Here is a 72,089-nt window from a genome sequence, read left to right on the forward strand (position 1 = left end):
TGACTCCTGAGGAACGAAAGAGACGCAGAGAACAGGGCCTCTGCATGTACTGCGGATCCTCTAAGCACCTACTTCGGAGTTGTCCCGAAGTTCCCCCGAGACGGTCGGGAAACGCGTCTCCCCGGTCTTAAGCAGGGAAAGGTACCGGGCGGAATCGATTGATCCCTGCAATTCCAGACAGCCGGATAAACCGAAGGAGGACCATAGACTCATGGTGTTTACTGTCCATCTAACATTCGGATCTCTTGCTTCATTAGAAACATTGGCTATGCTAGACTGCGGAGCTGCTGGAAATTTCATAGATATTCAGTGGGTTCAAGAACAAGCTATTCCCCTAATTCAGAAGGATTGTCCTTTACCGGTAGAGGGAGTTGACGGAGTTCCTCTCTCTTCAGGACCCATCGTTCAAGAGACTAGTCCAGCCACTATGTCTTTGTTCCAACACCAGGAACAAATTACCTTTGATGTTATCAGAGCTGCCCATGTTCCCGTCATCCTGGGCATACCCTGGTTGCGCAAGCATAATCCCAGGATAGACTGGGCTACTAATACCATAGGCTTTCAGTCTTCGTATTGTTCCACTTCGTGTCTTCCCCAGACATCTCATTTCAGGGGGAAGGGAGTTGCTATTCCAACGTCCTCGGCTGTGGTTCAAACAATCCCTCCTTATTATCAGCAGTATGCCGAGATTTTTGAGGACAAACTACCTCGTACTCTTCCTCCTCATCGAGCTGAGGATTGTGCCATCAATTTGAAACCCGAAGCATCTGTACCCTTTGGACGCATGTATCCGATGTCACTACCAGAAAGAAAGGCTTTGAAGGAGTATCTAGATGCAAATCTACAGAACGACCTGATCCAGGAATCTCACTCTCCCGCGGGGGCTTCAATGTTCTTCATCCCAAAGAAGGGTTCTACCGAGCTCAGGCCGTGCATAGACTACCGGGGATTGAACAGCTTGACTATTCGGGACAGGTACCCTATGCCTCTCATAAAGGAGGTACTCGAAGCTGTAGAAGGAGCCTCTATATTCACCAAATTAGATCTTCGGGGAGCCTACCATCTGCTGAGAATAAAGAAGGGGGATGAGTGGAAAACGGCCTTTCGAACACCTTTGGGACACTTTGAATATAGAGTCATGCCCTTTGGACTGGTGAACGCCCCGGCAGTCTTCCAGCGCTTCGTTGATAAGATTTTCTCTGACTTGCTGTATGCCTCAGTGGTAGTCTACTTAGACGATATTTTGGTCTTCTCCTCCTCTCTGTCAGAACACCGAAGACATGTCTCCCTAGTCCTCCAAAGATTAAGGGAGAATCAGCTTCTGGTCAAACCAGAAAAGTGTATTTTCGAGGTTACCTCAGTGTCATACTTAGGTTTTATCGTCTCCAAGGAAGGGGTTCAGATGGATCCTGAGAAGGTAAGGGCAGTCCTTAGGTGGTCTGTTCCGAAGAATCCTAAGGACATACAGAGATTTTTGGGTCTTTCCAACTTCTACAGAAGATTCATCCCGAACTTCTCTGACATAGTCTTACCCATCACTCGTCTTCTAAAGAAGGGCCAAAGGTTTGATTGGGATAAGGATGCCGACCAAGCCTTCCTGGTACTCAAGAAAGCCTTTACTACAGCCCCCATTCTGGTGCAACCTAACCAATCTCTCCCCTTTGTGGTTGAAACAGATGCCTCTGGAGGGGCTATCGGAGCCGCCCTTCTACAAGCCGGTAAAGAGGGAGTTGAACATCCGGTGGCATATTATTCTAGAACCCTTACACCTAGTGAAAGGAATTACTCGGTTTTGGAACGAGAGTTATTGGCTATCCGACAGGCTTGTATCGAATGGAGACATTTGCTACAGGGAGCTGCCCATCCCTTTTTGGTTCGTACTGACCACAGGAATCTGAAGATATTGCAGCAAATGGAGTGTCGCAATTCCAGACACGCTCGATGGGCCTATTTCTTTTCCCAATTTGACTTTGAAATCACATATCTTCCCGGAAAGGAGAACGCCTTAGCGGACGCTCTCTCTCGAAGCCTGGAGTACCAAGAAGAACAGAAACAGGGCCAGGAGGAGATACTTGCTGGCAAGAGAATCCTGGGAGTGGTCAGCTCGTTCCTACAAGAAGTAGAACTTGCCACTAACCTTATCGAGGTGTCTTCAGAGTATCAACCGCTTTTGGTGAGGAAGGGTGGATTGTACTTTCATCAAGGCGCTCTATTACTACCATCTAAGGAGTTCCAAACGCAAGCCCTATATTGGTGTCACGACCTGCCGTCTGCAGGTCACAAGGGACAGAGGGCAACCCTAGGCTTGGTTTCTAGATATTTCTGGTGGCCGACAATGGTAAAGGACACTAAGACATATGTGATGAGTTGTCCAGTATGTGCTGCCAACAAGAATACCACTCATAGTCCTTTGGGCCTGCTCCAACAAGAGCCTCTACCATCCCAGCCGTGGATACATGTATCTACCGATTTCATTGTGGATCTTCCCCCCTCGGGGAAATACACAGCTATTATGGTGACGATAGACTCCCTGAGCAAGATGGCACATTTCTCTCCCTTACATGGCTTGCCTTCTGCCCCGGTGACTGCCGAGGTGTTCCTGAGAGACGTTGTGAGACTACATGGCTTGCCTCGGACCATAGTGTCTGATAGGGGTACCCAATTTACTTCCCGTTTTTGGTCAGCTTTATGCAACTCTCTGGGGATTCAGAGGGCATTGTCGTCGGGTTACCACCCCCAGAGTAACGGCCAGACCGAACGCCTCAATGCCACCATTGAACAGTATCTACGCTGTTTCTGTAATCAGGAGCAGAATAAGTGGCAGTCCTATCTAGCACTGGCAGAGTTTACATATAATAACACCCAACATTCTGCTACAGGTATCAGTCCCTTCTTTTTCACCTACGGGTATCACCCGAGACATATACCTCTTTTCGAGAGTCCCTCTACTACTGTGCCCTCGGTGGATTGTCATCTTCATGATCTCCGTATCATCCAAAAGGAAGCGGTACAGAAGTTGGAGGCAAGCCGGATACGTTACAAGAAGTATGCGGATAAGAAGCGCTCCCCTAACCCTAACTGGGTCGTAGGAACCAAGGTTTGGTTATCTACCAAATTTCTCCCACGTTGGGTTCACCCAGGAAAATTCTCGGCCCGCTTCATAGGTCCATTCCCCATTTCATCCCGAGTAAATCCTGTGGCCTTTCGATTACAATTACCACCCAAGATGAAGAGGATTCATCCTGTATTCCATACGTCTCTCCTAAAGGCTTATGTCCCCGATCCTACGAGTCATCGTAAACCCTCCTCTTTAAGGATTGAAGACCCGGACCCTGACGAGTATGAGGTGGAGAGACTGGTGGATTCCCGTTACAGACATGGCACTGTACAATACCTGGTCCATTGGAAAGGATACTCCGCCGCAGAACGCTCTTGGGAGCCCAGACGTAACATCCATGCCCCACGCCTTCTCAGATTGTTCCATCGCCTTCACCCAGGGAAGCCTGGGGGAGAAGGGATAAGGAGAGGGCATACTGTCACACCGCTGAGACCGTGGAAGTTATGGGCAAGATGGAGGCGTTATTAGGTCCATCTGGTCTGTCGGTGAGCGGTCTAGTCTTTCTGGTTGCCGCTGCATTTAAGGAAGCCACGCCCCCCCTGCGAGTTGCGTTGCAACTCGCTATGCTACTTTCGGATTTGTGCCGACGAAAGCTTTGACCTCCCGAGCTCCTCTTTAGTTTACCTGGGTACTCTCACCGGCCCGCCGCCCTCTCGCCTGGCGACGGCCGTTCTCTCTTGCCTTCCCCCTTTTCTTTCGGTCTTTCCATCCTTCTCTTTCTCCCCTAGTTTTTTTTCTTTCGCGTACTCTCGCATTCATTCGACCGCGCATTCGCGCGCTCTCATAGACACTTGCTCTTTCATTCAGACTCTCTCGCATTCACTCTACCTCGCATTCGCGCACTCACATAGTCACTTACCCTTTCATTCTTTCTCTCTCGCATTCGCTTGCCTCGCATTCGCGCACTCACATAGTCACTTACCCTTTCATGCTTTCTCTCTCGCATTCGCTTGCCTCGCATTCGCGCACTCTCATAGTCACTTCTCTCTCATTCTTACTCTCTCGCATTCTCGCTCTCCCACGGACTCTGGGCCACTCTCACATTCTCTCCCTTCATCCCAACTTACCCTATCAGCAGTCTTCGGAGCCGCTGTTGGATACTTCGGAAGCCTGTTTAGTCTTCCTTCGTGGCTCTTCACTCCAGCGCCTCATCCAAGGCACCCTCGTTCCTGCCAAGGAATCAAAGTCCTGTTTCCGGTGATATTTGGAGTTATCAACTGGACATTATTCTCAAGACTTTTAGTACTTCTGGAAGTTACCCAATCCATCCCCGCCGGCAGCCTCACAGGGTTTTTTCTGCCTTACTGGCTTTTTCCCTGTAGTGAGAGGGGCGGACTCCCCAGGGTTCACCTGACGGTTTAGTCTAATAACGGTCAAGGTGGCCTCCGGAGGAGACCGTCCCTATCTCTTCGAACGCAAGAAGGGTAAAGGACTCCTTAAGAAGGACACGGAAGAGGAGAAGACCCAGAAAGAATGGAGGAGAAGACAGAAAGCCACCAGTCTTAGTGAAGATCAAGGTGAGGAGACTCCGGGTAAAGAAATATTGGGAAGTAGTTTTGACAGCATGTGAGGTACCGTTTTCATCGGGACACCTGTGGGAACGCGGGACGGTAGGCCATGTGTTGTTGGGGGCGTGTTTCGATGGGTGCGTCGAGCGAAATGTGCGGAAAAAGCGTTTTTTCCCCCCACATTTCGGACTTTGCAGGGGTGTCTGGGTAAAAAAACCTGGGGCGATGTGCGCAAATCACACCTCTGCAGATTCCCACGGGTGTCCTCTTTTCGGAAATGCATGGGGCTCCCTGTTTTCCTCGGTGGCTTGGACACCCGAGGCCCATATCTGTATGTTGTGCCGGTCGGCAGAATGGCTGAGATTCCCCTCTGCAAACAGACTGGGGGTTGCTTGCGTTTTCGGCTTGCCCCTTGCCGGCCAGGTAGGTGCACCCACGCATGTGAGGTACCGTTTTCATCGGGACACCTGTGGGAACGCGGGACGGTAGGCCATGTGTTGTTGGGGCGTGTTTCGATGGGTGCGTCGAGTGAAATGTGCGGAAAAAGCGTTTTTTCCCCCACATTTCGGACTTTGCAGGGGTGTCTGGGTAAAAAAACCTGGGGCGATGTGCGCAAATCACACCTCTGCGGATTCCCACGGGTGTCCTCTTTTCGGAAATGCATGGGGCTCCCATTTTTCCTCGGTGGCTTGGACACCCGAGGCCCATATCTGTATGTTGTGCCGGTCGGCAGAATGGCTGAGATTCCCCTCTGCAAACAGACTGGGGGTTGCTTGCGTTTTCGGCTTGCCCCTTGCCGGCCAGGTAGGTGCACCCACGCATGTGAGGTACCGTTTTCATCGGGACACCTGTGGGAACGCGGGACGGTAGGCCATGTGTTGTTGGGGGCGTGTTTCGATGGGTGCGTCGAGCGAAATGTGCGGAAAAAGCGTTTTTTCCCCCACATTTCGGACTTTGCAGGGGTGTCTGGGTAAAAAAACCTGGGGCGATGTGCGCAAATCACACCTCTGCGGATTCCCACGGGTGTCCTCTTTTCGGAAATGCATGGGGCTCCCTGTTTTCCTCGGTGGCTTGGACACCCGAGGCCCATATCTGTATGTTGTGCCGGTCGGCAGAATGGCTGAGATTCCCCTCTGCAAACAGACTGGGGGTTGCTTGCGTTTTCGGCTTGCCCCTTGCCGGCCAGGTAGGTGCACCCACGCATGTGAGGTACCGTTTTCATCGGGACACCTGTGGGAACGCGGGACGGTAGGCCATGTGTTGTTGGGGGCGTGTTTCGATGGGTGCGTCGAGCGAAATGTGCGGAAAAAGCGTTTTTTCCCCCACATTTCGGACTTTGCAGGGGTGTCTGGGTAAAAAAGCCTGGGGCGATGTGCGCAAATCACACCTCTGCGGATTCCCACGGGTGTCCTCTTTTCGGAAATGCATGGGGCTCCCTGTTTTCCTCGGTGGCTTGGACACCCGAGGCCCATATCTGTATGTTGTGCCGGTCGGCAGAATGGCTGAGATTCCCCTCTGCAAACAGACTGGGGGTTGCTTGCGTTTTCGGCTTGCCCCTTGCCGGCCAGGTAGGTGCACCCACGCATGTGAGGTACCGTTTTCATCGGGACACCTGTGGGAACGCGGGACGGTAGGCCATGTGTTGTTGGGGGCGTGTTTCGATGGGTGCGTCGAGCGAAATGTGCGGAAAAAGCGTTTTTTCCCCCACATTTCGGACTTTGCAGGGGTGTCTGGGTAAAAAAACCTGGGGCGATGTGCGCAAATCACACCTCTGCGGATTCCCACGGGTGTCCTCTTTTCGGAAATGCATGGGGCTCCCTGTTTTCCTCGGGGGCTTGGACACCCGAGGCCCATATCTGTATGTTGTGCCGGTCGGCAGAATGGCTGAGATTCCCCTCTGCAAACAGACTGGGGGTTGCTTGCGTTTTCGGCTTGCCCCTTGCCGGCCAGGTAGGTGCACCCACGCATGTGAGGTACCGTTTTCATCGGGACACCTGTGGGAACGCGGGACGGTAGGCCATGTGTTGTTGGGGGCGTGTTTCGATGGGTGCGTCGAGCGAAATGTGCGGAAAAAGCGTTTTTTCCCCCACATTTCGGACTTTGCAGGGGTGTCTGGGTAAAAAAACCTGGGGCGATGTGCGCAAATCACACCTCTGCGGATTCCCACGGGTGTCCTCTTTTCGGAAATGCATGGGGCTCCCTGTTTTCCTCGGTGGCTTGGACACCCGAGGCCCATATCTGTATGTTGTGCCGGTCGGCAGAATGGCTGAGATTCCCCTCTGCAAACAGACTGGGGGTTGCTTGCGTTTTCGGCTTGCCCCTTGCCGGCCAGGTAGGTGCACCCACGCATGTGAGGTACCGTTTTCATCGGGACACCTGTGGGAACGCGGGACGGTAGGCCATGTGTTGTTGGGGGCGTGTTTCGATGGGTGCGTCGAGCGAAATGTGCGGAAAAAGCGTTTTTTCCCCCACATTTCGGACTTTGCAGGGGTGTCTGGGTAAAAAAACCTGGGGCGATGTGCGCTAATCACACCTCTGCGGATTCCCACGGGTGTCCTCTTTTCGGAAATGCATGGGGCTCCCTGTTTTCCTCGGTGGCTTGGACACCCGAGGCCCATATCTGTATGTTGTGCCGGTCGGTAGAATGGCTGAGATTCCCCTCTGCAAACAGACTGGGGGTTGCTTGCGTTTTCGGCTTGCCCCTTGCCGGCCAGGTAGGTGCACCCACGCATGTGAGGTACCGTTTTCATCGGGACACCTGTGGGAACGCGGGACGGTAGGCCATGTGTTGTTGGGGGCGTGTTTCGATGGGTGCGTCGAGCGAAATGTGCGGAAAAAGCGTTTTTTCCCCCACATTTCGGACTTTGCAGGGGTGTCTGGGTAAAAAAACCTGGGGCGATGTGCGCAAATCACACCTCTGCGGATTCCCACGGGTGTCCTCTTTTCGGAAATGCATGGGGCTCCCTGTTTTCCTCGGTGGCTTGGACACCCGAGGCCCATATCTGTATGTTGTGCCGGTCGGCAGAATGGCTGAGATTCCCCTCTGCAAACAGACTGGGGGTTGCTTGCGTTTTCGGCTTGCCCCTTGCCGGCCAGGTAGGTGCACCCACGCATGTGAGGTACCGTTTTCATCGGGACACCTGTGGGAACGCGGGACGGTAGGCCATGTGTTGTTGGGGGCGTGTTTCGATGGGTGCGTCGAGCGAAATGTGCGGAAAAAGCGTTTTTTCCCCCACATTTCGGACTTTGCAGGGGTGTCTGGGTAAAAAAACCTGGGGCGATGTGCGCAAATCACACCTCTGCGGATTCCCACGGGTGTCCTCTTTTCGGAAATGCATGGGGCTCCCTGTTTTCCTCGGTGGCTTGGACACCCGAGGCCCATATCTGTATGTTGTGCCGGTCGGCAGAATGGCTGAGATTCCCCTCTGCAAACAGACTGGGGGTTGCTTGCGTTTTCGGCTTGCCCCTTGCCGGCCAGGTAGGTGCACCCACGCATGTGAGGTACCGTTTTCATCGGGACACCTGTGGGAACGCGGGACGGTAGGCCATGTGTTGTTGGGGGCGTGTTTCGATGGGTGCGTCGAGCGAAATGTGCGGAAAAGGCGTTTTTTCCCCCACATTTCGGACTTTGCAGGGGTGTCTGGGTAAAAAAACCTGGGGCGATGTGCGCAAATCACACCTCTGCGGATTCCCACGGGTGTCCTCTTTTCGGAAATGCATGGGGCTCCCTGTTTTCCTCGGTGGCTTGGACACCCGAGGCCCATATCTGTATGTTGTGCCGGTCGGCAGAATGGCTGAGATTCCCCTCTGCAAACAGACTGGGGGTTGCTTGCGTTTTCGGCTTGCCCCTTGCCGGCCAGGTAGGTGCACCCACGCATGTGAGGTACCGTTTTCATCGGGACACCTGTGGGAACGCGGGACGGTAGGCCATGTGTTGTTGGGGGCGTGTTTCGATGGGTGCGTCGAGCGAAATGTGCGGAAAAAGCGTTTTTTCCCCCACATTTCGGACTTTGCAGGGGTGTCTGGGTAAAAAAACCTGGGGCGATGTGCGCAAATCACACCTCTGCGGATTCCCACGGGTGTCCTCTTTTCGGAAATGCATGGGGCTCCCTGTTTTCCTCGGTGGCTTGGACACCCGAGGCCCATATCTGTATGTTGTGCCGGTCGGCAGAATGGCTGAGATTCCCCACTGCAAACAGACTGGGGGTTGCTTGCGTTTTCGGCTTGCCCCTTGCCGGCCAGGTAGGTGCACCCACGCATGTGAGGTACCGTTTTCATCGGGACACCTGTGGGAACGCGGGACGGTAGGCCATGTGTTGTTGGGGGCGTGTTTCGATGGGTGCGTCGAGCGAAATGTGCGGAAAAAGCGTTTTTTCCCCCACATTTCGGACTTTGCAGGGGTGTCTGGGTAAAAAAACCTGGGCCGATGTCAGGACGAGGTGGGGGGGTCTGTACTTCCGCTCTCTATATGGCAGAGGAAAGGCACAGAGGACCCCAGCCGAGATTCTCTGATATGGTAACGCTGGTCGAGCAATCAAGGCCTAGCTTCTCAGGAGGTGATGCGGGCTGGTTCTTAAGTACAGTGTATCCCCAAGCCCCCACAAAGGAATGTCCACACACTGTATTACTGAAAACACAGTCTTTATATAATTAATATTCAAAGGTTATGTACACTTATCACAATAACGCACTTTGTGCTCCGGAAAATCAACAATGGTAAATATCTACAATTCTACAGTGGTACCACTAATATTCGATTAGAGTGCATTCAACAAGGCTGTGAAAATGCCACACGGATCAATAGCAATGAAACCAGCAATAGAGAGAAGAGAGAAAGCAGACGGATGAAACAATAGGCAGACGACTGGTCCTTGCTACTGGACACAGCTCTGAGTGGAGATCCCCCCACCTGGGCAACCTGTAAAATAACGATATATAAAACAAGCCCAGTCCATATATTGTTCAAGAGTCTCGTTCTCTCCCACAATGTCTTACCCCCCCAATGTACCTGGTGGAGTAGAGTTCGTCGGCGAGGCGTCGACCGATCCTTCTGGAGTGACTCCCTTTAAGGCAGGAGCCACGGATCGTCGAGAGGCGTCGCGGACTCGGGGTTCGGTGTCGGGGAATCGGCGGCCCTTCTTGAATGTCGCCCCTTTTAAGCGGGAGACACGGGGCGCCGAACGTCCGACCGTGAACCGGGTAGAACGACGTCGATGAGGCAGCAGGCTTTGATCCGAGCGGTGCTCGTCGACGACAGAGCGTTGGCGTCCTGCAAGGAAGAGGCGTGCGGGGCACCTCGGTGACGATAGTTCTGGACCGCAAAGAGATGAAGAAGAACTGTGGCCCAGCAAGGGCGTCGAGTCGTCGGCGTCTCTGCGGTCGTTGGGTGGCGGGAAACCCACCGGTGGATACTCCTCGGCGCGTCGACGGTCAGGCCTTCTCCCACAGGAGACGGCACGGCGATGCAGACGAGAGCGTTCGTTGATCAAGCTAAAGTTCTTAGGCAAACGGGAGCACGGCGGCTCCGGTCGGCGACGGCGGTCGTCGACAGTGGCGGACAACAGTCCGGGTGCTTCGCTTTGGGATTCCTCAGCAGTCCCCGTATCGGGTCGGCAGCCTGTCGTAGGTCTGTCTACCAGGGAGCGTTGGCAAAGGTCAGCTGTGCACGATGGTCCCTCGTAGCTCGGGAAGAGGGCGCCTTACCAGGTCCTCTCTGGGTCAGTCCTTGGAGACACAGCAGCCTTTAGATCGTGAAGGAGAGCCACGGCAATCCTTCTCTTCCAGCAGGGCCTCAAGGTCAAGCGTCAGTTACTCCAGTTACTCGTCGTAGTGGACTTCAGCTTCTGAACAATTTCCAGTGGTGAGAGGTCCCCAGATATACTATTTGGTCTCTCATCCACACTGCTGGCACACACTCAGCAGCCAATCGTACAGAAGGGCATTCATGCAGTCGGTCAGCCAATCAGGCACGCAGGGCATTCAGGCCACTCTTCTCCCGCTCAGACACTCACAACAAGGAATGTGGATTGAGACAAGTACTCAGCCATTCAACTCTACATACTGCATTCAGTCCAGTTTCGGGCAGGGCTGTCTCAGTCTTTGTCTCTCATGGCAGAAACCAGACAGCCACAACACGGAGTGCATATTGGTCACACTCCCCATTCACCCAGGTCCCACCCACAGGCGGTACCCACAACATACAGTCAGCGGGAAGGCTCCAGTAAGTCTAGCTGGGCCTTCACAACAACACCATATACGGAACTTCCACCCAACAGCCAGTCAGGGGGAAGGGACAGAGTCAGGGCTTCCCAGGACTTTGGGAAAACAAGGTATCAGGCGATAGAAAGCAAGAGGCCACCGGGGCCATCTTGTTTCCCATCAGGAATCAACTGATTCCAATGGCAGGGCCGGGGTACCCCAAAATGGCGGATACCCAGCGCACCTGTCACATTCAGCATGTAGCTGCCACCAGCCCATACCCAGCTCTGTGGGCCACCCACGGGTGCCCAAAAACATACACTAGGGGCACAGGGTTGCACCCCTACCCATGGGTGCCATAAGGGTATCCCATGGGTCTGTTCACCAAACCAAAAGAGAGAGCTGCACCGCCAGGAGTCCCGCATGGACTTCTGCGCGGAAAACACGACAGAACACACGATAAGCACAGAAAAAGGACAAGGATACGGAGGCCCTGTCCCTCCGATGCATTTCCAGCATCACAGTCGCCCCCCCCAGACTGAGGTTAGGGTGCCTGATCTCCCACGGGATAGACACCCTCATCCAGACGGTCAACATACCTTCTGGGAAGGCCATCTGCATTATCGTGACTCTTCCCTGGTCTGTGCTCTATGGTGAAGTCTAGCCCTTGCAGGCTAATGGACCACCTGAGCAGTTTCGGATTTTCACCCTTCATCTGCATAAGCCATTTCAGGGGCTTATGATCTGTTTGGACCTTGAAGGTGGACCCCGTAAGGTAGGGCCTAAAACGCCTAAGGCTCCAAACTATACTAAAGCATTCCTTTTCAACAGTAGCCCACCTAAGTTCTCTACCCTTGAGTTGTCTACTGATGAATATGATAGGATGTTCTCTCCCTTTGTCATCTAACTGGGACAAGACAGCTCCAATTCCGGTGTCGCAGGCATCCGTCTGGACGATAAAGGGTCGGCTGTAGTCAGGTGCACACAACACGGGTGCCCTGCACAGACTTTCTTTCAAGCCATCAAAGGCCCTCTGACAGTCTTCAGTCCAATTAACCTTCCTAGGCTGTTTGGGTGAAGTCAGAGCTGTCAGTGGTGCGGCTATGGTCCCATAGTCCGCCATGAAATTGCGATAATACCCAGTGAGGCCCAAAAAGGCTCTCACCTGGGTTTGAGTAGTGGGAGTCTCCCAGTTCTGTACGTCCTGTACCTTACTGAAAAGAGGCTGGATTTGACCCCCTCCTACCTCATGACCAAGATAGGTAACTTTCCCCTGAGCTATCTGGCACTTGGTAGCCTTGATAGTGAGGTTAGCCCTTTTCAAGGCCTGCAACACTTTATCCAGGTGTGTCAAATGCGCTTCCCAGGTGGAACTGTAGACGGCAATGTCGTCTAGATAGGCCACACAAAAGGCCTCCAGCCCACTGAGCGCATGATTGACCAACCTCTGGAAAGTGGCAGGGGCATTCTTCAACCCAAAAGGCATGACCCTAAACTGGTAGAGTCCCTCTGGTGTGGAGAATGCCGTCTTTTCCTTGGCATGGTCCGTCAGAGCTATTTGCCAATAGCCTGAGGTGAGGTCAAAGGTGCTCACAAACTTGGCAGCACCTATGGTGTCCACGAGCTCATCAGCCCTGGGTAATGGGTGCGCGTCAGTTTTGGTGACGGCATTGACTCCTCGGTAGTCCACACAGAACCTCCAATCTTTGGTACCCGCCTGGGAACTTGCCTTGGGGACAAGGACCACTGGACTGGACCAGGGACTGGTTGAGGGTTCAATTACACCCAGATCCAACATCTTGGCGACCTCAGCCTGGATGTGGTTCTTAACGGTATCTGACATACGGTAGCACCGGCTCTTGACAGGTACACTGTCACCAGTGTCAATTTCGTGCTTACACCACGGTGTAAGGCCCGGTGTCAGTGAAAACAGAGAGGCATACTGCTGGAGCAAAGCCCTGCAGGCCCTCTGCTGCTCTGTTGTCAAATTGGGAGAGAGCTGTACTCCCTCCACTGAGCCGTCCTGAGGGTTGCTATGCAGCAAATCGGGAAGGGGCTCACTCTCATCCTCTTCTTGCCCTGAAGCTAGCAAGAGACATGAGACCTCTGCTCGCCTGTGGAAAGGCTTGAGCCTGTTGACATGGAATACCTGGGGGGCTACCCCAGAGGCTCCCATGTCAACCAGATAATTGACTTCGCCCATCTTGGAGATGATCCTGAAGGGTCCAGTCCACTTGTCTGCCAAAGCTCTAGGCTTGGTAGGCTCCATCACAAGGATTTCCTGTCCCGGAGTCCAATCCACTTGCGACGCTTTAAGGTCATGCCAATACTTATTCAATTCCTGGCTGGCCTTGAGATTTGCTGTTGCCTGACCCATCATCTGTGTCATCCTCCATCTGAGGCCTAACACATAGTCCCCCACTTGCTTGGCGGGACCTGGAGGTGTGGCTTCCAAGCCTTCTCGGATCAAGGCGAGGGGCCCCCTCACGGGATGTCCAAAGAGTAACTCAAAGGGGCTGAAACCAACACCCTCTTGAGGTACCTCTCTGTAAGCAAACAGCAGGCATGGCAGGAGGAGATCCCATTTCCTCCGTAGGGGCTCTTCCAAAGCACCTAGCATGCCCTTGAGAGTTTTGTTAAACCTCTCAACCAGACCATTGGTCTGGGGGTGGTAAGAGGTGGAGAACTTGTAGGTTACCCCGCACTCTTTCCACATGGTTTTCATGTAACTCGACATGAAGTTGGATCCTCGGTCAGAGACAACCTCCTTGGGGAATCCAACACGGGTGAAAATGCCCAGGAGAGCCCGGGCCACCACCTTGGCAGTAATAGTCCGAAGGGGTATAGCCTCAGGGTACCTGGTGGCATGATCAACCAAGACCAGGATGAACCGATGTCCACCTGAAGTGGGAGGGTCAAGGGGACCGACGATGTCGATGCCCACCCTCTCAAATGGTGTGCCAACCACTGGCAATGGCTGCAGTGGGGCAATGACCCTGCCTCCAGTCTTGCCAGACAACTGACAAGTGGGGCAGGTCCTGCAGTGGGACTCCACCTCTACTCCCATCCGTGGCCAGTAGAAATGGGCAGAGAGCCTCTGCTTAGTCTTCTTGGTCCCAAGATGACCAGCCAAGGGCACCTCATGCGCCAACTGCAGAAGGAAGGGCCTGTAAACCTGGGGTACCACCAACCTCTTGCGGGCACCAGGTTCAGGCTTAGTGGGCTCGCTAACAAGGAGCTCACCCTCCCAATAAATCTTGAAGGTCCTAGGCACTTCACCTTGTGCCTGGGACAGGGCCTGTTTCCTCAGACCCTCGAGAGAGTGGCACTCTCTCTGTCCCTTACAGAAGTCTGCCCGGGAGGGTCCCCCTTCAGCTAACAAGCATTGAAGGTCGGGATGATCCTCCGGGTTGAGAACCTCTCCCACAGGAGAGTCTTCTGCCTCTTCTCCCAAAGGAGTTGAGTTTGGGTTTTCCACTGGACCCAGCCCGTCCGGAGCATGGATCCCAATGGGTGCAGCAGGAAGAGAAGGTGCTCCCTCCACAGAGGTGGCCTTCTTGGTCTTCCGCCTTCTTGCCTTAGGCCTCGCCTTTGGCTCGGGTACCTGACTCACAGCCAGACCCGGTGTCACCTGTGACCTAGTGACCGCAGCAGCAGTCATGAGAAGACCATCCGAGATCAACCCCAACTCTACTAGATCATTATCTAACAGAATGTTAGCAGGGACATTGTCCTGAACCAGGACAGGAAGCTTTGCTGTCTTGTCTCCAATCATGAGTGTGACTAAGGCTACAGGCGATAATTTGGGAGGCCCACCAGCTAACCTGGTGGTTCTCAGAGGAGCACTTACATAGTCCTCTGGCTTGAGCAGGGTCCTGTCCACCACTGTCATGCTTGCCCCAGTGTCTCTCAAACCAGTAGAAGGCTGGCCATTCAAGAGGACACTTCTCAAAAACCTACGGGTGTTCTGCGGGATAGTCGCCAGTACTTCTGCGTACTGGTCCCAGGCCCCAAGGGACACTAAGGAAATCTCTACTGGAGCACCAAATGTGATTCCGGTAGAGGAGGGGAGGACGGTGGCCTCCACCTCAGACACGGGGTAAGGGTAGGTCAGGCTGACAGCCTGTACTCCAAGTGCCTTACCTTTACACTTGGAGTCACCCCTTCGGTGATCCAGAGCCCCACAGTCCCAACAAGTGCTAGGAGTGCGAGGTACGGTACTGGAACCACTGGGAGCCTGCTTTGCAGCAGGTGGACCACTACTCTTATTCCCACCCACAGAGGACTTATCCCCACTAGATTTTTGGTTCTTAGGAGAGGAAGGTTTTGTTTTATTCGACTGTGACTGCTTGGGGGACTCCTCAGCTTTCTGAGAGGCCCCCTTCTCTTTATCCTTGTCCTTCCCACTGGAGTCCTTAGGGGACACCCGGTGGGAGACCCACTTGTCAGCCAACCTAGCCAGCTTAAAGGGATCCAAAATGTTCTGGTCAGCAACATACTGACGCAGCTCTGGCGAACAGGCTTCAGAAAAATGCTCAAAAAACAACAGGTGGGATAATTCAGCAAACGTTTTCACCTTGTACCCATCAATCCACCCCATCATGTTCATGTGCGCAGCACTCACCCAGTCAACCCAAGACACATTCTCTCGCTTCTTAAAATCCCTGAACCTTTTAAGATATTGGGTAGGTGTCTTGCCAAACTTGGCAATTAAAGCAGACTTCATACACTCATACTGACCCCTTTCTTCCACACTCAGCTTCAGAATACAGTCATATCCAGTTTGAGGTACTCTACTTAACAAACACTTAGCCCAATCTCTTTTATCAACATCATGAATCGCACAAGCCATTTCAAACGCTTCAATCCATTGGAGGATATCTGAACCCTCCAAAAACACACCAACCAAATCTTTCATAAACTTGGTGGCTGGGGACCTGCCACTCTCAATTGGTTTAGCTGAAGTCTCCACTCGAGCTTTCTCTAACTGGATTCTCTGACATTCAGTGTCCTTATCTTTGAGCGCAAGATCCCGATTCTTGAGTTCAAGATCTCTATTCTTGAGCTCCACTTGTTGTGCCAACTCCTCTTTCTTAAGTTCAGCATCGATTTCCAACTTGCGATATTCAAAGGCTAACTTCATCCTTAATAACTCAAGTTCCATGGAATTGCTGGGGTTCGGAACAGAGGCAGCAGGAATGGCGGCATTCCCAGAAACAGATTCAGCGACAACCCCAGGGGCAGAGTCCTCACTGGTTGCATCCCCCCCTTCATCAAGAGTTTCACCATCAGTCTGGTAGTCCACCAGGGCAGCTATCAGCTCAGCCCTAGACTTATCCACAAAGTCTAACTCCCTGGCTTCACAAGCACTCTGGAGAGCCTCTAAGCTCATCCGAGTCAATTTACCATTCGCAATGGTCTCCATTGCTTGTAATGCAGTTATTTGGAACACACCTAAACCTTAATTCAATAAAGTGCAGATATTTTGTAAGTGGCACGGTTATACACTGATTCTTAAAACCATAAGCATCCCACCGCTGCCACCAAGCTTGTCAGGACGAGGTGGGGGGGTCTGTACTTCCGCTCTCTATATGGCAGAGGAAAGGCACAGAGGACCCCAGCCGAGATTCTCTGATATGGTAACGCTGGTCGAGCAATCAAGGCCTAGCTTCTCAGGAGGTGATGCGGGCTGGTTCTTAAGTACAGTGTATCCCCAAGCCCCCACAAAGGAATGTCCACACACTGTATTACTGAAAACACAGTCTTTATATAATTAATATTCAAAGGTTATGTACACTTATCACAATAACGCACTTTGTGCTCCGGAAAATCAACAATGGTAAATATCTACAATTCTACAGTGGTACCACTAATATTCGATTAGAGTGCATTCAACAAGGCTGTGAAAATGCCACACGGATCAATAGCAATGAAACCAGCAATAGAGAGAAGAGAGAAAGCAGACGGATGAAACAATAGGCAGACGACTGGTCCTTGCTACTGGACACAGCTCTGAGTGGAGATCCCCCCACCTGGGCAACCTGTAAAATAACGATATATAAAACAAGCCCAGTCCATATATTGTTCAAGAGTCTCGTTCTCTCCCACAATGTCTTACCCCCCCAATGTACCTGGTGGAGTAGAGTTCGTCGGCGAGGCGTCGACCGATCCTTCTGGAGTGACTCCCTTTAAGGCAGGAGCCACGGATCGTCGAGAGGCGTCGCGGACTCGGGGTTCGGTGTCGGGGAATCGGCGGCCCTTCTTGAATGTCGCCCCTTTTAAGCGGGAGACACGGGGCGCCGAACGTCCGACCGTGAACCGGGTAGAACGACGTCGATGAGGCAGCAGGCTTTGATCCGAGCGGTGCTCGTCGACGACAGAGCGTTGGCGTCCTGCAAGGAAGAGGCGTGCGGGGCACCTCGGTGACGATAGTTCTGGACCGCAAAGAGATGAAGAAGAACTGTGGCCCAGCAAGGGCGTCGAGTCGTCGGCGTCTCTGCGGTCGTTGGGTGGCGGGAAACCCACCGGTGGATACTCCTCGGCGCGTCGACGGTCAGGCCTTCTCCCACAGGAGACGGCACGGCGATGCAGACGAGAGCGTCCGTTGATCAAGCTAAAGTTCTTAGGCAAACGGGAGCACGGCGGCTCCGGTCGGCGACGGCGGTCGTCGACAGTGGCGGACAACAGTCCGGGTGCTTCGCTTTGGGATTCCTCAGCAGTCCCCGTATCGGGTCGGCAGCCTGTCGTAGGTCTGTCTACCAGGGAGCGTTGGCAAAGGTCAGCTGTGCACGATGGTCCCTCGTAGCTCGGGAAGAGGGCGCCTTACCAGGTCCTCTCTGGGTCAGTCCTTGGAGACACAGCAGCCTTTAGATCGTGAAGGAGAGCCACAGCAATCCTTCTCTTCCAGCAGGGCCTCAAGGTCAAGCGTCAGTTACTCCAGTTACTCGTCGTAGTGGACTTCAGCTTCTGAACAATTTCCAGTGGTGAGAGGTCCCCAGATATACTATTTGGTCTCTCATCCACACTGCTGGCACACACTCAGCAGCCAATCGTACAGAAGGGCATTCATGCAGTCGGTCAGCCAATCAGGCACGCAGGGCATTCAGGCCACTCTTCTCCCGCTCAGACACTCACAACAAGGAATGTGGATTGAGACAAGTACTCAGCCATTCAACTCTACATACTGCATTCAGTCCAGTCTCGGGCAGGGCTGTCTCAGTCTTTGTCTCTCATGGCAGAAACCAGACAGCCACAACACGGAGTGCATATTGGTCACATTCACCCAGGTCCCACCCACAGGCGGTACCCACAACATACAGTCAGCGGGAAGGCTCCAGTAAGTCTAGCTGGGCCTTCACAACAACACCATATACGGAACTTCCACCCAACAGCCAGTCAGGGGGAAGGGACAGAGTCAGGGCTTCCCAGGACTTTGGGAAAACAAGGTATCAGGCGATAGAAAGCAAGAGGCCACCGGGGCCATCTTGTTTCCCATCAGGAATCAACTGATTCCAATGGCAGGGCCGGGGTACCCCAAAATGGCGGATACCCAGCGCACCTGTCACATTCAGCATGTAGCTGCCACCAGCCCATACCCAGCTCTGTGGGCCACCCACGGGTGCCCAAAAACATACACTAGGGGCACAGGGTTGCACCCCTACCCATGGGTGCCATAAGGGTATCCCATGGGTCTGTTCACCAAACCAAAAGAGAGAGCTGCACCGCCAGGAGTCCCGCATGGACTTCTGCGCGGAAAACACGACAGAACACACGATAAGCACAGAAAAAGGACAAGGATACGGAGGCCCTTTCCCTCCGATGCATTTCCAGCATCACAGGCGATGTGCGCAAATCACACCTCTGCGGATTCCCACGGGTGTCCTCTTTTCGGAAATGCATGGGGCTCCCTGTTTTCCTCGGTGGCTTGGACACCCGAGGCCCATATCTGTATGTTGTGCCGGTCGGCAGAATGGCTGAGATTCCCCTCTGCAAACAGACTGGGGGTTGCTTGCGTTTTCGGCTTGCCCCTTGCTGGCCAGGTAGGTGCACCCACGCATGTGAGGTACCGTTTTCATCGGGACACCTGTGGGAACGCGGGACGGTAGGCCATGTGTTGTTGGGGGCGTGTTTCGATGGGTGCGTCGAGCGAAATGTGCGGAAAAAGCGTTTTTTCCCCCACATTTCGGACTTTGCAGGGGTGTCTGGGTAAAAAAGCCTGGGGCGATGTGTGCAAATCACACCTCTGCGGATTCCCACAGGTGTCCACTTTTCGGAAATGCATGGGGCTCCCTGTTTTCCTCGGTGGCTTGGACACCCGAGGCCCATATCTGTATGTTGTGCCGGTCGGCAGAATGGCTGAGATTCCCCTCTGCAAACAGACTGGGGGTTGCTTGCGTTTTCGGCTTGCCCCTTGCCGGCCAGGTAGGTGCACCCACGCATGTGAGGTACCGTTTTCATCGGGACACCTGTGGGAACGCGGGACGGTAGGCCATGTGTTGTTGGGGGCGTGTTTCGATGGGTGCGTCGAGCGAAATGTGCGGAAAAAGCGTTTTTTCCCCCACATTTCGGACTTTGCAGGGGTGTCTGGGTAAAAAAACCTGGGGCGATGTGCGCAAATCACACCTCTGCGGATTCCCACGGGTGTCCTCTTTTCGGAAATGCATGGGGCTCCCTGTTTTCCTCGGTGGCTTGGACACCCGAGGCCCATATCTGTATGTTGTGCCGGTCGGCAGAATGGCTGAGATTCCCCTCTGCAAACAGACTGTGGGTTGCTTGCGTTTTCGGCTTGCCCCTTGCCGGCCAGGTAGGTGCACCCACGCATGTGAGGTACCGTTTTCATCGGGACACCTGTGGGAACGCGGGACGGTAGGCCATGTGTTGTTGGGGGCGTGTTTCGATGGGTGCGTCGAGCGAAATGTGCGGAAAAAGCGTTTTTTCCCCCACATTTCGGACTTTGCAGGGGTGTCTGGGTAAAAAAACCTGGGGCGATGTGCGCAAATCACACCTCTGCGGATTCCCACGGGTGTCCTCTTTTCGGAAATTCATGGGGCTCCCTGTTTTCCTCGGTGGCTTGGACACCCGAGGCCCATATCTGTATGTTGTGCCGGTCGGCAGAATGGCTGAGATTCCCCTCTGCAAACAGACTGGGGGTTGCTTGCGTTTTCGGCTTGCCCCTTGCCGGCCAGGTAGGTGCACCCACGCATGTGAGGTACCGTTTTCATCGGGACACCTGTGGGAACGCGGGACGGTAGGCCATGTGTTGTTGGGGGCGTGTTTCGATGGGTGCGTCGAGCGAAATGTGCGGAAAAAGCGTTTTTTCCCCCACATTTTGGACTTTGCAGGGGTGTCTGGGTAAAAAAACCTGGGGCGATGTGCGCAAATCACACCTCTGCGGATTCCCACGGGTGTCCTCTTTTCGGAAATGCATGGGGCTCCCTGTTTTCCTCGGTGGCTTGGACACCCGAGGCCCATATCTGTATGTTGTGCCGGTCGGCAGAATGGCTGAGATTCCCCTCTGCAAACAGACTGGGGGTTGCTTGCGTTTTCGGCTTGCCCCTTGCCGGCCAGGTAGGTGCACCCACGCATGTGAGGTACCGTTTACATCGGGACACCTGTGGGAACGCGGGACGGTAGGCCATGTGCTGCTGGGGGCGTGTTTCGATGGGTGCGTCGAGCGAAATGTGCGGAAAAAGCGTTTTTTCCCCCACATTTCGGACTTTGCAGGGGTGTCTGGGTAAAAAAACCTGGGGCGATGTGCGCAAATCACACCTCTGCGGATTCCCACGGGTGTCCTCTTTTCGGAAATGCATGGGGCTCCCTGTTTTCCTCGGTGGCTTGGACACCCGAGGCCCATATCTGTATGTTGTGCCGGTCGGCAGAATGGCTGAGATTCCCCTCTGCAAACAGACTGGGGGTTGCTTGCATTTTCGGCTTGCCCCTTGCCGGCCAGGTAGGTGCACCCACGCATGTGAGGTACCGTTTTCATCGGGACACCTGTGGGAACGCGGGACGGTAGGCCATGTGTTGTTGGGGGCGTGTTTCGATGGGTGCGTCGAGCGAAATGTGCGGAAAAAGCGTTTTTTCCCCCACATTTCGGACTTTGCAGGGGTGTCTGGGTAAAAAAACCTGGGGCGATGTGCGCAAATCACACCTCTGCGGATTCCCACGGGTGTCCTCTTTTCGGAAATGCATGGGGCTCCCTGTTTTCCTCGGTGGCTTGGACACCCGAGGCCCATATCTGTATGTTGTGCCGGTCGGCAGAATGGCTGAGATTCCCCTCTGCAAACAGACTGGGGGTTGCTTGCGTTTTCGGCTTGCCCCTTGCCGGCCAGGTAGGTGCACCCACGCATGTGAGGTACCGTTTACATCGGGACACCTGTGGGAACGCGGGACGGTAGGCCATGTGCTGTTGGGGGCGTGTTTCGATGGGTGCGTCGAGCGAAATGTGCGGAAAAAGCGTTTTTTCCCCCACATTTCGGACTTTGCAGGGGTGTCTGGGTAAAAAAACCTGGGGCGATGTGCGCAAATCACACCTCTGCGGATTCCCACGGGTGTCCTCTTTTCGGAAATGCATGGGGCTCCCTGTTTTCCTCGGTGGCTTGGACACCCGAGGCCCATATCTGTATGTTGTGCCGGTCGGCAGAATGGCTGAGATTCCCCACTGCAAACAGACTGGGGGTTGCTTGCGTTTTCGGCTTGCCCCTTGCCGGCCAGGTAGGTGCACCCACGCATGTGAGGTACCGTTTTCATCGGGACACCTGTGGGAACGCGGGACGGTAGGCCATGTGTTGTTGGGGGCGTGTTTCGATGGGTGCGTCGAGCGAAATGTGCGGAAAAAGCGTTTTTTCCCCCACATTTCGGACTTTGCAGGGGTGTCTGGGTAAAAAAACCTGGGGCGATGTGCGCAAATCACACCTCTGCGGATTCCCAAGGGTGTCCTCTTTTCGGAAATGCATGGGGCTCCCTGTTTTCCTTGGTGGCTTGGACACCCGAGGCCCATATCTGTATGTTGTGCCGGTCGGCAGAATGGCTGAGATTCCCCTCTGCAAACAGACTGGGGGTTGCTTGCGTTTTCGGCTTGCCCATTGCCGGCCAGGTAGGTGCACCCACGCATGTGAGGTACCGTTTTCATCGGGACACCTGTGGGAACGCGGGATGGTAGGCCATGTGTTGTTGGGGGCGTGTTTCGATGGGTGCGTCGAGCGAAATGTGCGGAAAAAGCGTTTTTTCCCCCACATTTCGGACTTTGCAGGGGTGTCTGGGTAAAAAAACCTGGGGCGATGTGCGCAAATCACACCTCTGCGGATTCCCACGGGTGTCCTCTTTTCGGAAATGCATGGGGCTCCCTGTTTTCCTCGGTGGCTTGGACACCCGAGGCCCATATCTGTATGTTGTGCCGGTCGGCAGAATGGCTGAGATTCCCCTCTGCAAACAGACTGGGGGTTGCTTGCGTTTTCGGCTTGCCCCTTGCCGGCCAGGTAGGTGCACCCACGCATGTGAGGTACCGTTTTCATCGGGACACCTGTGGGAATGCGGGACGGTAGGCCATGTGCTGTTGGGGGCGTGTTTCGATGGGTGCGTCGAGCGAAATGTGCGGAAAAAGCGTTTTTTCCCCCACATTTCGGACTTTGCAGGGGTGTCTGGGTAAAAAAACCTGGGGCGATGTGCGCAAATCACACCTCTGCGGATTCCCACGGGTGTCCTCTTTTCGGAAATGCATGGGGCTCCCTGTTTTCCTCGGTGGCTTGGACACCCGAGGCCCATATCTGTATGTTGTGCCGGTCAGCAGAATGGCTGAGATTCCCCTCTGCAAACAGACTGGGGGTTGCTTGCGTTTTCGGCTTCCCCCTTGCCGGCCAGGTAGGTGCACCCACGCATGTGAGGTACCGTTTTCATCGGGACACCTGTGGGAACGCGGGACGGTAGGCCATGTGTTGTTGGGGGCGTGTTTCGATGGGTGCGTCGAGCGAAATGTGCGGAAAAAGCGTTTTTTCCCCCACATTTCGGACTTTGCAGGGGTGTCTGGGTAAAAAAACCTGGGGCGATGTGCGCAAATCACACCTCTGCGGATTCCCACGGGTGTCCTCTTTTCGGAAATGCATGGGGCTCCCTGTTTTCCTCGGTGGCTTGGACACCCGAGGCCCATATCTGTATGTTGTGCCGGTCGGCAGAATGGCTGAGATTCCCCTCTGCAAACAGACTGGGGGTTGCTTGCGTTTTCGGCTTGCCCCTTGCCGGCCAGGTAGGTGCACCCACGCATGTGAGGTACCGTTTTCATCGGGACACCTGTGGGAACGCGGGACGGTAGGCCATGTGTTGTTGGGGGCGTGTTTCGATGGGTGCGTCGAGCGAAATGTGCGGAAAAAGCGTTTTTTCCCCCACATTTCGGACTTTGCAGGGGTGTCTGGGTAAAAAAACCTGGGGCGATGTGCGCAAATCACACCTCTGCGGATTCCCACGGGTGTCCTCTTTTCGGAAATGCATGGGGCTCCCTGTTTTCCTCGGTGGCTTGGACACCCGAGGCCCATATCTGTATGTTGTGCCGGTCGGCAGAATGGCTGAGATTCCCCTCTGCAAACAGACTGGGGGTTGCTTGCGTTTTCGGCTTGCCCCTTGCCGGCCAGGTAGGTGCACCCACGCATGTGAGGTACCGTTTTCATCGGGACACCTGTGGGAACGCGGGACGGTAGGCCATGTGTTGTTGGGGGCGTGTTTCGATGGGTGCGTCGAGCGAAATGTGCGGAAAAAGCGTTTTTTCCCCCACATTTCGGACTTTGCAGGGGTGTCTGGGTAAAAAAACCTGGGGCAATGTGCGCAAATCACACCTCTGCGGATTCCCACGGGTGTCCTCTTTTCGGAAATGCATGGGGCTCCCTGTTTTCCTCGGTGGCTTGGACACCCGAGGCCCATATCTGTATGTTGTGCCGGTCGGCAGAATGGCTGAGATTCCCCTCTGCAAACAGACTGTGGGTTGCTTGCGTTTTCGGCTTGCCCCTTGCCGGCCAGGTAGGTGCACCCACGCATGTGAGGTACCGTTTACATCGGGACACCTGTGGGAACGCGGGACGGTAGGCCATGTGCTGTTGGGGGCGTGTTTCGATGGGTGCGTCAAGCGAAATGTGCGGAAAAAGCGTTTTTTCCCCCACATTTCGGACTTTGCAGGGGTGTCTGGGTAAAAAAACCTGGGGCGATGTGCGCAAATCACACCTCTGCGGATTCCCACGGGTGTCCTCTTTTCGGAAATGCATGGGGCTCCCTGTTTTCCTCGGTGGCTTGGACACCCGAGGCCCATATCTGTATGTTGTGCCGGTCGGCAGAATGGCTGAGATTCCCCTCTGCAAACAGACTGGGGGTTGCTTGCGTTTTCGGCTTGCCCCTTGCCGGCCAGGTAGGTGCACCCACGCATGTGAGGTACCGTTTTCATCGGGACACCTGTGGGAACGCGGGACGGTAGGCCATGTGTTGTTGGGGGCGTGTTTCGATGGGTGCGTCGAGCGAAATGTGCGGAAAAAGCGTTTTTTCCCCCACATTTCGGACTTTGCAGGGGTGTCTGGGTAAAAAAACCTGGGGCGATGTGCGCAAATCACACCTCTGCGGATTCCCAAGGGTGTCCTCTTTTTGGAAATGCATGGGGCTCCCTGTTTTCCTCGGTGGCTTGGACACCCGAGGCCCATATCTGTATGTTGTGCCGGTCGGCAGAATGGCTGAGATTCCCCTCTGCAAACAGACTGGGGGTTGCTTGCGTTTTTGGCTTGCCCCTTGCCGGCCAGGTAGGTGCACCCACGCATGTGAGGTACCGTTTTCATCGGGACACCTGTGGGAACGCGGGACGGTAGGCCATGTGTTGTTGGGGGCGTGTTTCGATGGGTGCGTCGAGCGAAATGTGCGGAAAAAGCGTTTTTTCCCCCACATTTCGGACTTTGCAGGGGTGTCTGGGTAAAAAAACCTGGGGCGATGTGCGCAAATCACACCTCTGCGGATTCCCACGGGTGTCCTCTTTTCGGAAATGCATGGGGCTCCCTGTTTTCCTCGGTGGCTTGGACACCCGAGGCCCATATCTGTATGTTGTGCCGGTCGGCAGAATGGCTGAGATTCCCCTCTGCAAACAGACTGGGGGTTGCTTGCGTTTTCGGCTTGCCCCTTGCCGGCCAGGTAGGTGCACCCACGCATGTGAGGTACCGTTTTCATCGGGACACCTCTGGGAACGCGGGACGGTAGGCCATGTGCTGTTGGGGGCGTGTTTCGATGGGTGCGTCGAGCGAAATGTGCGGAAAAAGCGTTTTTTCCCCCACATTTCGGACTTTGCAGGGGTGTCTGGGTAAAAAAACCTGGGGCGATGTGCGCAAATCACACCTCTGCGGATTCCCACGGGTGTCCTCTTTTCGGAAATGCATGGGGCTCCCTGTTTTCCTCGGTGGCTTGGACACCCGAGGCCCATATCTGTATGTTGTGCCGGTCGGCAGAATGGCTGAGATTCCCCTCTGCAAACAGACTGGGGGTTGCTTGCGTTTTCGGCTTCCCCCTTGCCGGCCAGGTAGGTGCACCCACGCATGTGAGGTACCGTTTTCATCGGGACACCTGTGGGAACGCGGGACGGTAGGCCATGTGTTGTTGGGGGCGTGTTTCGATGGGTGCGTCGAGCGAAATGTGCGGAAAAAGCGTTTTTCCCCCCACATTTCGGACTTTGCAGGGGTGTCTCGGTAAAAAAACCTGGGGCGATGTGCGCAAATCACACCTCTGCGGATTCCCACGGGTGTCCTCTTTTCGGAAATGCATGGGGCTCCCTGTTTTCCTTGGTGGCTTGGACACCCGAGGCCCATATCTGTATGTTGTGCCGGTCGGCAGAATGGCTGAGATTCCCCTCTGCAAACAGACTGGGGGTTGCTTGCGTTTTCGGCTTGCCCCTTGCCGGCCAGGTAGGTGCACCCACGCATATGAGGTACCGTTTTCATCGGGACACCTGTGGGAACGCGGGACGGTAGGCCATGTGTTGTTGGGGGCGTGTTTCGATGGGTGCGTCGAGCGAAATGTGCGGAAAAAGCGTTTTTTCCCCCACATTTCGGACTTTGCAGGGGTGTCTGGGTAAAAAAACCTGGGGCGATGTGCGCAAATCACACCTCTGCGGATTCCCACGGGTGTCCTCTTTTCGGAAATGCATGGGGCTCCCTGTTTTCCTCGGTGGCTTGGACACCCGAGGCCCATATCTGTATGTTGTGCCGGTCGGCAGAATGGCTGAGATTCCCCTCTGCAAACAGACTGGGGGTTGCTTGCGTTTTCGGCTTGCCCCTTGCCGGCCAGGTAGGTGCACCCACGCATGTGAGGTACCGTTTTCATCGGGACACCTGTGGGAACGCGGGACGGTAGGCCATGTGTTGTTGGGGGCGTGTTTCGATGGGTGCGTCGAGCGAAATGTGCGGAAAAAGCGTTTTTTCCCCCACATTTCGGACTTTGCAGGGGTGTCTGGGTAAAAAAACCTGGGGCGATGTGCGCAAATCACACCTCTGCAGATTCCCACAGGTGTCCTCTTTTCGGAAATGCATGGGGCTCCCTGTTTTCCTCAGTGGCTTGGACACCCGAGGCCCATATCTGTATGTTGTGCCGGTCGGCAGAATGGCTGAGATTCCCCTCTGCAAACAGACTGGGGGTTGCTTGCGTTTTCGGCTTCCCCCTTGCCGGCCAGGTAGGTGCACCCACGCATGTGAGGTACCGTTTTCATCGGGACACCTGTGGGAACGCGGGACGGTAGGCCATGTGTTGTTGGGGGCGTGTTTCGATGGGTGCGTCGAGCGAAATGTGCGGAAAAAGCGTTTTTTCCCCCACATTTCGGACTTTGCAGGGGTGTCTCGTTAAAAAAACCTGGGGCGATGTGCGCAAATCACACCTCTGCGGATTCCCACGGGTGTCCTCTTTTCGGAAATGCATGGGGCTCCCTGTTTTCCTCGGTGGCTTGGACACCCGAGGCCCATATCTGTATGTTGTGCCGGTCGGCAGAATGGCTGAGATTCCCCTCTGCAAACAGACTGGGGGTTGCTTGCGTTTTCGGCTTGCCCCTTGCCGGCCAGGTAGGTGCACCCACGCATATGAGGTACCGTTTTCATCGGGACACCTGTGGGAACGCGGGACGGTAGGCCATGTGTTGTTGGGGGCGTGTTTCGATGGGTGCGTCGAGCGAAATGTGCGGAAAAAGCGTTTTTTCCCCCACATTTCGGACTTTGCAGGGGTGTCTGGGTAAAAAAACCTGGGGCGATGAGCGCAAATCACACCTCTGCGGATTCCCACGGGTGTCCTCTTTTCGGAAATGCATGGGGCTCCCTGTTTTCCTCGGTGGCTTGGACACCCGAGGCCCATATCTGTATGTTGTGCCGGTCGGCAGAATGGCTGAGATTCCCCTCTGCAAACAGACTGGGGGTTGCTTGCGTTTTCGGCTTGCCCCTTGCCGGCCAGGTAGGTGCACCCACGCATGTGAGGTACCGTTTTCATCGGGACACCTGTGGGAACGCGGGACGGTAGGCCATGTGCTGTTGGGGGCGTGTTTCGATGGGTGCGTCGAGCGAAATGTGCGGAAAAAGCGTTTTTTCCCCCACATTTCGGACTTTGCAGGGGTGTCTGGGTAAAAAAACCTGGGGCGATGTGCGCAAATCACACCTCTGCGGATTCCCACGGGTGTCCTCTTTTCGGAAATGCATGGGGCTCCCTGTTTTCCTCGGTGGCTTGGACACCCGAGGCCCATATCTGTATGTTGTGCCGGTCGGCAGAATGGCTGAGATTCCCCTCTGCAAACAGACTGGGGGTTGCTTGCGTTTTCGGCTTCCCCCTTGCCGGCCAGGTAGGTGCACCCACGCATGTGAGGTACCGTTTTCATCGGGACACCTGTGGGAACGCGGGACGGTAGGCCATGTGTTGTTGGGGGCGAGTTTCGATGGGTGCGTCGAGCGAAATGTGCGGAAAAAGCGTTTTTTCCCCCACATTTCGGACTTTGCAGGGGTGTCTGGGTAAAAAAACCTGGGGCGATGTGCGCAAATCACACCTCTGCGGATTCCCACGGGTGTCCTCTTTTCGGAAATGCATGGGGCTCCCTGTTTTCCTCGGTGGCTTGGACACCCGAGGCCCATATCTGTATGTTGTGCCGGTCGGCAGAATGGCTGAGATTCCCCTCTGCAAACAGACTGGGGGTTGCTTGCGTTTTCGGCTTGCCCCTTGCCGGCCAGGTAGGTGCACCCACGCATAAGAGGTACCGTTTACATCGGGACACCTGTGGGAACGCGGGACGGTAGGCCATGTGTTGTTGGGGGCGTGTTTCGATGGGTGCGTCGAGCGAAATGTGCGGAAAAAGCATTTTTTCCCCCACATTTCGGACTTTGCAGGGGTGTCTGGGTAAAAAAACCGGGGGCGATGTGCGCAAATCACACCTCTGCGGATTCCCACGGGTGTCCTCTTTTCGGAAATGCATGGGGCTCCCTGTTTTCCTCGGTGGCTTGGACACCCGAGGCCCATATCTGTATGTTGTGCCGGTCGGCAGAATGGCTGAGATTCCCCTCTGCAAACAGACTGGGGGTTGCTTGCGTTTTCGGCTTGCCCCTTGCCGGCCAGGTAGGTGCACCCACGCATGTGAGGTACCGTTTTCATCGGGACACCTGTGGGAACGCGGGACGGTAGGCCATGTGTTGTTGGGGGCGTGTTTCGATGGGTGCGTCGAGCGAAATGTGCGGAAAAAGCGTTTTTTCCCCCACATTTCGGACTTTGCAGGGGTGTCTGGGTAAAAAAACCTGGGGCGATGTGCGCAAATCACACCTCTGCAGATTCCCACAGGTGTCCTCTTTTCGGAAATGCATGGGGCTCCCTGTTTTCCTCGGTGGCTTGGACACCCGAGGCCCATATCTGTATGTTGTGCCGGTCGGCAGAATGGCTGAGATTCCCCTCTGCAAACAGACTGGGGGTTGCTTGCGTTTTCGGCTTGCCCCTTGCCGGCCAGGTAGGTGCACCCACGCATGTGAGGTACCGTTTTCATCGGGACACCTGTGGGAACGCGGGACGGTAGGCCATGTGTTGTTGGGGGCGTGTTTCGATGGGTGCGTCGAGCGAAATGTGCGGAAAAAGCGTTTTTTCCCCCACATTTCGGACTTTGCAGGGGTGTCTGGGTAAAAAAACCTGGGGCGATGTGCGCAAATCACACCTCTGCGGATTCCCACGGGTGTCCTCTTTTCGGAAATGCATGGGGCTCCCTGTTTTCCTCGGTGGCTTGGACACCCGAGGCCCATATCTGTATGTTGTGCCGGTCGGCAGAATGGCTGAGATTCCCCTCTGCAAACAGACTGGGGGTTGCTTGCGTTTTCGGCTTGCCCCTTGCCGGCCAGGTAGGTGCACCCACGCATGTGAGGTACCGTTTTCATCGGGACACCTGTGGGAACGCGGGACGGTAGGCCATGTGTTGTTGGGGGCGTGTTTCGATGGGTGCGTCGAGCGAAATGTGCGGAAAAAGCGTTTTTTCCCCCACATTTCGGACTTTGCAGGGGTGTCTGGGTAAAAAAACCTGGGGCGATGTGCGCAAATCACACCTCTGCGGATTCCCACGGGTGTCCTCTTTTCGGAAATGCATGGGGCTCCCTGTTTTCCTCGGTGGCTTGGACACCCGAGGCCCATATCTGTATGTTGTGCCGGTCGGCAGAATGGCTGAGATTCCCCTCTGCAAACAGACTGGGGGTTGCTTGCGTTTTCGGCTTGCCCCTTGCCGGCCAGGTAGGTGCACCCACGCATGTGAGGTACCGTTTTCATCGGGACACCTGTGGGAACGCGGGACGGTAGGCCATGTGTTGTTGGGGGCGTGTTTCGATGGGTGCGTCGAGCGAAATGTGCGGAAAATGCGTATTTTTTCCCACATTTCGGACTTTGCGGGGGTGTCTGGGTAATAAATTCTGGGGCGATTTGGGCATATCATACCTCTGCAGATTCCCACGGGTGTCCTCTTTTCGGAAATGCATGGGGTTCCCTGTTTTCCTTGGTGGCTTGGACACCCGAGGCCCATATCTGTATGATGTGAGAGTGTGACATTTCCGGTGTGAAAACAGACTTGGGGTTACTTGTGTTTTAGGCTTTCCCCTTGGCGGCCAGGTAGGTGCACCCACACATGTGAGGTACCGTTTTCATCGGGACACCTGTGGGAACGCGGGACGGTAGGCCATGTGTTGTTGGGGGCGTGTTTCGATGGGTGAGTCGAGCGAAATGTGAGGAAAATGCGTATTTTTTCCCACATTTCGGACTTTGCGGGGGTGTCTGGGTAATACATTCTGGGGCGATTTGGGCATATCATAACTCTGCGGATTCCCACGGGTGTCCTCTTTCCGGAAATGCATGGGGTTCCCTGTTTTCCTCGGTGGCTTGGACACCCGAGGCCCATATCTGTACATTGTGCCGGTCGGCAGAATGTCTGAGATTTCGCTCTGAAAACAGACTTGGGGTTACTTGTGTTTTAGGCTTTCCCCTTGGCGGCCAGGTAGGTGCACCCACACATGTGAGGTACCGTTTTCATCGGGACACCTGTGGGAACGCGGGACAGTAGGCCATGTGTTGTTGGGGGCGTGTTTCGATGGGTGAGTCGAGCGAAATGTGAGGAAAATGCGTATTTTTTCCCACATTTCGGACTTTGCGGGGGTGTCTGGGTAATAAATTCTGGGGCGATTTGGGCATATCATACCTCTGCGGATTCCCACGGGTGTCCTCTTTTCGGAAATGCATGGGGTTCCCTGTTTTCCTCGGTGGCTTGGACACCCGAGGCCCATATCTGTACATTGTGCCGGTCGGCAGAATGTCTGAGATTTCGCTCTGAAAACAGACTTGGGGTTACTTGTGTTTTAGGCTTTCCCCTTGGCGGCCAGGTAGGTGCACCCACACATGTGAGGTACCGTTTTCATCGGGACACCTGTGGGAACGCGTGACGGTAGGCCATGTGTTGTTGGGGGCGTGTTTCGATGGGTGCGTCGAGCGAAATGTGCGGAAAAAGCGTTTTTTTCCCCACATTTCGGACTTTGCAGGGGTGTCTGGGTAATAAATTCTGGGGCGATTTGGGCATATCATACCTCTGCGGATTCCCACGGGTGTCCTCTTTTCGGAAATGCATGGGGTTCCCTGTTTTCCTCGGTGGCTTGGACACCCGAGGCCCATATCTGTACATTGTGCCGGTCGGCAGAATGTCTGAGATTTCGCTCTGAAAACAGACTTGGGGTTACTTGTGTTTTAGGCTTTCCCCTTGGCGGCCAGGTAGGTGCACCCACACATGTGAGGTACCGTTTTCATCGGGACACCTGTGGGAACGTGGGACGGTAGGCCATGTGTTGTTGGGGGCGTGTTTCGATGGGTGAGTCGAGCAAAATGTGAGGAAAATGCGTATTTTTTCCCACATTTCGGACTTTGCGGGGGTGTCTGGGTAATAAATTCTGGGGCGATTTGGGCATATCATACCTCTGCGGATTCCCACGGGTGTCCTCTTTTCGGAAATGCATGGGGTTCCCTGTTTTCCTCGGTGGCTTGAACACCCGAGGCCCATATCTGTACATTGTGCCGGTCGGCAGAATGTCTGAGATTTCGCTCTGAAAACAGACTTGGGGTTACTTGTGTTTTAGGCTTTCCCCTTGGCGGCCAGGTAGGTGCACCCACACATGTGAGGTACCGTTTTCATCGGGACACCTGTGGGAACGCGGGACAGTAGGCCATGTGTTGTTGGGGGCGTGTTTCGATGGGTGAGTCGAGCGAAATGTGAGGAAAATGCGTATTTTTTCCCACATTTCGGACTTTGCAGGGGTGTCTGGGTAATAAATTCTGGGGCGATTTGGGCATATCATACCTCTGCGGATTCCCACGGGTGTCCTCTTTTTGGAAATGCATGGGGTTCCCTGTTTTCCTTGGTGGCTTGGACACCCGAGGCCCATATCTGTATGATGTGAGAGTGTGACATTTCCGGTGTGAAAACAGACTTGGGATTACTTGTGTTTTAGGCTTTCCCCTTGGCGGCCAGGTAGGTGCACCCACACATGTGAGGTACCGTTTTCATCGGGACACCTGTGGGAACGCGTGACGGTAGGCCATGTGTTGTTGGGGACGTGTTTCGATGGATGCGTCGAGCGAAATCTGCGGAAAAAGCGTTTTTTTCCCCACATTTCGGACTTTGCAGGGGTGTCTGGGTAATACATTCTGGGGCGATTTGGGCATATCATACCTCTGCGGATTCCCACGGGTGTCCTCTTTTCGGAAATGCATGGGGTTCCCTGTTTTCCTCGGTGGCTTGGACACCCGAGGCCCATATCTGTACATTGTGCCGGTCGGCAGAATGTCTGAGATTTCGCTCTGAAAACAGACTTGGGGTTACTTGTGTTTTAGGCTTTCCCCTTGGCGGCCAGGTAGGTGCACCCACACATGTGAGGTACCGTTTTCATCGGGACACCTGTGGGAATGCGGGACGGTAGGCCATGTGTTGTTGGGGGCGTGTTTCGATGGGTGAGTCGAGCAAAATGTGAGGAAAATGCGTATTTTTTCCCACATTTCGGACTTTGCGGGGGTGTCTGGGTAATAAATTCTGGGGCGATTTGGGCATATCATACCTCTGCGGATTCCCACGGGTGTCCCCTTTTCGGAAATGCATGGGTTTCCCTGTTTTCCTTGGTGGCTTGGACACCCGAGGCCCATATCTGTATGATGTGAGAGTGTGACATTTCCGGTGTGAAAACAGACTTGGGGTTACTTGTGTTTTAGGCTTTCCCCTTGGCGGCCAGGTAGGTGCACCCACACATGTGAGGTACCGTTTTCATCGGGACACCTGTGGGAATGCGTGACGGTAGGCCATGTGTTGTTGGGGGCGTGTTTCGATGGGTGCGTCGAGCAAAATGTGCGGAAAAAGCGTTTTTTTCCCCACATTTCGGACTTTGCAGGGGTGTCTGGGTAATAAATTCTGGGGCGATTTGGGCATATCATACCTCTGCGGATTCCCACGGGTGTCCTCTTTTGGGAAATGCATGGGGTTCCCTGTTTTCCTTGGTGGCTTGGACACCCGAGGCCCATATCTGTATGATGTGAGAGTGTGACATTTCCGGTGTGAAAACAGACTTGGGGTTACTTGTGTTTTAGGCTTTCCCCTTGGCGGCCAGGTAGGTGCACCCACACATGTGAGGTACCGTTTTCATCGGGACACCTGTGGGAACGCGTGACGGTAGGCCATGTGTTGTTGGGGGCGTGTTTTGATGGGTGCGTTGAGCGAAATGTGCGGAAAAAGCGTTTTTTTTCCCCATATTTCGGACTTTGCAGGGGTGTCTGGGTAATAAATTCTGGGGCGATTTGGGCATATCATACCTCTGCGGATTCCCACGGGTGTCCTCTTTTCGGAAATGCATGGGGTTCCCTGTTTTCCTCGGTGGCCTGGACACCCGAGGCCCATATCTGTACATTGTGCCGGTCGGCAGAATGTCTGAGATTTCGCTCTGAAAACAGACTTGGCGTTACTTGTGTTTTAGGCTTTCCCCTTGGCGGCCAGGTAGGTGCACCCACACATGTGAGGTACCGTTTTCATCGGGACACCTGTGGGAACGCGGGACGGTAGGTCATGTGTTGTTGGGGGCGTGTTTTGATGGGTGAGTCGAGCGAAATGTGAGGAAAATGCGTACTTTTTCCCACATTTCGGACTTTGCGGGGGTGTCTGGGTAATACATTCTGGGGCGATTTGGGCATATCATACCTCTGCGGATTCCCACGGGTGTCCTCTTTTCGGAAATGCATGGGGTTCCCTGTTTTCCTTGATGGCTTGGACACCCGAGGCCCATATCTGTACATTGTGCCGGTCGGCAGAATGTCTGAGATTTCCCTCTGAAAACAGACTTGGGGTTACTTGTGTTTTAGGCTTTCCCCTTGGCGGCCAGGTAGGTGCACCCACACATGTGAGGTACCGTTTTCATCGGGACACCTGTGGGAACGCGGGACAGTAGGCCATGTGTTGTTGGGGGCGTGTTTCGATGGGTGAGTCGAGCGAAATGTGAGGAAAATGCGTATTTTTTCCCACATTTCGGACTTTGCGGGGGTGTCTGGGTAATAAATTCTGGGGCGATTTGGGCATATCATACCTCTGCGGATTCCCACGGGTGTCCTCTTTTCGGAAATGCATGGGGTTCCCTGTTTTCCTTGGTGGCTTGGACACCCAAGGCCCATATCTGTATGATGTGAGAGTGTGACATTTCCGGTGTGAAAACAGACTTGGGGTTACTTGTGTTTTAGGCTTTCCCCTTGGCGGCCAGGTAGGTGCACCCACACATGTGAGGTACCGTTTTCATCGGGACACCTGTGGGAACGCGTGACGGTAGGCCATGTGTTGTTGGGGGCGTGTTTCGATGGGTGCGTCGAGCGAAATGTGCGGAAAAAGCGTTTTTTTCCCACATTTCGGACTTTGCAGGGGTGTCTGGGTAATAAATTCTGGGGCGATTTGGGCATATCATACCTCTGCGGATTCCCACGGGTGTCCTCTTTTCGGAAATGCATGGGGTTCCCTGTTTTCCTCGGTGGCTTGGACACCCGAGGCCCATATCTGTATGATGTGAGAGTGTGACATTTCCGGTGTGAAAACAGACTTGGGGTTACTTGTGTTTTACGCTTTCCCCTTGGCGGCCAGGTAGGTGCACCCACACATGTGAGGTACCGTTTTCATCGGGACACCTGTGGGAACGCGGGACGGTAGGCCATGTGTTGTTGGGGGCGTGTTTCGATGGGTGAGTCGAGCGAAATGTGAGGAAAATGCGTATTTTTTCCCATATTTCGGACTTTGCGGGGGTGTCTGGGTAATACATTCTGGGGCGATTTGGACATATCATACCTCTGCGGATTCCCACGTGTGTCCTCTTTTCGGAAATGCATGGGGCTCCCTGTTTTCCTCGGTGGCTTGGACACCCGAGGCCCATATCTGCATGATGTGAGAGTGTGACATTTCCGGTGTGAAAACAGACTTGGGGTTACTTGTGTTTTAGGCTTTCCCCTTGGCGGCCAGGTAGGTGCACCCACACATGTGAGGTACCGTTTTCATCGGGACACCTGTGGGAACGCGTGACGGTAGGCCATGTGTTGTTGGGGGCGTGTTTCGATGGGTGAGCCGAGCGAAATGTGTGGAAATTGCGTATTTTTTCCCACATTTCGGACTTTGCGGGCGTGTCTGGGTAATAAAATCTGGGGCAATTTGGTCATATCATACCTTTGCGGATTCCCACGGGTGTCCTCTTTTCGGAAATGCATGGGGTTCCCTGTTTTCCTCGGTGGCTTGGACACCCGAGGCCCATATCTGTATGATGTGAGAGTGTGACATTTCCGGTGTGAAAACAGACTTGGGGTTACTTGTGTTTTAGGCTTTCCCCTTGGCGGCCAGGTAGGTGCACCCACACATGTGAGGTACTGTTTTCATCGGGACACCTGTGGGAACGCGGGACGGTAGGCCATGTGTTGTGTTTGTGTGGTTTTTATAACGTTTTGACCCATTTGCTGGAGCCCTTTGTCTCACAACCCTTTCTTTTCCCAAATGTGACCTACATTTAGTCGCTGCTTTAGCCACCATACACTTTTGTAACCTGCACAAGTCACCTACCCTTGAAAAGGTCTGCCTGTGCTCTTTCAAAAAATGTATGGCTGCCGTTCCTCACCACATTGGTTTTCCCAATTTACACATGCTAAGTGCGTCTGGTCAGGCCGTGAGCGTAAAACTCCTGTGTACCATGGCTCAGTGTTTGGCTTGTGGTATTGCTTGTTTTGTACAAACACTACAAAAATGGTATGCTCTCCTAACTGCAAGAGTCGGGGGAATGTAGCGGAGCATTGCTTTTCTCAAAATTCATAGAAGCCATTGCCGTACCAAGCCAACCATGTCCAACACATACCTTTTTTTTCAGTCATTTTCCCGCTTTTCCCCCATTCGATGGCAGTTTCCCCTACCTAGTTGTTGCCTGACCTATACAAATCACCCCTTCCTAAACTTGGAATTTTGTCTACTTTACAGAAATATATGCCTTTCTGTCCTCCAATTTGGCTTTCCTGCCCTTTTCTCCCATTCCGTCCATGCATGTCCAATTGGCAAAAATGGCAAAAATCGCCTACCTCTCACAAAACGGTTGATATCCCCATCAAAAAAATGTTTTTCCATTTCCACTCAACCTGTTCCTGAAAGCCAACACATTGGGGAACTCAGCACAGCAAACCATTTGTTCCTAGCTCTTACAAGGAAAAAACCACAGGCTTCTTTGTACATCATTTTATTGGCATTTTTTGAAAAAACCCAAAATTTTCGCACATTTTCCTTATTTTCTCTCACCCCCCTACAGCAACCTGGGATTCCTGGGTGGCGTTACGACCGCCTATATGTGGGAAAAAAAGGAGCCAAATTTGGCTGAGATATCTCATGTAACGAAAAAGTTACAAGCCATTGAATGGCCACATACCAAAATCACCAAAAAAGGCTCTGGCACTGGGGAGAAATACCCATGGCACTTAAAGGGTTAAAGCGTGCAGCCAAAAATTAGATTAACAACTCTGTCCTTTTTATATTTTTCACCACTTTGAATAACAAGTTATGAGTCTCTGAAAATTGTTCATTGTTCATTCTTAACAGCAAATGGTCCGCCCCTTGTCTCTCCCTGGATCCAGGAGTAGCCCCCTCCTTTGGGGCATTCCTTCCAGGAGCAGTTTATGACCCTTTCACACATGTGTTTCCTAGGCTGGAGGATCTGCCATTGTTTTTTTTCCTGTTATAGACAAAAGTCTGATCAACTTAAAAAGGACCTACGGATTATTTTTAACAGAGGACAAGACATCGCCCCTTAAATAAAAAAACTATGTTTCCAAAAAGTCTTGACACCTCTTTTTGCTATCACCTATAAGGTCAAGGACCCCTATTTTAGGGACTAACCCACTGCAGGGACTGTCAGTACCGCGCAAACAGAGAGACACTCTAGAGCTACGTATGGAAAATACCACACTAAGAGTCAATTTTATACATTTAGACTCTCTAAAAGAATTTTTATGAATTTCTTTAAAAAAAGATATGCAAACAATTAATTTTATCATTATTAAACACATATTAGAAAAAGAATGAAAAACCTACATGTACACAAAACCTACTGTGTATTTAGAAAAATAAATAAACACCTCTATGAACTTTGCAATCACAAACATCAAATTAAATGTGTTGGAGCCCTCACCATAAAGCTGCAAAAAATAAATAACACAAATATGAATCCTACCAAAACATTCAATTTATGAAATCCCATAAAACAATGCCCATCAAAGGGATGACCATCTAAGAAATGACACATAACACTTCAAACTAGCACTTAGTCATGTTAAATCAGTACTTGTGTCTAGTGTACTCGATTTTAGTAGACTCAGTTGAAAATGTCTTGGCATCAAGTACAAAGTTATTAGTAATTAAATACTGCTGTCATAATACATATTACAGTGACAACAATCCCAACATGTTTCATTCCCATATGTTAATCACAAACATTCTGTACGGGAAATTCTTCTGGGGAATTTTACAGTGTGTCATAGAAATGAGCTTGGTAGATATCCGTCTTCCTCTGTATGTGTACTGCTGACAGTCCTCTATCGGGGCTGACCTGTCTGTTTCAACAGTGACCTAAGGAGATAGCACAACCCTTAATATGAGTTGAATTACATGAATGCTAATCTTGTAACTTCTAGTCAAAATAAATTCATAATCTTGACCAGGCTTACCGCATTTATTCGAGTAATACAGATAAAATGCGCCAAGTAGAATTCCTTATTATTAGGAACTGGTTCTATGGGAACAAGGAGAAAAAGCATCTGTTTAGCATACTAATGCTCAGTCAGAGATCATGATCAAATCAATGGTATTTAAGGGATTTTTTGCTACTGAAAAGAAATTTTTATACCTCCTCCAATGCTGCAATTTGAAAACTGCAGTTGAAACAAGAGTTTCCTTCTTGTATAACAGAGCATCACATTTCGTATAGTCATCACTTTAAAGATAATGTTGAAATTCACACTCGAAGTGGTCCACAAAGTTCTATAACTGGACCATCTAACGTCCTTACAAAAAATACAAGAGTGCTGTAACAGGCTGTATTAAATGTCTCGACTCAAACATGCTTCCATGTATTGCTTTAAAACTTTTAAAACTGTACCCCTTCATGTGCGACGCTACTTTTACCCTTCATCCAGGTACAACATATTACTCTTGGCTCATACCTGTGAAAAGTGCCCAAGGTTGCACTTCCTGGTGTAATCACGTTTCCAGAGTGTATGGGGGTTCTTCTCCACTTTCTTAGGATGGTACACAAACCGCGTATGCGAAAAGGACATACAGCTCTTTCTTACACTCGCATGATTCTAAAGAGACGGAATAACAATGATGTTTGTAACTTGTAGAGCACCACCTACTGGCTATATCAACTATTAGTTATTAGTGAATAACAATCGTACACATCCTAATACAACTCGCGCTCACCCTTGAAAATATCCACATACGGGCTAACCTTTACTCGCTCACCTTAGTTTTGTTTATATCACCATTCCGCACATCTTTGAACGTTCTGCCAATGCTTTTGTCCTCGCTGATGAAAGGATTAGTCCTACTTTTATCTTAATGACATCGACTGGACGTGATGGCTCTGTTTTACTACTCTTCCTGTTTGAACATTAGTATGTCGGAAACCTTTCCAAATGGTCTTCTAGTGTCAGCCATTTTTCTAATGCATACTCGTAATCCATGGCAATACCAGCCATGATTCTTAACTAATGGAATTAATGCTGCAGAGTTAGTTGCAATGGTGAGTCGTATACTTGCGCGCTCGTGCAATAGATAACATTGAAGGGAAGCCTTTTGTCTCATATGATACACTCGGACAACATATAATGCCATCCACGTTGCATAGTTAAAAGTTAATGTGCAAAAGTATATATAGCCTATTCTTTCTATAGTTAACATACTCTGCACTTTGTAATTGTTAGCCCAGTTGGAAAGTGTAACTAACAGGGGTCTACGTCTGAATTCTTGCAAGTGCATGATCTGTAACAAGTTGCCAATCACTATCCAGCCTTATTATATACAAAAAAAATAATAATAATAAGGTTGACTCTGTAACCACTGCTCCACCATTAATGTATAGGGTTGCCCTCTTGAAAACATATGCTTTTATGCATATAGACATCAACTACATCCTCTCAGGCTGATGACCAATCGATCATTTTGTTCAGACCTTTGTCGACGCTATTGCACAAATATATCAACCATTGTTCTTTGTGGTATTATTTGTTCTTGCTCAGGGAACCATCTCCTATCAGCGGTACTTGTGCCAGAACGGTCCATGTCAATGATTCTGGTGTATGTTCCATTGCCAAAAAGTGCCCAACCATAGGTGCTGTCAATGTTGAATTCCTTATGCAACTTTTATGTTCAGAAATTCTGTTTATAACCTTTCTCTCTGTTTTACCTATGTATAACTTCTGACATGGGCACCATACTGCATAAACCACCATTTTGGAGTTGCAGTTTGTGAACTGAAACTGTTTCCAAGGGTTTTGTAGACCCAGATCAACTTCTTTGGACCTCTTAGTGGAACTACAACATATGCATCTACCACATGGGGCATGTCCTATTGGTTTAGCTGCACCCCATGTCTCAGTTAAAGTCGGCTGTTCTTTCTTGATATATACATCATTCTTGGTGACAATATCTTTGATATTACCCCCTCTCTTGGCTGAGATATCTCATGTAACGAAAAAGTTACAAGCCATTGAATGGCCACATACCAAAATCACCAAAAAAGGCTCTGGCACTGGGGAGAAATACCCATGGCACTTAAAGGGTTAAAGCGTGCAGCCAAAAATTAGATTAACAACTCTGTCCTTTTTATATTTTTCACCACTTTGAATAACAAGTTATGAGTCTCTGAAAATTGTTCATTGTTCATTCTTAACAGCAAATGGTCCGCCCCTTGTCTCTCCCTGGATCCAGGAGTAGCCCCCTCCTTTGGGGCATTCCTTCCAGGAGCAGTTTATGACCCTTTCACACATGTGTTTCCTAGGCTGGAGGATCTGCCATTGTTTTTTTTCCTGTTATAGACAAAAGTCTGATCAACTTAAAAAGGACCTACGGATTATTTTTAACAGAGGACAAGACATCGCCCCTTAAATAAAAAAACTATGTTTCCAAAAAGTCTTGACACCTCTTTTTGCTATCACCTATAAGGTCAAGGACCCCTATTTTAGGGACTAACCCACTGCAGGGACTGTCAGTACCGCGCAAACAGAGAGACACTCTAGAGCTACGTATGGAAAATACCACACTAAGAGTCAATTTTATACATTTAGACTCTCTAAAAGAATTTTTATGAATTTCTTTAAAAAAAGATATGCAAACAATTAATTTTATCATTATTAAACACATATTAGAAAAAGAATGAAAAACCTACATGTACACAAAACCTACTGTGTATTTAGAAAAATAAATAAACACCTCTATGAACTTTGCAATCACAAACATCAAATTAAATGTGTTGGAGCCCTCACCATAAAGCTGCAAAAAATAAATAACACAAATATGAATCCTACCAAAACATTCAATTTATGAAATCCCATAAAACAATGCCCATCAAAGGGATGACCATCTAAGAAATGACACATAACACTTCAAACTAGCACTTAGTCATGTTAAATCAGTACTTGTGTCTAGTGTACTCGATTTTAGTAGACTCAGTTGAAAATGTCTTGGCATCAAGTACAAAGTTATTAGTAATTAAATACTGCTGTCATAATACATATTACAGTGACAACAATCCCAACATGTTTCATTCCCATATGTTAATCACAAACATTCTGTACGGGAAATTCTTCTGGGGAATTTTACAGTGTGTCATAGAAATGAGCTTGGTAGATATCCGTCTTCCTCTGTATGTGTACTGCTGACAGTCCTCTATCGGGGCTGACCTGTCTGTTTCAACAGTGACCTAAGGAGATAGCACAACCCTTAATATGAGTTGAATTACATGAATGCTAATCTTGTAACTTCTAGTCAAAATAAATTCATAATCTTGACCAGGCTTACCGCATTTATTCGAGTAATACAGATAAAATGCGCCAAGTAGAATTCCTTATTATTAGGAACTGGTTCTATGGGAACAAGGAGAAAAAGCATCTGTTTAGCATACTAATGCTCAGTCAGAGATCATGATCAAATCAATGGTATTTAAGGGATTTTTTGCTACTGAAAAGAAATTTTTATACCTCCTCCAATGCTGCAATTTGAAAACTGCAGTTGAAACAAGAGTTTCCTTCTTGTATAACAGAGCATCACATTTCGTATAGTCATCACTTTAAAGATAATGTTGAAATTCACACTCGAAGTGGTCCACAAAGTTCTATAACTGGACCATCTAACGTCCTTACAAAAAATACAAGAGTGCTGTAACAGGCTGTATTAAATGTCTCGACTCAAACATGCTTCCATGTATTGCTTTAAAACTTTTAAAACTGTACCCCTTCATGTGCGACGCTACTTTTACCCTTCATCCAGGTACAACATATTACTCTTGGCTCATACCTGTGAAAAGTGCCCAAGGTTGCACTTCCTGGTGTAATCACGTTTCCAGAGTGTATGGGGGTTCTTCTCCACTTTCTTAGGATGGTACACAAACCGCGTATGCGAAAAGGACATACAGCTCTTTCTTACACTCGCATGATTCTAAAGAGACGGAATAACAATGATGTTTGTAACTTGTAGAGCACCACCTACTGGCTATATCAACTATTAGTTATTAGTGAATAACAATCGTACACATCCTAATACAACTCGCGCTCACCCTTGAAAATATCCACATACGGGCTAACCTTTACTCGCTCACCTTAGTTTTGTTTATATCACCATTCCGCACATCTTTGAACGTTCTGCCAATGCTTTTGTCCTCGCTGATGAAAGGATTAGTCCTACTTTTATCTTAATGACATCGACTGGACGTGATGGCTCTGTTTTACTACTCTTCCTGTTTGAACATTAGTATGTCGGAAACCTTTCCAAATGGTCTTCTAGTGTCAGCCATTTTTCTAATGCATACTCGTAATCCATGGCAATACCAGCCATGATTCTTAACTAATGGAATTAATGCTGCAGAGTTAGTTGCAATGGTGAGTCGTATACTTGCGCGCTCGTGCAATAGATAACATTGAAGGGAAGCCTTTTGTCTCATATGATACACTCGGACAACATATAATGCCATCCACGTTGCATAGTTAAAAGTTAATGTGCAAAAGTATATATAGCCTATTCTTTCTATAGTTAACATACTCTGCACTTTGTAATTGTTAGCCCAGTTGGAAAGTGTAACTAACAGGGGTCTACGTCTGAATTCTTGCAAGTGCATGATCTGTAACAAGTTGCCAATCACTATCCAGCCTTATTATATACAAAAAAAATAATAATAATAAGGTTGACTCTGTAACCACTGCTCCACCATTAATGTATAGGGTTGCCCTCTTGAAAACATATGCTTTTATGCATATAGACATCAACTACATCCTCTCAGGCTGATGACCAATCGATCATTTTGTTCAGACCTTTGTCGACGCTATTGCACAAATATATCAACCATTGTTCTTTGTGGTATTATTTGTTCTTGCTCAGGGAACCATCTCCTATCAGCGGTACTTGTGCCAGAACGGTCCATGTCAATGATTCTGGTGTATGTTCCATTGCCAAAAAGTGCCCAACCATAGGTGCTGTCAATGTTGAATTCCTTATGCAACTTTTATGTTCAGAAATTCTGTTTATAACCTTTCTCTCTGTTTTACCTATGTATAACTTCTGACATGGGCACCATACTGCATAAACCACCATTTTGGAGTTGCAGTTTGTGAACTGAAACTGTTTCCAAGGGTTTTGTAGACCCAGATCAACTTCTTTGGACCTCTTAGTGGAACTACAACATATGCATCTACCACATGGGGCATGTCCTATTGGTTTAGCTGCACCCCATGTCTCAGTTAAAGTCGGCTGTTCTTTCTTGATATATACATCATTCTTGGTGACAATATCTTTGATATTACCCCCTCTCTTGGCTGAGATATCTCATGTAACGAAAAAGTTACAAGCCATTGAATGGCCACATACCAAAATCACCAAAAAAGGCTCTGGCACTGGGGAGAAATACCCATGGCACTTAAAGGGTTAAAGCGTGCAGCCAAAAATTAGATTAACAACTCTGTCCTTTTTATATTTTTCACCACTTTGAATAACAAGTTATGAGTCTCTGAAAATTGTTCATTGTTCATTCTTAACAGCAAATGGTCCGCCCCTTGTCTCTCCCTGGATCCAGGAGTAGCCCCCTCCTTTGGGGCATTCCTTCCAGGAGCAGTTTATGACCCTTTCACACATGTGTTTCCTAGGCTGGAGGATCTGCCATTGTTTTTTTTCCTGTTATAGACAAAAGTCTGATCAACTTAAAAAGGACCTACGGATTATTTTTAACAGAGGACAAGACATCGCCCCTTAAATAAAAAAACTATGTTTCCAAAAAGTCTTGACACCTCTTTTTGCTATCACCTATAAGGTCAAGGACCCCTATTTTAGGGACTAACCCACTGCAGGGACTGTCAGTACCGCGCAAACAGAGAGACACTCTAGAGCTACGTATGGAAAATACCACACTAAGAGTCAATTTTATACATTTAGACTCTCTAAAAGAATTTTTATGAATTTCTTTAAAAAAAGATATGCAAACAATTAATTTTATCATTATTAAACACATATTAGAAAAAGAATGAAAAACCTACATGTACACAAAACCTACTGTGTATTTAGAAAAATAAATAAACACCTCTATGAACTTTGCAATCACAAACATCAAATTAAATGTGTTGGAGCCCTCACCATAAAGCTGCAAAAAATAAATAACACAAATATGAATCCTACCAAAACATTCAATTTATGAAATCCCATAAAACAATGCCCATCAAAGGGATGACCATCTAAGAAATGACACATAACACTTCAAACTAGCACTTAGTCATGTTAAATCAGTACTTGTGTCTAGTGTACTCGATTTTAGTAGACTCAGTTGAAAATGTCTTGGCATCAAGTACAAAGTTATTAGTAATTAAATACTGCTGTCATAATACATATTACAGTGACAACAATCCCAACATGTTTCATTCCCATATGTTAATCACAAACATTCTGTACGGGAAATTCTTCTGGGGAATTTTACAGTGTGTCATAGAAATGAGCTTGGTAGATATCCGTCTTCCTCTGTATGTGTACTGCTGACAGTCCTCTATCGGGGCTGACCTGTCTGTTTCAACAGTGACCTAAGGAGATAGCACAACCCTTAATATGAGTTGAATTACATGAATGCTAATCTTGTAACTTCTAGTCAAAATAAATTCATAATCTTGACCAGGCTTACCGCATTTATTCGAGTAATACAGATAAAATGCGCCAAGTAGAATTCCTTATTATTAGGAACTGGTTCTATGGGAACAAGGAGAAAAAGCATCTGTTTAGCATACTAATGCTCAGTCAGAGATCATGATCAAATCAATGGTATTTAAGGGATTTTTTGCTACTGAAAAGAAATTTTTATACCTCCTCCAATGCTGCAATTTGAAAACTGCAGTTGAAACAAGAGTTTCCTTCTTGTATAACAGAGCATCACATTTCGTATAGTCATCACTTTAAAGATAATGTTGAAATTCACACTCGAAGTGGTCCACAAAGTTCTATAACTGGACCATCTAACGTCCTTACAAAAAATACAAGAGTGCTGTAACAGGCTGTATTAAATGTCTCGACTCAAACATGCTTCCATGTATTGCTTTAAAACTTTTAAAACTGTACCCCTTCATGTGCGACGCTACTTTTACCCTTCATCCAGGTACAACATATTACTCTTGGCTCATACCTGTGAAAAGTGCCCAAGGTTGCACTTCCTGGTGTAATCACGTTTCCAGAGTGTATGGGGGTTCTTCTCCACTTTCTTAGGATGGTACACAAACCGCGTATGCGAAAAGGACATACAGCTCTTTCTTACACTCGCATGATTCTAAAGAGACGGAATAACAATGATGTTTGTAACTTGTAGAGCACCACCTACTGGCTATATCAACTATTAGTTATTAGTGAATAACAATCGTACACATCCTAATACAACTCGCGCTCACCCTTGAAAATATCCACATACGGGCTAACCTTTACTCGCTCACCTTAGTTTTGTTTATATCAACATTCCGCACATCTTTGAACGTTCTGCCAATGCTTTTGTCCTCGCTGATGAAAGGATTAGTCCTACTTTTATCTTAATGACATCGACTGGACGTGATGGCTCTGTTTTACTACTCTTCCTGTTTGAACATTAGTATGTCGGAAACCTTTCCAAATGGTCTTCTAGTGTCAGCCATTTTTCTAATGCATACTCGTAATCCATGGCAATACCAGCCATGATTCTTAACTAATGGAATTAATGCTGCAGAGTTAGTTGCAATGGTGAGTCGTATACTTGCGTGCTCGTGCAATAGATAACATTGAAGGGAAGCCTTTTGTCTCATATGATACACTCGGACAACATATAATGCCATCCACGTTGCATAGTTAAAAGTTAATGTGCAAAAGTATATATAGCCTATTCTTTCTATAGTTAACATACTCTGCACTTTGTAATTGTTAGCCCAGTTGGAAAGTGTAACTAACAGGGGTCTACGTCTGAATTCTTGCAAGTGCATGATCTGTAACAAGTTGCCAATCACTATCCAGCCTTATTATATACAAAAAAAATAATAATAATAAGGTTGACTCTGTAACCACTGCTCCACCATTAATGTATAGGGTTGCCCTCTTGAAAACATATGCTTTTATGCATATAGACATCAACTACATCCTCTCAGGCTGATGACCAATCGATCATTTTGTTCAGACCTTTGTCGACGCTATTGCACAAATATATCAACCATTGTTCTTTGTGGTATTATTTGTTCTTGCTCAGGGAACCATCTCCTATCAGCGGTACTTGTGCCAGAACGGTCCATGTCAATGATTCTGGTGTATGTTCCATTGCCAAAAAGTGCCCAACCATAGGTGCTGTCAATGTTGAATTCCTTATGCAACTTTTATGTTCAGAAATTCTGTTTATAACCTTTCTCTCTGTTTTACCTATGTATAACTTCTGACATGGGCACCATACTGCATAAACCACCATTTTGGAGTTGCAGTTTGTGAACTGAAACTGTTTCCAAGGGTTTTGTAGACCCAGATCAACTTCTTTGGACCTCTTAGTGGAACTACAACATATGCATCTACCACATGGGGCATGTCCTATTGGTTTAGCTGCACCCCATGTCTCAGTTAAAGTCGGCTGTTCTTTCTTGATATATACATCATTCTTGGTGACAATATCTTTGATATTACCCCCTCTCTTGAAAGCACACAGTGGTCCATCCAAGGGACACTCGCCACCTTCTAGTATATGCCAGTTCCTCTTCACTATTGCATTTACTTTGTTAGATAGGGAGTTAAAAGTGCTAACAAACACCATCTTGTCATCTTTCTTCGGTTTGGATTTGTACTCTAACAGTGCTTCCCGATTATTATTACCTGCTCTCTTCTGGGCTTCTTTTATGGACAATTTAGGGTACTCTCTAGCAACCAATTTCTGAGCCAGTAACTGAGATTCTTCTTCAAAAGTACGTTTGTCAGAACTGTTACGCTTTAACCGGAGGAACTGGCCCACTGGGAGATTCTGCCTCGTATGTTTCGGATGGCAACTGCCAAACTGTAGTAACGAGTTCTATGGGTACTTTTATGATAGGGTCTAACTTTTAATACCTGTTCTACTGGCTCACTCCAAATGGTGATGTCTAGAAAATTGATCTCTATTGTACTTGACACTGCAGTAAATTTCAAATAAGGGTTCTGTGTATTGATTCAATCCACAAACACATTGAAACTCGTTACATCTCCATCCCATATTACTAGGATGTCATCGATGAAGTGTCTCAAAAGATGGAGTTTAGAGAAATATGGATTCGATTCCTTATAGATCACTCCAATTTCGAAAGGCTCAACATACAGGTTTGCTGCTGATGGGGCCACTGAGGACCCCATTGCTGTTCCATGAACCTGATGGAACAATTTGTTATTGAAGTTGAAATAGTTTTCTGTAAGTGCAAGTTCAGCGCACCACAAAATTTAACTATTGGGGGTAATTCCACTTGTTCTCTTTCTTAGCAGTACTTCTTCAATCACTGCAAGTGTCATGTCCTTTGGGATACATGTGTACAAAGACACAATGTCCAAACTCGCCAACAGTTGTTTCTTCTCATTAAATGGATAGCATTCGATCAAATTAATAACCTCAGTTGTATCCTGAAGATACGAGTACATTTCCAAAACAAAAGGCTTTAGAAAACGGTCAGCATATTTCGAGAGAGGTTCTAACACTGACCCTGTGCCCGAAACTATTGGGCATCCAGGTGGATTGGACAAGGATTTATGAATCTTTGGTAATATATACAAATTTGGAATGCTTGGTTTAGATGGTACTAAATACTCAAAAGTCTGGCCTAACCCACAATTATCATCTACCAGTGAGTTTCTGCTGAGAGTATGTCCCTCCCCTTGGGAGTAACCTGTTTTTCCACTCCTTGCAGCTCAGCCGGGCTAATTTATTCTTAATTTCTTAAACCCAGCAGAAACCAAACTTGTTGCATCAAACATAAATACATTACTTTCTTAGCTTTAAACCTGTGGGATCGAAAACACAATTGAGATCTGTATTCCTTTTAGCAATAATCCTTTTATGTTTGCTAATCCGGCTTTTTAGTTTAGATACTTTGAAGTTTCATCAGGAGTTCATCTGACAGCTGTCATTCACAGGTAGCCCAGTATACTGCACACAGGTTTTGACAGGAGCTGTCAGTTTACAGACAATCCAGTTTGTCTGAGGAAATGTTTTGCTCTTTACACTTTAGGACTTTGTATATTCGCCATGCTTCATTAGATTACGTGAATCTTAGTGCCAAGCAAGATTTTGAATGTTTAGAAGTGTTGTGTATAGGCATTTTGGAGTTTTTAGCAACAAAGCAAATGTCATTTATAGGCACCTTCTTAGCTTCGTCGGGTATTACATTCTGGCAATCTTTATTCTCTCTCATTTGTCGATATGGTTTTCCCAATGGGTACCTTACTGTCAAGGTTTTATTAGGTGTTGGTACTTAAACAGGTGCTGGTCTTCTGATAGGTACTGGACAGAGCCCAATTGCGGCTCTCTGCTTGTTTATTTGCTCATCATACGTCACATATGTCAGCGTGAACGTTCCTGGTACTTCAAAATGGGTGGTAGGAGTGCAAATCATGTTTGGTACCTCCTATACACAGGTGTAGAAAGCCTGTTGTGGTGGCGGAGAGAGTGGAGGTGCATGGTTTGTGGAAAAGGTGGTTGGTGATGAGATAGAGAGAGGACTGAGGAGAAATATTGAGAGGAAGTTGCGGTAGAACACTGAAAAAGTGTTTGGAAAGGATTTCCAGGAGGAGGTTGGTAGGAATGGTGAGGTCGGAAGTGGAGAACACACCAAAGAGGAGGATAAAAAGACATGTGAGGACAGAGGTGAATAAAGCATGAAAAATAAGGTTGGGAGTAGTTGCAAGGGAGGAAGCAGAGAAAAGATAGATCAGAGAGCTGGTTGGTTTAGGAAGAGGCTGGAAAACATCCTAAGGTGAGAGACATAGAGTAAATTAAGGAGGAGGTTGTGAGGCTCGCCAGAAGAGAGGTTGAAGGTGGTCTCAAGCATATACAGGAGGAGAGTGGTGAGAGGAGGAGAGAGGAAGAGTTGAAGAGGTCCCCTTAAGAAAGTCCCCTTACCAATAGTTAGAAAGGAGGATATGGAAAAGGCTTTGGGATACAGTGGCCAGACAAAGAGATAGGGTGGGTTGTGAACAAGATAAAGTTGAAAATATCAGGTTTCTAGTCCCTCCATTGAATTTCTGGGGTTTGGACAGCCCTTAACGAACCCCACATTCTTCTGCTTGAGAAGCTTAGTGTGGAAGTACCTATGTGACCAGTGATCCCTAGGAGGCCCTTTCTACTACATTGAGGAGGAGTAGCAGACAACCGAAGCCTATAAAATTAAGAGACAGGAAAGATATGTTGGGACTGTAATTGACCGACCTGATCACTTTCTCAGGGAATGAAGACCAGATTTAGATTTGATAAACTAAGAACTGGTGAAGGCAAGGAGAACATTGTCTGTATTCATTTATTTTGGCACTACTCTGTAAACATCCACAATAAAACCTGCTTTGTGGCATCTGATGTCAGAAATCAGATCAACTGGTTTGAGTTGGTTAGCAGTGTAGGTCTTCCAACTCTTCCAACTCCACAACTGAAGATTGTAAAGACGTCTGTGAAGGCCATGCCTCCTTTTCAGGCAACGGCAGAGGCTACAGGATTGAATATGTGTATCATAGACAGTGTTGAAATATCAGCGGGGGCTGGGCCTTATGACTTTAAGACCTTCCATTAACGTTATGTCCCAATCCAACATGAGGTCCTTAGTCAAGAAATCCTGATAAATAAACTTAGAGGCCTAAGTGTAAACGCATTCCATAGAGACAGGATAAAAAACACAAGCATTTCCCCTTTCAGGTCATGTACCCACTTCATTATACATGGATCCATTCTTTCACCACAGTGCTTCAATAGCTACATGACCCCTCTCATCAAACTTAACAAAATCTCTAGACTCAAATGCAACAGCTATGCAGATGAAAGCCATGTTATCATTAAACTGAACGACAACTCAACAGCAAATAAACCTGACCTTAGTATACATCTGCTACACGCAAATCTACAGTTGAATGGTTAAAACCCTGTTCAAGCTTAATTGATACAAAACTGATATAATGGCCTGTGGGAAGACAACAAACACTCACATATCATTCCCCTGGACTGAAGTTATCGGAACATGCCCATGACCAACATAAAATTTCAGAAACCTTGCCCAATCATACCCAAAGTAAAATCTACTCTGAGAAGTGGCACCTTCCAATTCCAAACTATCTATTTCACGTTGTCATATAGGATATTCCGGCAGAGAAACATGATGATCATTGCATTTGTACTCTCAAGGCCAGAGTACACCAATATCATCTACTTTGGCCGAATATTTACTAAACCGATTACAAAGATGACAAAATGCTGCAACCAGAGTCTGCCTGATACTCAAAAGATGCAAACACATGGCCCTATCCCTCATAATACTACACTGGCTCTTGGTCAAATGTAGGATACAATTAAAAACCCTATGCATCACCTATCACACCATACATGGCAAAGGCTCAGACTCTACCAAGAAAAAGGTCTTGCACTGCAAGTCAAGTGTTCTAAACGAGCAGCACAGCATTAGAAACAGTATCAAACTTCAAGAAACACTGCTGTGGCTCTCCCTTCAGGTTTCATGCTCTGGCTGGTCTGCATCTACAGAAAGACCACCCAGTCTTCTAGAAATTCTCCAAAACGTGTCTGTTCACAACGCTGCATTTGACACACTAGAACATCACACTTTAACTTAACTTTACTTTACTTTAAGCATTTATATAGTGCTGACCTTGGACCCATAAGCATTAGGGCACTGAAAAATGAGAAAAGCAATTTAGCAAGAGATATGGATAGGAGCTCAAGAAGGATAGACCGGGAAGGCAAATCATACAAACAACCATGTTTTCAACTTTCTCTTGAAAGGTTCTGAGTCTGAAATCTAAGATCAAGGGGAAGGTCATTCCAAGCTTAGGGTGCAGCAATGTGAAATGCTCCTTTTTCTGCCTTTCTAGTTCTGCATCTTAGGATTGTTAAGAGATTCTGATTGCAAGATCTGAGAGATCTGCTGTAAACGTTTTCTGCGATGAGATCCTGCCAGTATCTGGGCATAATGATATGTCTACAATTAAACCTGATCACTAGAAGGTGGTAACACACTCAAGCCTCAACCGGGAGCCAGTGCAATGCTCTTCTGGCGTCTGTGATGTGGTCTCAGCGGCAGAGCCCCATGAGCACCCTCACTGCACGGTTTTGAACGACTTGTAGTCTTTTTCCCTCTGCTTTGCTAAGGCCAGCTAAGAGGCTGCAGTAATAATCTATGTTCACAGCCACAATAGCTCTTGCTAGTGTCTCTGCATTGCCCTGTGTGATGAAGGGTTTGAGGTGAGCTAGGAGCTTAATATAGTAAAGACTGCGAAGAACAAGCTCCCTATGTGGGCATTCATAGTAAGCTGCTGGTAAAAATGACACCCAAAGTTTTAACTTTCTTTTGGGGGGTTATCTTGACCTCTCCCAGTTGAAAGCCATCATACGCAGACCCCAGCTTTGATAGCATAGGATGTGTACCAATAATCAACAGCTGTGTCTTTGCCCTATTGAGGGCTAAGTTGTTCCAAAGAATCCAGTTCTTCATGAGGGCATAGACTCTATTCAATTCTTGCTTGTCCCGGGCATGAGTACCAACCATGGGAACGACACACTGCGTATCGTCTGCATAGTTGGTAAACATGCTCCCCACCTGATCCAACAAGGCAAAGAGGGGGGGGGGGCATGCAGATAATATAGAGGCAACGTGAGATAGAGGCTCTCTGTTGGAACCCTATTCAACAGACACCGGGTAGGCCTCAGCCTCCTCAAAGAAAACTCTGCTTTCTCTATTCTTCAAGAAAGAGGCAATCCAGTTTACCACTGCTGGGGAGACATTAACCACCTCGTCTAACCAGACGACCAGTATTGAGTGGTCGAGCAGGTCGAAGGCGGCCGATAGGTCCAATAGCATCAACATGGATGAGAGAACTTTGTCCATCCAACCCAGGAGCCTGGACTTCAATTCCAATAGTGCAGTCTCCGTGCCATAACCCACTATGAATCTGGATTGCTGACAATTGAGGGTGGGAAATTATTCAGATGCTGAGCGATTTGCCCACACGCTACCTGGTCATGTATTTTCAATAAAAAAGGTGTATTAGTGATTGGTCTATAATTGAGTGGCACTTCCGTAGGTAGGCCAGGTTTTTTGAGAATGGGAAGATTGTTTTATATCTGCAGGCAAATGTCCTTGCATAAGCGAGGCATTCACAAACTTGCAGATGGCTGTGAGTAGGGAAGGGGATCAGGTAATCATGGCCAAGCAGGGTCCCCTTTGCATCTAGTGATTTTTAGTTGTTTCACTACATCTGATAGTTCGTTAATAGTGATGGGGAAGAAATTGAACTGTGGAATGGAGGAACATCTTTTATACGGCTCCATACTGAACTCACTGGAGTCTTTTGAAAAGTCGACTTTCCGACTCCATATGTCTGCTCTGATACCCTTCAATTTGTTAACCATGGCATCCTGGATATCTTGACACCAAGCCACATCCTTCACCCCTTTGCTAGCAACAGGGGAAGTTGTGGTTTCCTGTTCTTTAAGTATATTTAAAAAATCCTTGACCTCAGAGCATTCGAAATTCTGGAGTTTAGGGAGTTTTTCTTGGCATCTATGATTGCCTGTTTATAAACCTTGGCAGCACCTTTATAAGCTGTCCGTGCTCCTGGAGAGGGATTACTTTCCAATGGTAAAATAGTTTCAAAGTAGATGATTTGAATTTTTGCATTTCAAACGAGAACCATGGTGTATTTTTAGCCCCTGCCCTAACGTTTCTACATTTCCTAGGTGCTAAGGAATTGGTTATATTCTCCAAATTGGATAAGAGCATATTTGATATCCCTTCAGTTGAGTCCAGAGATGAAAAATTAATAGTGGGACTCAGCAAGTGTTCTATTCTTTCTCGCATGATCATCTTAGAATTTCTCCCAAATGCCCATTGCATTCCCCTACTCTTCAATTTCATGGGCAAGTCAGCCTGGACGGAAAAGTGTACGAAGGTGTGATATGACCAGCATGTCCTTTGTTATAACATTAATGGTAGGGATCGATTTGAGCATCAGTCCAAGATTGTGGGTTGTTGACAACATCACCTGCTCAAACCCTAGATTGGCCAGAACCATCTCAGGCTCGGTGGCCACCAGATCATATTTGTGTCCCAACCAGTAGTTAAGGTCGCCCAATACTAGAAAACTTAAATTCAGCTTGAGAACGGACATCAAATAATTAGACAATGCCAGAGTAGAATCTTCTGTGATGCAGGGAGGTTTATAGATAAGATGTAAGTTCAGTGTGGATTCCACATTGAGTCCAATTTTCATGTGTAACGACTCAATGCCATTCACAATGAACCCCCTTGTTTCCCAAATAGTTAGTGAGGATTTAAAAATCAACACACTTACCCCCTCTGCACTTCTCTCTATCCTGCCTTACCATGACATATCTTTCAGGGATAGCATGGTTGAGGGAAAGGACCAAAAACTCTGTGCTCCCAGGATTCAGTGATCGCACATACATCAATGTTCATCTCTTCTATGTAAGTGGCTACCTCTAAAGCATGTTTAACCAGCGATCTTGTATTGAGTAGTAAACAGGGTAGATTGTGTACTGGGGTGATTTAGTGACTACCTTTCAGTCGATCTTGTACTCCCCCCAATAGATTTTGCAAAGTGGGGCCTAACTGAGGTGCTAGATCCGGGCAAGCGATGGTAGAACCCACATTGCCCTGTGACCAGACCACCTAGAAGCATAGTATACCAACCTCACCCAACTCACTTATATCCCGCTTTACAATACACCATGTTCTGGACTATGGATCTGTAAGAGATAAATCTGCTGCACCGGGTCGGGCTCCGCTCATGTCCACTTCGCACCACAGTCTGAAAGGAAACCCCAGAGACCCAAGCCACTGAAGCAAGCAACAATTTATTATAAGATACTTGCAATACCAAACGAGCCTGATCATGAAATACCCTGGAGATCTCCCTGGCCCACCATACCCCTGCACACTCTACGAGACAGCGCCCTATTTGCCCCCTATTCCACTCCTCTCTATGATTGATCCATGGGACTTCCTGCCCCTAAACACTGCTCCATGAAGCGTCTATCTGACTAGGAAGCGCTGCAGTGCCTGGCCTCTCAGACCGTCAATCTCAAGACATGGACCTGCCCAGTTTAAGGGATTACCTGTTTGGGCCCCTTGGCAACATTAAAACTCACTCTTGAAACTCGGTGTGGAGATGGCCAGGCAACAGGATTGCACAATTGCGTGGAGTTGTCCATCTGCTCTCCCCACCTGACCCCACCCTCCCACTCCTACCTTCAAACTAAAAGGGGGAAGTATTCCTCCTGTATCTTATCTCTTAATAGAGGCCTCCAGCAGGTGAATCCATGAAATTGAGATGGTATGGCTCAATGGTGATGAGTAGGGGAACAACAAGAACAGGCTCTAGTTTGCTCAGGTGTGGCTTGGTGCCCAACAGATAACGCAATCCATTGGAGACTGGCATTGGCACCTCTCTCTCTGCCCTGTTTGTTGTTCTGTGCCCTACTGTTATAGATATCATGCACTCTCCAGTGAGAGCCAGATACTCCTTGCACTTAGAAGCATATGATCACCTTTTCCATGAATGCTGTTAAAGCAATTAATAAAAAAATATAGTGGCAACTCAGCTCAGCACGAAAAATTAAAGATACAGATATGAAGGTATATGCACTGGGGTCTGTATCTGTACCCATACATCCCCGCCCCTTTTTCTTCCTGCTCTTATCAAGACCTACCTTGTCTACTGCCTTAAACCCTTAAACCCAGCACTTGCCACTTGCTGACTGCACTACCACTGTTTGTTGCCTTTATTATGTATTTATTATTATTTATTTGTTTCTCCTTTGCTCCGCACTTTCCACATCTCCCCCCTTCCATGCACGTCCCCCCCCCCTCTTCCATGCACTTGCACGTTCTCAATGTCACTGGGCCTAGTAAGATTGTTGTTTTGTTCTCCCCTGTTCCCCTCCCTTGCCTTGTCTGAAATACTTGTGTACGAGTGCGATAGAAATTAAATATCAATTCAATTCAATACATTTCGCTGATTAAACTCTACAACTATCCTCTAGTGGAGCAATTACTTTCTATTAGATGATTTACATAAACACATTGGGCCTCATTACGAGGTATGCCGGTAGCCATGCCGCTATTTGCGGCATGGCTGCCGGCAAAACCGCATCCGTGTTCGTGTCCTCGGAATGAGGACTTACCGGACCATTCCGAGTTCGGATGGCCCGGTAATTCCTCACTCGAGGACACGGACACGGTTCATCCCCATTCCCATTTCAGCCCCCATAGGGCTGAATGGGAATGGGAGAGGGAGTAAACAACGGGCCATTACGAGATGGCCCGTTGTTTGCTCCCTCTTCCCCTCGCGGGACCCGGTATGCATGCCTGGTTTTCCCAGGCGTGCTTAACGTGTCCCGCGAGGGGACCTCGTAATGTGGCGGAACGGGTTGAACGGCGCCGCAGCCTTTTACGGCGCCGTTTAACCCGTTCCGCCAGGGTCGTAATGAGGCCCATTGAGTGGTGAATAATTCTTTAAAATACTTTTTGTGGAAAAATACAGTGTTACTTGTTGTTAATATTCTTGTTTTCTTCCATTTAAAAAGTTAAACAAATGTGCTCAAATGATCCATTAAGTGTCCGTCAAACATATATTGCAACCCACAATTCATACATTTTTATCAATTCGTCCTTTATAGTTTCTTGCTTAAAGCCCAACAGAATGCATGTTAGACCTGTATGGTAAACCGGTAGGTGAAATTGCATTGTCTCCCATGGGTACCTGCAATCATGTTAGCACAGGCCAGGCGGCAAAGCAAACTAGGCACCAGAGTGTTAGGCCAGAAATGCCAACTTGCAGGTTTAAAAAATGTCCATGAATAATAGGCATTTTTAAAGCATGCACCTCGAATGTGTTCACCTCTTTGTGATACAACCTGCAAGGAGTTATGGCAGTGGCGGCAGGCGAGAATGTAGCATTCTTCATGTTTGGACTGCAGAACCAAATTCCAAATTCCATTCCCCTGGTGTGTTATATACCCTTCCCCTCTTTCTAACTCTCCTCTGCTTAATCTGAAGGCACACAGAAAAAGCAAGAAGGTAGAGCAGTAAAAAGAAACAGAGAGTTATTTTCTTTATTGCCGATATATTGACTCCCTTTTAAATATTCTCTATAATTTGCTTTCAATCCCACCCATTGTGTGTGCCACTCAGTTTGAATCCTTGTCATTGGCATTGCAGCCAACAATCATACATTTGTGCCAATTGAACCTTAATAATATCTTCCCTAACACCCAGCAAAAGCCATTGCAGATTGCACAATCCCTATTATTTATTTATTTATTTATTTATTTATTTATTTATTTATTTATGTATTTGTAAAACGCACATACCCCAAAGGTGTCTAGGCACAGTTATTGAGAATACATTGAGGTTCCAGCAGGAACAGACATTGCAATACGGTTAGAAAACAGAGTGGATATCTACCATTTCAGTATGTGCAGTTACAGTTCCATCATAATTACATAGTAGAGTAACACGGAAATGCAAAGAAATTAAGAAAAGAGTAGGGAGACTTCCGCCCTCCGGGGAATGCCTACTCTCACCCATAGCAGTGTGAATAGGGAAGTAGACAACTCAAACCAATCAAGAAAGAAAAATAGGGTTAATGAATGAAACCCAATCTAAAAAAGTAAAATTACAATTAAAACTAAAATCATTTAAATGACAGTCCCAGCCGAGTAGCCTGTGTTATGGCTTGGAATTGGAAAATAAAGCCTGCGCACGCATAATTGAGTGCACTGGAATGAGATTCCCTTCATTCAGTGCCTCACTGTTGTGGCTTATCGTTCAGCCAGTGATTGGCGGAGGCCCGTCTTTCACGGCTCCCGCTAAACGCAGACCTGCCATCTGGTACTCATAATTTCTCTTCTTTTCCCTTTTGTGTGCTATATTCCTTTGTAATTAGAAAATAAATTACTTTTTTTATGAAGAAAGAAACATGTCTAGCATATTACTTACAGATGACAGCAGTTTGGACTGTAATTTAGATGGAAGCTAAAGCTGAGCAAACTTTAAGGAAGGAAGTTAAACATGCCTGTCACCTGCTTAGTTAAAAAAAAACGAATACATAAGTTGTATATTTGAAGAAATCAAGCCAAAGACTTATGTGAACTGAATAACCTCAGTCCTTTAAGATGAGAAGCAATTACCCTGTAGATGGATGGGGATGCAGATTGTATTCATACATCAATAATCAAAACAACTGAGTTAGTTGGTAAAAAGGATAACTGTTTTATTTGCAATTGTCTAAAACAGGGAGCATAACGAACATCAATGAATTCGTTCGATCCTCTTACTCAACGAGATTCATAAAAAACTGAGTTTATGTATCAAAAACTCATCATCATTGACATTGACCTGCGTCATTACCAACATCATCCTACGTGACAAACTATAAAACCCTAATAACTACTCTGATAGGCTCTTATTGAGCATCTAAATATATGATCTATACCAGTATGGAATGGTGAGTGAAAGTGATAGGTTTCTTAACATCAGGTGGGGCAACTAAGCCCTTTCCTTAAAATGGCCACTATGAACGTCACTAAATGCACAACGTCCCATTGGCTACACAAACTATATGACCCTTAATCACGCTGTCCCTTACAATTGGTTGGCACTCTAACCTTTGTCAGTACTTTTCCACTTACGTCTAGCAATACACAGATTGGGCTTCCAGGTGCTGGTGAGTTCCTCATAACCTCAGCTTCCCACCAATTAGCATATCAATCCATCATCACCTCAGTGGTCAGCGTAATCAATTAGGCTTTGAAGCTCGGCCTTGAGTCTGTTCTGTACTGTGCAGAATCAGGGGAGTGAAGGTACGCTCTGCCCTCATGCATAGGTGTGAGCATCTTGCTCCTCCAACTTCATCCTTCCACGTGACTGAAGACCATGATTTTGAGCCTTTACTGTCTTTAAATTACTATTTTATAATACACCTCTGACGTCTTCTTTGTTTCTTTGTGTCTTTGAACAGGAGTTTTTGTTCTTTCCCACGATTTGTATCCAATGCTAGTTAATTTCATCTGCATAAGACCGTGGCTTCTTAGCTTGGCTTCATGGCTCATCCATCCTCGTCATTTCGAGATTCACTTTTAATTCATGTGTGTTCTTACTGCGACACACTGAGAAGAGGCCTTTCTTTTTTAGTCAAATTCTGCTATAACACGTAGTGGAAACATCCATCCTTTACTCTTTATGCATATAGGTATATATTGGCGCATGCCGCAATCTATTCATTATAAAGCTAGCCTTAAGATTACTTTGTCTGCTTGCGTTTCCTTTGCATCTGTACATGTTTAAACTGACTTGATATCTTCATCCATTTTATGGCATAAGCTTCTACACCTTGATCCCAAAATGTCACTTATCTTTAATACTTTCTTGATGCCTTATAAAATATCTGCATTCTCTGGTCTCTGCATCGTTTCTACGCACATCAGCTAAGCTCTGCATGACTTCACCATTCATATTGACCATTCATTTGCTCTGCTTCTTCCGGGATTTCATTCAAACAGCAATCATATTTTCTTGTATGCATGTATGGTTTTCTCAATGGGAACCTAGCCTCCAGGATTCTCGTAGCTATCAGTATTTTCACTGGTAGACCACGATTTTCACATCCTGGCTCCCAACATATAGGCAATATGGGTGACGTAGTTGAGGTGGGGTTACTTGGCTCCTCCTCTACATATGTACTTGTAGGTGTTAAAGTGGAGGGGAGTATGACATACTGGGGAGCGTCAATGAGCAACTATAAGGGGCTAGTCAAAGAAGCAACTAACCAGCCACCACCATAAATTCCTCACTCTGCCTAAAAATGCAGACAAACTTGTAGCAAAAAATCTAGAATCTTAGGGCAAAATTGTTAAAATGTAACTAAAAAAAAATAGATGCACTTTTTTATTTATGTTTCTTTGAGAAATGCAGATCTCGCCTTGTTCACAAAGAAAAGTAAAATCACATGTCTGCCCTGTTTGAGGAATAGAACTGCAAGTGGGACAGAAGTGGTTCATATCACAACTATTCCACTTAAAACAAATGCATGATAGGGTGTTTTGCTTTATGTATCACTCTGCACCTTTTACAAATAGTTGCTGTGGAATGTTTGTTTCACTTGTGAGATCGGGATATACATTTAAATGTGCAGAAATGCCCACATGGCTGCACAGAAGCACAAAGGAGTGGGAAACGAGCTTCTGAGAGTATGCTTCTACAATGCACATTGGGTGGCCTTTGTACATTGAAGTGTGCATCTCATATTAGCTCCAAAACAAATGTTGAGACAAAGCCCATTAGTATCCATTGACGAGACAGCAACATTATTCTCCATACTGTATTTACTTTTCTTCTTCTGCCACTACACGTGACCTCATTTTCGTTTACTCACTTTTTTTTAACTAATCACATTTGGCTTGCTTCTGCCATGTACAACTCTATGAGGCTCATTACCAGGCTGCCGGTATCCGGGCAGTAATTCTGGGGGTATACCGCCAACACGTTCCTACTACTTTTGCTACTAAGGCTTTTGCTCGTCCACTGGCATTTTCCCACTTTGATTACAAGGCCTCACTCCTTGTAGGTCTTCACGCAAATAGTCTTTCCCTGTTCCGTTCCTTTTTAACCCTGTTATCCTTGTTTTGTGCCTGCTTCCTCCCATTTCCCTATTTCTAGCTCTCTTGCTGCTCTTTGTTGGCTCTCTTTCCTGGCTTGTCTTCCTTGTCGATATTTTTGCATTGTTTTTAAATTGGTTCAGCGCCTTGCACCTTTTTTATGTTCTCCTCATGTTTCAGTTCACTCTCCTATTGGCCACCTTGATCTACTCATTTCTTATTGGCTGTTATCCACCTCAGTCCAGTTTTGTTCAGATTTCCTTCTGGCCCCTAAACTCTGGAGTGCCTCTCCTCTTTCTTTACATTCTGGCCCGCTCTTGCGTCTTTCAACTTTTCTTTGGAATCTCATTTATAATCACTATGAAGAATGTAGTGTCATGATGTTTGATTTTTATTTCTAGTGTATTTGTTATTGACTGTTTGGAATTTATTTACAGCAGCTTTTTTAAATTCATGTTGGTTTGGGTACTCCACTTATTGTCCCTCCTAGCAAGCACAACAAACCCTTTAGGGCACCATTAGAGTAGGTTTTAGATGGGCTACATTATCCGACCATCAGTTGGTTGAGGATTTCCAAATGTACCCAAATGTGTCTTGTATTTGTGCCAACCCTGCACTGTTGATTGGTAGATGGCATCACCTGAAACACATCACCAACAAACGTAGAATTCATACTTTTCATCACAAAGTACAGCAAACCTTGCACCCATCTCCGGCCCTCTGTTCTCTCTTGAAACCCTTGTGTATAGGCGCGTTATAAATGCCATATCATATCATATCATGAACAGATCCAACCATGCACCAGCACCACATGAAAGCGTCCTTACCTTTAAACTCCACGCAACCCAATACATCCTTTACAAATATCCTTTTACTGGCTTGCCATCTGTCAGGGATTGTACATGCCCTTCAGCCACACAATCACAAACCCTCATCTGGGGAAGGTCCCCCAAATGTACGTCAGTGGTCATCCCCATTCGGACGCATCCGCCTCTTGTGGATAAAATATGCCACGTCTTTGGTCGCCAAATATCGTTTTTTTGGGGCGCTCCTGTAAGGTGGGATGCTCTGTCTAATGCCCTGCAAGCTCTCTCTTGTTCATTCAGCGGTGGCAGCAGGTTTCTCCACTGTATTCACTTATGGCAGTACGCTGAGGCGTTGCTAGGGGGAGGGGCTAAGGGGGCTATAGCCCCTGGTCTTTTGGTTGCAGCCCCGGATAGAATCTCAGGAGCTATAACCAAAAGGCTAGCTAGCCCCCAGTCCCGACAGTTCCAGCATTAGTGTAGCCCCGGGTCTTTTCCAGACCTAGAAACACCCCTGGCAGTACGATGGCTTGCAGGAAATGCTTGCCCAGTGCAGGAAGACATGCATACACTGCTCCATCCTATCCCTCATTATTATCCTCAGTTGTGCATTAGCGTCCCATGACTGATTATGTGTAGCAGATATCCCTCTGAAATACGTTGACCATGCAGCACATGCTTGCAGCCTTTAATGTCGCTCATAGCGCCGTGATACCTCTGTGTCCTGGGCGCGTATAACCAAATAAATAAATAAATAGATAAAATAAACAGGACGCTGTTGGCATACAAATCCCAGGGCATGTGCAGATACTAGTGCACAGCCCACTCCCAGACAGGCAACTTCAGCTCAGCTGGCAACCTGTGTTCAGCCTGAGCGCGATAGAAATACAATATCAATAGCCATATCATTGGGATGCAGGCCTGCCTCTGAGCCCGTTCTCTTTGCCAAGTAAGATTGAAAACACGAACCAAGAGCCTCATTGAGAGTTTGGCTGTGCATTAAAAATGCAGCAGTTATTCTGTGGCCACCACTTTATTTTTACAGCAATAAATTATTACCACTCTTATCACATTCCAAGATTGGAGGCAAACACTGCAGGCATTGCTGCCACTCTTATCACATTCCAAGATTGGAGGCAAACACTGCAGGCATTGCTGCCACTCTTATCACATTCCAAGATTGGAGGCAAACACTGCAGGCAAATCCTCCACTCCACTTTTCTTACGAATAGTGGTGGATTTATTCTGTGGTATTACCACTTGCAGTAAATCTGCCAAAAATCGTCATGGAGTACTGTAGAATCAAAAAATAGGAGTAGCAACTTGGGGCTACCACTCATAAGCCCATTTTAACCCCACTGAACCAAGTGGTGATAACGGTAAATGATTTTGCCAGTAAGTCATCATATTTCCAGGTTTCTGCCAAATAAATTATGAGGGCCTCAGGCTGCTTGCGGCAGGACAGGACAGAGGTCTGTGGCTCTATTGATTTTGATACTATTAGGACATTTGCAAAGTACTCTACTTGGAATGCACCTAACCAGAAACATCATGTGCCTGTTCTACTGCACAGCGTACACAACCCTGCGGACCGCCTCGAAGCTTAAGCAGCCAATAGCGGAGCACCACATGCTCTTTTAAATCTCTTTTCTTGTTTGGCAGGTGTCACCTCAAAGAGCACAGAAAGCACACACGCTCGCTGTCCTGAATATTGATAATGGGGCTAATGTCACATATGTCACATATATCACTTTTGGCCAGACCTGGAGTTTCAGCTGGTATCACATTGCGTTATGGGACTTTTACTTCAAAATATTCTATCACAAAAACAGGACCTACAAACAAAATAAAGTTTGCCAAAACAACTGACTGGACTGTCCGAAAGTGTCACACATTACATGCGGCCACATACTTCAAGCAGCTTAGTGCATGTTCTCTTGTGCATTGACGATTGACGTATGCATCTGAGATTTCATGCCAGGGGCCTTCACCAATTCCCCAAACATTCTGTATGGGATTTGGACACTCCAAAGGCCATTAGCAACACTTTGAAGGCATGATCATGGGAAGGGCTGAGAAAGTGGGTGGGGGATGTGGAAAGACAGGAGTCTGTTTTTTTTTTTTAATTTTCCAAAGGGATTCCGGGAACTAGAGATGCCAAGGTTATGCTGGAGAGAGCTGTGTCAGAGGTGAGTGCCACTTATTGTACTATCCCACAGCGATGCTCATTGGTATGATAGGCTGTCTCTTACCTGGTGATGTCTGGCCAGGCAAGTATCTGGATATTTAGTTTATAAGTATGATATAAAACTAAGGCCAGATAAGTCAGTTCTTTTGGTGACATGTCTTTACCAAATCTATTCAGTGGAAAAGGTGCACAAAGGGACATAACCAGTCTTTACGACCCAAAGATGGACCATGGGGTAATTCATCTATCAATACTACCGTTCCACTGATCTAGGATTCGAGCTGTCCTGCAATGCGTGGCAAAACAGGTTGGGTGTGGTGAGTCATGCTGGGTCAAGCGGAAAGCTGGCACCTGGTTGGCTCAAATCAGGAGCTTGATGCAGTTTGAGTGCAGCGTTCTGGTCGAGCTAGTTGACCAGGGTTGGATCGGGAGCCGTGGGGGTTCAAGATGGTTACAACTAATGGTTCAGATCCACATGATGATTCAATGGTTTGAGTTAAGGTTTGTTGGTCCGATGTTGTGAAATTGTTGCTCATGTGCAGGGTTTGAAAACAGAGCAGTCCAGTTTGGCCTGCAGTGATGAGCTGGTTGTTCGTGACAATCGGGTGACATGCTCTGCTTGGGATGATGCAGTGGTGATCCAGTTAGACAGATTCGATACAGCGGTAGTTTGAGCTTGATGGAGTGCCAACATCAGCACTATTGAGAACTTCTGGTTTGAGCGTGTGAACATGTTTCATACATGTGCGACTGGTTCAATATGGAAGAACAGGATGATTTGGCTGATCTGGTCCTCCAGATGCTGTGAGACTCACTACAGAGGCTCTGGGACAAAATGAGTCTATTCAGGTTCTGCTCTTCCAGCATAGTTTGGTGCAGAGTGTCAGGTTGTGGTCCTCAGCAAGAGTCACCCCCAATGTGGCCTGGGAGTAGGTAGGTGGCAGAGCTTGTCTCTGCATTGGGCTGTTCCTTCTTCCCCTCAATGATTGAGGGCATTCCAAACTTTATTGTGGCAAAGCGAGACTTCAGGAGGCTGTAGGTACTTACTTTAAGGGGCACAACCCCAGAAGGGACCCACTGCCACCCACCACCCAGGCTAGCTCTCACCAATTGCCTGAGCTAGAACCCTTATTCACAAGCAAACATTCCAGGCACTCAGGAACATACTCACAATGATATCATTCAATCAAGCAACCGAGATCTCAAGACATAACACTTCTCTCTTCTTCAATAAACAAAAGTACATACCTGGAACAAGCACCCACAATCTCTCAGCACGCAAACCCAACAATTGCAAGCATGCCAGAGTAACATTCAATATTTCTAGATGCTCCAAAAGAACCATACACCCCTGGTCAGAGCTGCCACCCCTGGACCTTGAACCTGACATGACCAAGCACAAACCCACCACTTCCAATGGGCTACAGATGCAACTAAACACAACCATCTACACAGAAACTAAACTCCTCCTATCTGGGTCCACACCCTCAGGTCTCGAGACTGCCACTCTCAAGCACAAAGACTACATCAGGGGTTACCATGCAAGAGAAAGTACAAATGACAGTGAGTGCAGCCTGGTGCAAACGATGGACACAGACATTACCAAGATATCACTGCAGTCTCCATAACCACTTTAATAAGAGTGGAACTCACAAAGCCAAGAGTCACCACAGCCATACACCATTCCCACCACACCATTTACACCACACATTCATCTTGCCCTAATATTAAAAGGGTACATGATAAGGAAGAGATATCATGTGCGTCAAAGAGTACAGGTGACATGGCGAATCACCGCACACAGAACACTCACCAAAACTCAAAGCCACAATCCATCCTGAGCCAATGGCCAGGCATATTGGACAGTCCCAAGGAGGAACCATAACTCCAAACAATATTCCTGGATGGGCACACGGTGTACTACTGCTCATCCTTTGACCAAGTAATCACAGTATGAAACTCTCTAGGTGTTCTCTCCACTGAAAAAAAAAAAAACCTCCTCCAACATTACAAACAACTTTGCCAACATAACCATCATCGCTGTGATACAAAACAGACAAAGAAGAGCAAGCAACGGATGGAGAAAAACATAGACATGACTTCAACCAAATATCAAAACCATTAGCTGGGACCAGCTAACCATAGGTAGGCAAACCCAATATCAGTTGACCAAGAACTAAGTTAGTTCTGTAATTCCAACAGGTTACCTCAGTGAGAGTAAACACTCCTACAAATCACGAGTGAACCTGCATACAGGCGAAAATACACATATATGCATGCCTTAGTTGCAAGGACGCAGATAAAACTCGTGTTAAATGCAGATGTCAGACATTTACACAACACAAGAGGTTGCACAGACAACCTGCAAGGATGTACAAAAAATGATTGATACATTGCCTAGAGAGATGTTGTAACTAAGGACAACATAACAACTAGAAGTGTGGAAGGCATCCCAAACCACACTAAACTACCACACACTATATGGATCCAAATATAAACATGAGTGCGATAGCACATACCAATTGGTAGACCTTAACACTAATGCAGGCATACACATACTCTTGACAATCATCCAAACCATCCACTTGCAAGTAAATGCAGCGTTAGCCTCACACCAGGTACCAATAACGCGCAGCGTGCTGTACAGTAGGCTTACACCAAACACCATTGCCGAATGTCAACACTCCATACAGTGAAAGCACTCAGCCAGCATTTCAAGTACCAAATGCTAGACGACAACGTAGTACTTTCAACAATCTGCTCAAGTGCATATCAGATATTTGCATTCAAAAGGTAGTTACGGCAAACGCATAACATAACCGTGTACAATTGCACAAGTAACATTGGATTAAAAAAACAGATGAAGTCCTTGTAGAGTCTCAGTACATACTCCTGAAAATCCTCAAACCATTAAGCACTACAGTAAGATGAAATCCATTATGTGCACTATAACAGTGACTCATAACGCCAACCGCAGGCAGCATGCAAACTAATACGCATGCCTGACTATTTGATTTGCCACAATCCATAACTTAGATGGTACTTGGCAACACACATAGTCATTAACAGGGTAATTCATAGAATTTCGCAGAAAAGTGTCGCAAGCGGCTGGCGCAGAGTGTCCGCGTGCGATTGTCTGCGCCAGGCACGTGCGCTAAAACCGATTTCCGCGCACAGCGTATTCATGGATTTCAGGCTCCCAAACCAGCCGTGGCGCAGAGTATCGCAGCGACCCTGCAGCAGCGCCAGTAACGCCCCCAAGAACGCCCTCGCGCAAGGAAAAGCCATCAAAATCGCTAAATCATCGCAAAGGGCTGCGCTAACCATGGACCAGTTTACAGGGCTGCCAAACAAAGAACGCAAAGCGGGTAACGTGCATATCAGGGGTACGCGTGAAGTTATACACGCGATTAGCCAGGGTGCCAGGGTACGTGTATTTCAGGGGTGCGCGGGAAGTTCAACACGCGATAGTCCAGGGAATGTGTATTACAGGGGTACGCGGGAAGTTCAACACGCGATAGTCCAGGGAACGTGTATTACAGGGGTACGCGGGAAGTTCAACACGCGATAGTCCAGGGAACGTGAATTACAGGGGTACGCGGGAAGTTCAACACGCGATTGTCCAGGGAACGTGTATGACAGGGGTACGCGGGAAGTTCAACACGCGATTGTCCAGGGAACGTGTATTACAGGGGTACGCGGGAAGTCTTACATGCGATTAGCCAGGGCACGTGTAATACAGGGGTACGCGGGAATTATGACACGCGATTTGGCAGGGTACGTGAATTACAGGGGTGCGTGGGAATTATCACATGCCAATTTGCTGGGTACGTGTATTACAGGGGTGCGTGGGAATTATCACACGCGATTAGGCTGGGTGGGTCCTCACACCCTCCACGGCCCCTGCAGGCAGCCCACAAAACAGGGGACTACCCTGCACACCTGCTCATGTCCCCCTGCACCCCCACCCCCCAGCCACCAGGGGCACCCACCACCAGGCCCCCACCCATGTCTCCTACCACCCCCACCCCCCAGCAGTGCAGGGGCAGCCTCCACCAGGCCCCCACTCATGCCCGACTCATGTCTCCCACCACCCCCACCCCCCAGCACTGTGGGGCACCTGCCAGCAGGCCCCAACCCATGTCACCCACCACCCCCACCCCCCAGCAGTGCAGGGGCATCCTCCACCAGGCCCACACTCATGTCCCCTATCACCCCCACCCCCCCCCCCCGCCACCAGGGGCACCCTCCACCAGGCCCCCACTCATGTCTCCCAGCGTGCTACGTGTATTTCAGGGGTGCGCGGGAAGTCCCACTCGCGAATAGCCTGGGCGCGTGTATTTCAGGGGTGCGCGGGAAGTTCCACACGCGAATAGCCTGGGCGCATGTATTCCAGGGGTGCGCGGGAAGTTTTACACGCGACTTCAGCAGGGTACGTGTATTTCAGGGGTGCGTGGGAATTCTCACACGCGAATTGGCTTGGTACGTGTATTACAGGGGTGCGTGGGAAGTTACACACGCGATTAGGCTGGGTGGGTCCTCACAGGTGTTCCCTGTACACCCTCCACGGCCCCTGCAGGCAGCCCACAAAACAGGGGACTACCCTGCACACCTGCTCATGTCACCCACCAGCCCCACCCCCCACCATCCAGGGGCACCCTCCACCAGGCCCCCACCCATGTCTCCCACCACTCCACCCCCCCAGTCACCAGGGGCAGCCTCCACCAGGCCCCCACTCATGTCTCCCACCACCCCCACCCCCCCAGTCACCAGGGGCAGCCCCCACCAGGCCCCCACTCATGTCTCCCACCACCCCCACCCCCCAGCCACCAGGGGCACCCACCACCAGGCCCGCACCCATGTCTCCCACCACCCCACCCCCCAGCAGTGCAGGGGCTGCCTCCACCAGGCCCCCACCCATGTCTCCCACCACCCCCACCCCCCAGCAGTGCAGGGGCACCCACCACCATACACCCCACCAACCTGGATGACTCCGTACCATCTTCCCTCGTTGGGCCCTGTGGGGTCCCAGCTGCCTCTTCTGCTGCTGAGGAGTCCAACTGCGACCTCCGCCTCTTGGACCTCCCCTTGCCAGCTGCGGCCTGGGACGCGGCACCAGACTCCTCACTCCCCGACGAGATCACTGGGAGGGGATCTGGCCCTTGCGTCTCCGGCTGGTGGTGCGACCCCTGCCGCTGTGCTCCACAGCACCTGCTCCGTCCTTTTCATCAGTTGACGGTGCAGACAGGGAGAAAGATAACACAGGCATCAGGGCACTGTAAAATGGACTCATACACACATGACAGTTATACATGAGTGGCATAGGTAAACCTCAGACATGGCATCACAATCCCCAACACACATGTAATTTCAACTTGCACACATGAGCCATACCACAGCCATGATGAAACAGCCAGCACAATCCATTCACATACAACAGCATGTGCAGCCAAAGGTCCTACACACATCACATGCAACATAGGGAGTACACTACACATGCACACACAACACCAAACCTGCATGCATGTGTACACCTCCGCCAACTGTCGCAGTGTCTATATCGACATCCATATCACACCTGACAATCATTCCTCCACATCCTGTGCCATGCAAGCCCACACACAAGCACCATCCATGTGTCACACATGAGACCCCTCGCATGTGTCACCCTCACAGCCCTGTACACCCCCCCACTTGGCCACATAAAAATACATGTTCAACCTGCACACTCCTGGCACACCACCACACGCACACCTTACTATCAGTATGCATGTACACTTACCGCTCGACTCCAGACGGGTCTGCTTCTCAAGGACATGGATGTGGAGCGCAGGGGATATGCGTTCCAGGACCCTCATCTGATCTTCCGACAAGTGGCCCCGCCCGCCCCTTAGCATCTGCTGCCATCATGAGGCGCCGGGCCTTGTTGAGGGTGCTGGACCTGAAGTCCTCCCAGCGCTTCCTGACACATTAGTAGTCGCGGACTGCCACCTCCTCCGCGTTGATGGCAGTCACGACGTCCATCGGCGCGCAACCTTCCGAAGAGGGCTTCATACTGCCCCACGACATGCTCCACCAGGACAACAACTTCCCTGGCACTGAAGCTGGTGCCCCTCTGCCTCCTTGGCCGGGGGTTGCCACTGGTGCCAGATGTCGTAGTGCCCGACATGGCAACCCCAGAGGCAGGAGTGGGTGGGCAACTGGGTCCTGGTGCTGGCCTGTGGGGTGACAGTCGGGAGCCTTTGGTTCCAGCAGGGGTGGTCACAGCAACAGCACCCCTGGCTGATGTGCAGGCAGCAAATGGCAGGGCACGTGGCCAGCAGGCAGTCAGGCAGCAGCAGATGGCAGGTGGGAGCGTGCTCAGGGCTCTGGGGGGACGTAGAGCCACATGGGTGCAGTCGATGGCACCTAGCACTTGGGGGAATCGTGCCACACCGTAAAAATCCTGGCCCGCAGCATGCCTTTCTGCAGGTGTTCTGGGCAGGTATATGTGCCTGCGGACTGATGGGCGTGCAGTGATGATGTCCAAGACCTGGTGTAGGCAGCGTGACTGGGTGGCCTGTGACACCCCACCAGGGCTTTAAGTGGGCCGGGGCCTGCCGGGGCCGGGCCCCGGCAGTCTCCAAAAAGTGGGACTGAGCCGGGGCCCTGCAGGGGCCCCCCTTCCACTGCACGCAACATTGGCGGGATGCATTATCCCGTCGCGGCGGCAGCCGCGACGGGAGATGCGCCTGCCATGAAGTCAGGCATCTGACAGAAGTGGCAGCCAACCACAGCGATGCTGTGCCTGGCTGCCACTTCTGTAAGTCATAGTAACTGCCTCTGGTGACCTCTTGCGCGAGGGGTCACCAGAGGCAGTTACTGTCCCTTTGTTTCCCCAGGTCGCCGAGGCGTCTTTAACCCTCGGCGAACCTGGGGATTCCTCGACATTTTTCGAGGTTTATGAGAGATGGCTTGAAAAGTACACAATTCAAGCCATCTTTTATAAAGCTTTGCCGACGGACAATTTTGTCCGTAGTCAAAGTTTTATAAAAGATGGCTTGAATTGTGTACTTTCAAAGCCATCTTTTATAAAACCGAAATGTTTAAAAAAAAAATGGCCTGAAAAGTAGGCAAACCGTAAGGTATGCACACACACATATATATGAATGTTATATATCTGTGTGCGTACCTTACTATGGTTTGTGTACTTTGCAAGCCATCTTTTCTAAACATAGAAATAAATATTTCTATGTTTCTAAAAATATTTCTATGTTTAGAAAAGATGGCTTGCAAAGTACACAAACCATAGTAAGGTACGCACACAGATATATAACATGCATATATATGTGTGTGCATACCTAACGATTTGCGTACGTTTTAGGCCACGCCCCCCACAAGCCACGCCCCCAAATGAGGGCCCCCCCTCGATTTCTTACCCCACTTAAAGCCCTGCACCCCACCCACTATGGCACTTGTCCGCTGAAATGATCCAGTGGCTAAGAAGTGCAGTACATTGAGGACCTTCTCCAGGGGGCTGAGTGCTTGGGAGCACAGGGTGGGTGATGTGAGGTCATCCTCCCACTCACTCACCAGGTCCAGTATAATGTGTGGTGGAAACCTGTACCTTCCATACACCTGGTCATCAGGCATCCCGAACAGGCTGGTTCTGGGTGTGAATATTCTGGCCCTGACTCTCCTCCTCCTCCTCCTTTGGTAGCCCACTGCCACTGCTGCTAGGAACGGTATGTTCATCCTGGCATCTGGCTTGTCATTTGACAAGTGCGCAAATTAATGCTTTGCGCGTGACCCGCACACCCCTGGAATCTCGTTCCCAGTCCAATAGCGTGTGGAAATTCACACGCACCACGGGATACAGGTGCGCTGAGGTACTTGCGTGTGTAAGTGCCCGCGCACCCCTGAAATACACGTACATAGGCCAATCGCGTGTAAGCGCACTTTTGTCCAATTACACGCGATGACACTCGGACGTGCAGTATTTTCACGTGTGCTCCGTCATCACGTGCTGAGTGGGGAACACCCGTGCGGGTCACGTCACAGACGCGCTTACGCGCTGAGGGACTCTGGTCCAATAGAATCGCGTATGCGTGCTGACGCGCTTACGCGCTAAGGGCCTTTCCTCGGATTTCACGCTGACGTGCAGGATTTTCACGTGCCAAATCACTCCGTATCAAGCTGGCCACCCGAAAACACACGGAAGACCACGCTCCTGCCCAGAAGGCCGAGTTACTGCCCCCCAGTGCCCCGAGCAGCCTCCCACGTGCCATCTGCTGCTGCTGCCTGCCTGCCTGCCTGCCTGCTGCCACCGTGCCCTGCCATTTGGTGCCTGCACATCAGCCATCTGCAGGGGTCCAGTTGCTGTGTCCACCCCTGCTGGAACTGAAGACTCCCAACTGGGATTACATCGCTCCACAGCCCAGCCCCAGGACCCAGTTGCCCACCCACACCTGCCTCTGGGGTTGCCATGTCGGGCACTTCCACATCTGGCACCAGTGGCAACCCCAGGCCAGAGGGGCAGAGGGGCACCAGCTTCACTGCCACCGAAGTTGGTGTCCTGGTGGAGCATGTCCTGGGGCAGTATGATGCCCTCTTTGGATCGTCCCGCGCCAGCAAGGAAGGACGGGAGAGGATCTGGGCCGACTGTGTGGTTGCCATCAACGCGGAGGGGGTGGCAACCCGCAACGTCCAGAAGATCAAGAAGCGCTGGGAGGACTTGAGGTCCAGGACCCTTGTGAAGGCCCGGTGCCTCGTGGAGGGGGGCCGGGGCCACATGAGTACCATCCAGAAGAGGGTCCTGGAACGCGTACGCCCAGCGCTCCACGCCCAGATCCTTGAGAGGGAGGCCCGTCTGGAGTTGAGCGGTAAGTGTCCAAGCATTACTGTGTGAGACAGGGCATGTTGTGGTGTGCTGGTTCTATGATACTTGCCTGTATGTGTGCCATAGGCCATGTATGCATGTATGTGTGCAGGGACATCATGGTAATGCATGTGCGACCAGTGATGTGTGACCCACGTGGTTGTTGCATGTGTCCAAATGCGGCATGGGGAGCCCTATGCAGATTTTGAACATGAGAGCATGCCAGTCTCTGTACCTGGACATGGGTGGGGGTGAGGGATGGGTGCTGATGCCAGGTACATATATGGTAGCCATGTCTGTGTGCCTGACCTGCGTGTCTGTGACTTGTGCATGCCATGGATGCATGACACATGTGTGTGACAATGCACAGATTCAGTGAAGCAGCCAACTTACCCTTGTTTTGGCTGTGTTTGGTGTGTTTGGGGCCAGATGGATGTGACTGAGGTGAAGTGTGTGCATGTGATATGCATGAGCCATGATGCATGTGAGTTGCATATCATTGAATGTTTCAAGAGTCCATTGGACATGCATGGAAATATCCATGGCATGCAGCATGCCTGTTACTGTGTGTGTTTTGCCTGGACTGACCCATGTGTTGTGGAGGGACATGATGGAAGTGTACTTTGACAGTGGTGCTCATCTGCTATTGCTTCCTGTCTAGGGGACCATTGTGCAGTACCCTGATGCTTGTGTTCTTTGTCTCCCTCTACGCAGCGGCTAGTGAAGAAGAGGGCGGAGACGGCGCTGTGGAGCAA

This window comes from Ambystoma mexicanum, chromosome 2p (genome assembly GCF_040938575.1).
Source record: "Ambystoma mexicanum isolate Mex_15411 chromosome 2p, UKY_AmexF1_1, whole genome shotgun sequence".
NCBI classification, from domain to species: domain Eukaryota; kingdom Metazoa; phylum Chordata; class Amphibia; order Caudata; family Ambystomatidae; genus Ambystoma; species Ambystoma mexicanum.